At 36.7% G+C, this 72,089-nt stretch overlaps 3 protein-coding genes and 1 pseudogene across 4 annotated transcripts; 3 read left to right on the top strand and 1 right to left on the bottom strand.

Annotated features, from left to right (window-relative positions):
* Positions 1-11,908: 11,908 nt before the first annotated feature.
* On the bottom strand, positions 11,909-12,450 carry LOC145011776 (glutaredoxin-C11 pseudogene; annotated as a pseudogene).
* Positions 12,451-39,123: 26,673 nt separating this feature from the next.
* On the top strand, positions 39,124-44,960 carry LOC145008892 (catalytics). Of its 2 annotated transcripts, XM_078967518.1 has the most exons (15): positions 39,124-39,546; positions 40,193-40,265; positions 40,379-40,400; positions 40,717-40,795; positions 41,001-41,033; positions 41,582-41,730; positions 42,179-42,335; positions 42,421-42,661; positions 42,763-43,004; positions 43,215-43,478; positions 43,556-43,666; positions 43,745-43,969; positions 44,053-44,256; positions 44,340-44,516; positions 44,603-44,960. In XM_078967518.1, the coding sequence occupies exons 1-15, from the start codon at positions 39,214-39,216 to the stop codon at positions 44,795-44,797; spliced, it is 2,505 nt and encodes an 834-aa protein (XP_078823644.1). In that variant the 5' UTR covers positions 39,124-39,213; the 3' UTR covers positions 44,798-44,960. The 2 variants fall into 2 exon arrangements, with proteins under 2 accessions (XP_078823644.1, XP_078823645.1); XM_078967519.1 differs by lacking the exon at positions 39,124-39,546 and having other exon boundaries at positions 40,205-40,265; positions 40,389-40,400.
* A 522-nt stretch (positions 44,961-45,482) lies between these two features.
* Positions 45,483-50,343, top strand: PEX6 (peroxin 6). Its single transcript, XM_078969685.1, has 15 exons — positions 45,483-45,941; positions 46,335-46,952; positions 47,028-47,413; positions 47,519-47,699; positions 47,784-47,966; positions 48,051-48,260; positions 48,344-48,415; positions 48,499-48,585; positions 48,684-48,806; positions 48,883-48,993; positions 49,113-49,151; positions 49,219-49,340; positions 49,419-49,563; positions 49,812-49,892; positions 50,076-50,343. The coding sequence occupies exons 1-15, from the start codon at positions 45,651-45,653 to the stop codon at positions 50,172-50,174; spliced, it is 2,748 nt and encodes a 915-aa protein (XP_078825811.1). The 5' UTR covers positions 45,483-45,650; the 3' UTR covers positions 50,175-50,343.
* Positions 50,344-58,308: 7,965 nt separating this feature from the next.
* Positions 58,309-59,331, top strand: LOC145009714 (uncharacterized). The gene is made up of 3 exons (XM_078968355.1): positions 58,309-58,564; positions 58,607-58,776; positions 58,879-59,331. The coding sequence occupies exons 1-3, from the start codon at positions 58,309-58,311 to the stop codon at positions 59,329-59,331; spliced, it is 879 nt and encodes a 292-aa protein (XP_078824481.1).
* Positions 59,332-72,089: the final 12,758 nt, after the last annotated feature.

Below are 72,089 nucleotides of genomic sequence, written 5' to 3'. Positions count from 1 at the left end.
AATTGAAAAAACTATGTTATTACATATTTCTTAACAATCTATTCTAACTCCAAGTAGTAGCTCAAGAATCCATTCTTCAAGTAATGCGATCGAAATCCATTTCTTCATGATTAGATTCAGCTCACTTCTTCCCTCAAGCTTCCTCTCTTTTCTTCGATCCTACAAAACATCAAAATGTAATCTTATCACATCATGTATTCAGAATCTAGAATAGGAACTTAAAAGAGTTAGTTAATGGATTTTACCTTAAGCAGAGCCATACATTTTGACTCTCCCATCTCTTAGATCTCTCAGGTAGTTAGGGCAGCTTCATCTCCAATGCCCCTTCTCTTGGCAATAAAAGAAAATGGACTCCTTTGGCACAACACATCGGACAATCACAGACTTAGTTCTTTCTAGACTTCCAATGTTGCCAGTGTCCATTGAAGTTTGGGAGCTTGATTCACTAAACAAATTTGCTTGACCAGCACGCCAAATCATTGCCGATTCAGCAGCTATAAGAAAATAGGTGAGATCAATTAGGGTCACGTCGTGGTCCATCATATAGTACTCTCTAACGAACTCACTATATGATTCAGGAAATGACTGAAGAACCCAGTCAACAGCCAACTCGCTTGAAATCTCGACACCCAACATGCTTAACCTATCAATGTGTGACTTCATCCCTAAGACGTGTGCACACACAGGTTTCCCATCTTTGTGTTTACTTGCCAAAAGGGCTTGAGTGAGCTTGAACTTTTCAAGCCTTTGAACTTGTGGGTCAGGGAGAACAATTGGAGGAGGTGGAGGAAGTGAAGCATGACTCTCATTTCCTTGATCGTATCTCGGAACGTCATCTTCATTTGGAATGCTTGTTCCAAAGGATTTGGGAAGACCATTGTAAGATGTAGACATCTACAAAACGGGAGAAAATTCAAGTTAAGTTGATTAGAATTCTTGATGCAACACCCAAATGAAACATCAAGCTAGGATCCAACACAATACTCTACAACCTAGAAGAGGGATGTCGTAATCTAGTTGCAGAATATTTGAAGGTAGGTAAATGAGGATTTACCAATTTCCACCATGAAAAACTAAAAGAAGTTTAAGTTTTAAATGAATTGAAACTCCTAGATCTTTTGAGATTCATTGAAATTTTAAATGGCATGTTTAATCTCGATTATGCCCTACTATTTGTGACTAGGATGCCGAGGATCACAAACAAGGTGTGAATAACCATACGAATCACGTGGTGCGCCCAATGCTACTATCACCTAATCAATGTGTCGGTTAGCCACACACGCTCCATTGATCTATGATAAGCATCGAGCCACCCTTCACCACTAATGTCATCCCCAAATTAGTGTGTCGGTTAACCACACACGCTCCACTAACGTTTGACAGGGGTACGAAGTGTAATTCCATGGGTTAGCATACAATTCACATTTTGCCTAAAGTAACTATGATTTGGGAATTTGTATAAGCATTTAGTTACTTTGTACTTCATTATACTTATAATGGAAGGTTTTTGTCCTATCCTACCCATTCGGCTAACGACCCTCCACTAGTCAAGAGTGCGGTGGGTAAGAGTGGATACCCATTCAATCGCCATTTTATAGGCAACTTCCTTAAACACCCCTTATAGACCAGCTTCGTGAATGAGGCCTACTAACGGTAAGACTGACTGTTTACTCATACATACATATATATATATATATATATATATATATATATATATATATATATATATAATATTAGACTTTTAATGTTATATATAGTATAGGGTGTATTTTACACTTTTAAAATACTAGGTGGTTTATCTTAGTAAATTATACCTTTAATTTAATTAAATGTCAACCAAAACTTTATGGGTTTATTAAATCACTTTTAATTACACACTTTAATTAATTAATAAAACCATAAGGGTGTGATTTGAACTTTTTCAAATTATTAGAGTTTTAAAATTTAACAATTCAAAATTAAACTTTTAATCAAATTTTAAATTCCAAAACTTGAGGGCAAGTTTTGAAACATTTCAAAATATTTGGGTTTAACTTATTTAAATTTCATAAACAAAACTTTGAAGTTCAAATTTAAACTATAAAACCTAAAGGATGCAATTGAAACTTTTTCACATCACAAAGGATCAAATAACAAATAATAATTAATTTAGTCATTATCTATATTTGATCTAATCTTATTTCAATCACTAGATAATTACCAAATAACTTTAAATAATCCATATTTATCACATAAACAACCAATATTTAAAAGATTTGAAATTATCTATTGTTTTGGCAAGGATAAACATATAATTAAGATAAAATTCGGATTTTAACTTCATAAAACAATTTAAGCATCAAATCCAAGTCAAAACAGCAGCTAAATCCCGAAATACCCTCTGCCTGACGCACTGACTCGCCGAGTCAGACCTGGACTCGCCGAGTAGGGCCAACTTGCCGAGTCCAGATACTGACTCGCCGAGTTGAGTCGGGCAGAGGCAAAAAAACTCGTTTTTTCAGTAAATAATTTAACATAGCATCACATACAACTAAAACCAATCAAGTCTCTGATACCACTGATGGGTTTTTGGCATAAGAACAATCCTATGTGCTCATACAAACCCTAATGCTTGGATCTAGGTTTCTCTATTGTACATGCTTTGAATCCAAGACTAACAAACTCAGATCTAACATATTATAAACTGAATTAGGGTTTATAGAATTACCTTTGATTGTTATATAGCAATAACAATCAATTCCTTTCTTGGATTGGCTTCAAAAGCTTAGTGCCTCAAGTGTTGCACCTCTAATGGAGTAACAAACACCATATGCAACTTGGATGAAGAGGAGAAGAAGAGATGCTGCCCAAAAATGACTAGAAACCCTAGAGAATCAGTTGTCCACGTTTTTGGGGCTTAAGGGTCCTTTATATACATGTAGGTTATTAGGGTTTACAACTAAGAAACCCTAATCTGACTGCTTAGGCCCTAAGCAGCCCATGGACTCCTTAAACATATCCCTTGGACGATTTCTAATGGGCTTCCCATAGAATTCGTCCAACCTATATATTATTAGGTGATCCATAGCCCAATTATAATTATCTTATAATTACAACTTCAATCCCCTAAGTTTAATTAATCTCTTTTAGCCACAAAATTAATTATCAATTAATTCTTGACTAATATTAATTAAACAATACGATTTTCTTTTAATATATTATTCTCATAATATATTAATAAATCATATTTAAACCTTTCTCTCCTTAAATCATCCTACATATTGCTATGGTGAAGGCAACCCAAAAGGACCATGCTCATAATGGGGTCAAGTACATTCCAAAATAGTTATGGACTTAGACACAAATCCAACAGTAACCTCTCTGTCGGCTTTTGGGCTAGACTTTATTATGGGCCTTAAGTGTTGGGCCTAATTCTTTGGGCTTGCATATTAGAGACTATGAGCATAGAAATATTATAAGTATGCCTTGGGCCCTTGATTTGGGCCTCGGGAGAGCCCATTTATTATTGGGCCTTGGTGGGCCCAATGGGTTTTAGGTCATTGATGGGCTGATTAGTGGACTACCTTTAGACCTAATTAGCGAGAGTTGAGAATTAGTTCCTAATTGGGATAATTGTGGGTTTGGCACAGAGTTAGACGCCGGTACGTGGCAGCAGCGTTTATAGGGATTGTTCATCATCCGAGGTGAGTCTTATCACTATACGTCACCTAGAGTGGTATTTATGTGTGACCGAAAGGTCTTATGTGCTTGCTTGAGTTATGCATCTTGTCTATGTGATATTATGTTATGCGTTATTATAGATTGGACCGGAAGGTCCAACGATTTATGAGGCCGGAAGGCTCAATCAGACCGGACCGGAAGGTCCAATGATATATGAGGCCGGAAGGCTCAACCAGACCGGACCAGAAGGTCTAACGAGCTACACCGGACCTAAGGGTCCAACGAGCTGCAGGACCGAAAGGTCATCATGGGTAGGACAGGAAGGTCTACTAGAGTTGTGGAGCCGAAGATCCACTGAGACACATTGACTGGAAGGTCATAGCCTCGAGTGGCTAATTTATATGCATGTGGTATTTTGGGGAACTCACTGAGCTTCATGCTTACTGTGCTATGTGTTATGTGTTTCAGGTTATTATCAGGATCGTGGGAAGGCGGCGGCTCGATTTTACACACAAGAGAAAAGTGTCATAAATGGGGATTCTAGATTTTTATAATTACTTTTGAAAACTATTTTAAAATATGTTATGACATCGGCACTTGAGATTTTAAAGATTATTACATGTGATGTAGGTAATTCTAAATTGAAAATTTTGTTTGAAAATTCACAGTGTTAGAAGTTGGTATCAGAGCCTTGGTTTGAGGGATTCGGATACACCTTCAGGTATGTCTAGACTCAAACTGAGGATTTGAGAAAAAAATTTCAAAAGGAATGATTTTTCTAAAAATGGGTAAGAGAATTTGAAGAGAAAGAGGAAACGAGCAGTGTGTACAATCAGCCAGCACCCGTGAGGGTGATTTCCCAAAATACCCTTACTTATGTGTTATAAGTTGTTATGAGATATGTTATGCATGCTAGAGAGTAGGCTAGGTATTTCATATTTTAGGACTAGAGTGGCCTGATTTGTGATGCCTTAGCCTAGGAGTTACTGTTATCTGTGATTTTCTTTTAAGTATGTGCGGAGTAAGAGTATCCAGCAGGAATCCTTTTTAGAGAGGGAACTGAGTAGAGGAGTAATCTAGGAGACATACCTAGATGAGAATTTGAGGAGCCTACTGAGAGAGTAGCCAGATACCCACGAGTGGTGGAGTTGCTTGAGCTCGGTGATATCTTTTGAGTATGAGTATAGAAAGCGGAGTTGTAACCTAGAGTGGTTATACATGTTGATAGAGATTATTCAATGCCCGAATGTTGCTTGATTCGTGCTTTGTGGAACTCTCGGTGATGGGAGTCAGCTATTAAGTGAGTATGGCAATATTCAGGAGGTAGATAGTTGGCATCATTAGGAGTTCTTCAGCAGCTGATGGTAGAGAAGCCTGAGCACCTTAGAAGAGCCTAGCGGTGACCGTGGTCAGATGAGTACGCTGACAGGGTAGAGCATTTCGCTGGGGAGCGAACACATGTAACGGGATGGACGAACGAGAAGATTGAGCAGCTACTTAGGAAATCTCGGATGGTCGGTCTGCAAAGTATGGGTAGATGTGGCAGGTAGTATGGGCCCGTATTGTTAAAAGTAGAGGACCCATACTCGATACAGGGAAATTTTCATAGGATCTAGGTAGCAGATGAAAGGTGATCACATGGTTCGAGTACCATGATCTGTAGCAGATGAGGGTGATAACGTGGTTTGGGTACCAGGATTCATGGCGGTTAGTGCTTCTGGTGTTATCAATTATTCTGTTGTGATTAATTATATTGAGATAAGATGTGATAGAGTGTGGTGTCAGAGGGCCATGTTGAACGAGTTTCAAGGGAGCACACCTTGAGGGGGAAATCGAGTTGGTTTCCAAGAAAGTTAGATGAGATAACAACTGGAGTCACAAGACTCAGGAATGAATAAAGGTGGTGCTTCATGGAGGATTATGGGTTGAGCTACGCAGTCGGCCGATAGTGGGGATGCCACTTCATGTGACCACATTGTGCTATTATCTATGAGGAGCAGAAGGGATATGAGTTTCTGAGTTGGAGGTAAACCCTATGGGGTAGCTAGTGTGGTGACCTTTTCGCCAGAGTATTTGGGCAGTATGTTTGTTGCGAGGTACCCTTATACCAGGAAAGTGTCGTTAGTGTGACTAAGATGGATGATAACAACGAGGTGCCTTGTTGGAGAAAAAGTAGTTTTATTAGCAGTTTTCGATGGAAAATGGGTATAGTGGGGTGGTGGCCCTCGTAGTCTATGTTGTATATCGACAATGAGAACGAGGTCTGTGCTTTTACGATTATTCTCGATTTGGGAAGGCCCTGGGATGAGTGTGTAATATATTCAAGAGTCAAGTGTGACATAACTGGTGAGACAGTATACTGAGTAGATTGTGGATATGCCAATTAGTGATTGTTCGAACCCTAAGTGGGGGAGAACTGGTTTTCGAGTAAGGGGATCAGCGAATCGTTCAAGTGTGGTTAGAGAATGGTTATCGAGACCTGCGGTTTGTATGCAAGAGACCACGGTTATTGGTGGCCGAGGCGAAGTACAGAACAGGGTAATGCAGGATGTAGGTGATCAGGAAAGTACGAGTGTTCCCATGGCAGGTAGCCGTTGGACAGATACTATGTGGTGATTAGAAATTCTTCAAGGATGTAATGGTAAAAATCGAGGCGATTGGGTCAAAAGGATAGCTTCGACGGTGAAGAACTTTGGGCTTAACGTACTGGTTGTGATGTGCATTTTGGAAAGGGTATAAGTGGATTGGGCAACCAACTCTAGGGTCGGTATGTGTATACTTGTATGGGTTTAGAGCATTAGAGGAGGAAGTTTTGGATATTCGTCAACGTGTTCTGAGTTGTTGACGATTCATCCGTAAAGAGTTGGAATATTCTGAAGTTGTGTGATGTGGGGAAATGAAGATTAGATATTAGATTCTGAAGAAATGCATTGTTGTATCTGTGTATGATGATGTAAGTAGGAGATCAGTGGTTGAGGTAGGACATCGTGAGTTTCTGTGATGGTGTACTGAGGTATCCGGGTATGATGTCCTTAATTCCAAATTACTTTCGAGTTCTGAGTTAAGAGATGGAAAGTAGTGTAGCAAGTATCTATGGTTCCAGTGGGAGATCTTCGGCTAATTAACAACAAAAGAGATTATTTAAGAATGTGAATTGCAGAGAAAGAAGGAATTTTGTCATGACGGTAGCCGTCAGGAGTAGTGATGTTTATTTCTGGATGGGTATGTGATCATCTGTCTATGATTAGCCATAGAAGATGGGTTAATGGATGCAGAGTGTGGCATCAACTTGAGGATGAGACCGTGGGATGGTAAGGGAAAGTACTGTAAGGACTACATGGAGCTGCAACATCCATGAGTTAGTATGAAAGGGTGTGGTGATACTACAGGGAGTCGTAGTATTCACCAGTTAGCGAGAGGGTGTGGTGACACTACGGGGAGTTGTAGTCTTCACCAGTCAGCAAGAGGGTATGGTGATACTGCGAAGAGCCATAGTATTCACCAGTTAACAAGAGGGTGTGGTGATACTGTGGGGAGCCATAGTATTCACCAGGAAGCGAGATGGGGTGGCGATACTGCGCGGAGCCGTGGTACTCGCCAAGAAGTAAGGGAGCATTATGGTACTGCGGGGAGCCGTAACTTTCATTGGACAAAGGGAGAGTGTTGTGGAATTATGGGGAGCCGTAGTCTTCACCAGCCAAAGTATGATGCGGAAGAGTTCTTAGGCTTGTGTAGCCTCATTAATTGATTATGCAGGATCTTGGTGGTTGAACCAAGGGAGAGACCGAGGTCTCCATATTTGTCAGGGATCGTTATATTCTAAGTTGAGTTGTGGTTATGGCAACCGAAGGGAATTGGAGAAGTAGTGTATGCGTGGATTGCGAATCTTGAGTCACAAGTTGAGTTCCAGATTGGAAGTGAGTAGTTCTAATTATGTTGTTGAATTCGACACTCTAGCTTGACTCTGGATTCTTCCGTGTGTTTAGTAGGCAAGATGAGGTTTCAGATTCGTAGATGGGTTCATTTTGAGAAGTATTGTTCTCCATCAGATGTCTTAGCCCAGAGTGGGACAGTTGCATTGGTATGGGAAGAACCGCGAGACGCGTGGAACCGGTATGTAGTAGGTGTCAGAGGTCGAATGTGCGAAAACTTTAGAAGGGGTTGTAATATTCGCTTGAGATAAGGCGAACTTAGTGACTAGTGTGTCACTATGAGTCGAAATATTTGTTGTGATGAGGAAGTTGGTGAGAAGTTTTGGTCAAATAATAAGTAACCTTGGGAGGTTCATCTAACTGGGTTGAGAGCTGACCTGGTGATCAGTGTTGAAGGGAATATTTCAGAAGGAGTTGGAGCTTATGTGCTCAGAGGCCCGAGGATACTTCTAAGTAGGCATGATTGTTTCCTTTTGTACGAGAATAAGGTATTGAGGTTTTTTTGTGCATATGTGTTCTAATAGTAGTACAGTCGATGGGTCCCTGGTGGGATATGGCCCTTTACGTTCTTTTGGTATATGATCTCGATCGGCTGATAGGTCAAGCGTGTGTCCTCATTAATTGATATGGTTGATGATCTAAATTCATCAGTCACATCAAGGTAATTAGAGATGAGAATGTGATTTCAGGATCGGTCATTCGATGAGCAGATGAGACAGAACGAGTACCTCGTAAGGGCGGTCTGGCAGGGAGACAGACCACTAGAGTTTTGCAAGTGCTGGTGAGACAGAACGAGTACCACAACAGAGTCCATCCTTTTTTGGGTTTGGGGCTCCTGATGGGTTCAGGTATCTTCAGAAAAGATTGTTGTATGATTTGAGGCCCTTCCGGTGGTGCGTCTAGGGGTTTTAGGCTCGATCTATGTGCTGATAAGGAGCGATTTCAAGGGAGAAATCAAATTCAAGTGGAGCGGAATTGTAACATCCTATTCTGGATTGTCTGTGATCAGAGATCGTGGGCTACAAACCGGGTAGGAGGAATCCTCGAGGTTGCGACGAGTTGTTAGAAGCATAGGGGATCTCTTCACCTTTCCGTAGGTATGAGGACCTTTGGAATCAGATTTGTATCAAAGAAGCTTTGGAAGTTTGAAGATTTGGCAAGATAAGCCCCTAAGTTGAGAAATGTGGTAGCGGAGTACGTTGGGCGTACATATGTGTACGCTTAGCGCACGAATGCGTGTGATCCTTAAGCAAGAGCCACCTAGTACGCTGGGCGTACTAGGAATAGTGTGGAAACCCTAATATAAGGAATGAGATGGCCTCATTCCTGGCCACTTTTCTCAGAGAACAAACCCTCCAAAACCCTAAACCTTCGTCCATAAGAGCTTGTGAGTGCATGAGAGCCCTTGGGATGACCTTGTGAATCCTTTGAAGTGAAGAAGGAGCCTTGAAGGGAAAGGAGTTGGAGTCCAAGCTTTGGATCTAGGCTTTTATGGGGATGAAGCATCATTGAAAGGTATAAATGTCAAATCTTTCATATTCCTTTTTGAGTTGTGCATAGTATGGTTCGTTTTAGGGTTTTTGGTCCCAACGCTTGAAGCTTTATGAGTTGATAAACTCCAGAGCCCATTATCTATCCTTTTAAGTGTTTTTGATGGAGTAGTTTCATAAAAATGAGATCTTGGATGTTAGAATCAATTCATACATGAGATAAGAGCTTAATGAGAAAAGAGAATGAGTGTTTTGTGTGGTTGTGACCACATCAGCCATGCAAAGGCTTAAAGTCCCTGACTTTATGGAGTAAGAGCTACTAGGAGGCCCAGATCTGAGAAATGAGCTAAGGTCTTAACGGGTTAAGACCAAGAAAACGGACTAAACAAAACTGAGCGTACACCCAATGTAATTCTAATACGCCCAGTGTACTAGGTTGAGGTCCTCGATGAGATTCATGCATGCTTGGGTACGTCGAGCGTACCAATGGAGGTACGCCCCACGTAACCTCTATGTGGCTTTTGGGCTAGACTTGATTATGGACCTTAAGGGTTGGGACTAAATATTTGGGCTTGTGTATTAGAGACTATGAGTAGAGAAATATTATAAGTATGCCTTGGGCCCTTGAGTTCGGCTTGCCATTAGATGTGAGAGAGTTGGGCCTCGGGAGAACCTATTTATTATTGGGCCTTGGTAGGCCCAATGGGTTTTAGGTCATTGATGGGCTGGTTAGTGGACTAACTTTTGACCTAATGAGCGAGAGTTGAGAATTAGTTCCTAATTGGGATAATTGTGGGTTTGGCACAGAGTTAGAGGCTGGTGCATGGCAGCATCGTTTATAGGGACTGTTCATCATCCGAGGTGATTCTTCTCACTATATGTACCCTAGAGTGGTATTTATGTGTGACCGGAAGGTCTTATGTGCTTACTTGAGTTATGCATCTTGTGTATGTGATATTATGATATGCGTTATTGTAGACCGGTCCGGAAGGTCCAACGATTTATGAGGCCGGAAGGCTCAACCAGACCGGACCGGAAGGTCCAACGATATATGACGCCGGAAGGCTCAACCAGACCGGACCAGAGGGTCCAACGAGTTGCAGGAACGGATGGTCATCATGGGTAGGTCCGAAAGGTCTACCAGAGTTGTGGAGCCGGAAGCTCCACTAAGACACATTAATCCGAAGGTTATAGCCTTGAGTGGCTAATTTATATGCATGTGATATTTTGGGGAACTCACTAAGCTTCGTGCTTACCGTGTTATGTATTATGTGTTTCAGGTTCTTATCAGGATCGCAGGAAGGCGGCGGCTCGATTGTGCACACAAGAGAAAAGAGTCATACATGGGGATCCTGGATTTTTATAATTACTTTTGAAAACGATTTTAAAATATGTTATGACATCGACACTTGAGATTTTAAAGATTATTACATGTGATGTTGGTAATTCTAAATTGAAATTTTCTTTGAAAATTTACGGTATTATAGATACAGGTAAATTTAATCGACAGCTTCCATTATAGAGAACAAGTGTATTGTTGTTGACGAACTAGTTGTTGATTTGGTGTGATAAATTAAACTGATAGAAGATCTTGATAAAGTGTAGATTACATCTGCTGATTTTGAGCGATACACAAAATCATTTCTTCCGATCTTGATGGAGATTGAGGGCAAAATTGGAAGATATTATGATAGGAGGGAATGAAATGAAAAAAAAACAGGGATGCCGCAAAGAATGAAAACACCGTATCTTGAGGGAATGGGATTGCTTTCAGAATAGGGCTTTCTTTTCCTTATGCCTACTGAACATGTTTTTTTTCAATACCCCATAATACCACGTTCCATTCCTTCACTTATTCTTGCCTACAAAACACCCCCATAGTTAGTAGGGTTACTTCTTATTTTGGTCATTATGAAGTTGTCCACCATATTTTTTTGGTTCCTTAAGAGTATTATGTTTCATCGACTTTAAATTTTGTCCGACTTGTCTTTGATTATGAATTCTTCTTAGATGAAGACTGGGACATTGACTTGATTGAAATAAGGTTTACTAGTGATTACTATTACTTTCATGCCATACTCTCATATTTTAAAGGAGTAAAAAACAATCTTTGATAGCTCGGGCAATACATAATTTGAATATCACGATCATCCGTATACAACTCAAGTATTAGTTTAGCTACAGTAGATCTTAGACAACATGGTGTCACCTCATACCCTTCATATGTCAGTGTGGTATGATAACAATAGTTCTATTTATATTAACCACAAGGATGTCTTTCATAAAAGTACAAAACATATTGAGATCGAGTATCACTTTGTTAACCATCATGATCTTGGAAAAATATTTCGACCTCTACCAATATCTACTACTAATGATTGAGATGCATATATTTAAACTAAGGAACACTTTCCTAGTCGTTTTGAATTCCTTGTCTCCAAACTTAAGTTGGATCACACATTACCCACTTTAGTTTGGGAGGAGGTGTGTGTTTTAGAGTATTTTTGGTCGGTTTTTATTCATGGTTACCTTTGTATATACCCGTATTCAGTGATAGTTTATGTATTCTCCATTAAGTGACTAGGTTTTATTATTGTAATCCAAACCGTTGTAAAGCTAAGTTCTTTTTTTCTACAAAATAAAAAATATTGACTTCGTTCTCAATTCTTAATTTGTTTGAATTTCACTCATAAACTATAACAAGTGACATAAAATTGGTTTTTTCATTTCAAATGACTTCAATCTGCACCAATTTTATCGATCAAATTAAGTTGGATGCATAACAACACTTGGCTTAGAATTTACAAAAGATAGTAGTAATGCACATGGTCATACAACAACCGAAATTTTCTATATAGAAAACCAAAAACGAAAATAAACTCGTTTGGAGTTTGACTCCAATACAATACAGTCAACGAAGCCGACAAAAAAAACGGCTCCTAGAATTCGTATTCAACATTCTAACACACCATTAAACCTAGTAAAAGCACTCGATAAGTATACATATTAAGTGCTAGAACCAGATAGCTCGTGCTTCAATGAGCTTTTGTTTCAAGGACCCATCAACATGAAGAGAAATAACATCTCTTGCTGAACCAATATATTTACCACCTACAAACACTGCAGGCATGGACGGATTACAACCAAGCCGTTGTAGGGCCCACTCCATATTTGCATCGTGGTCAACTTCATGAATCGCAGGACTTGAACCAAGATCATAAAATAGTGCCTTGATACTATGGCACATACAACAAGAGCTTTTTGTGAAAATAACTGCAGCTTTCTTGGAGGCCAAATCTTTCACCCTATCCATTTATGATTGCTAAAAACTATCAATCACTGCCATTAAGATTGCTAACTTGTTTAAATTTGAAGTTTCTTTCCATCTTATATAGGCTTACACTAAGGGTAAAAAGGAGAATCTAAACACATTAAAATTTTGTAAAAAAAATATAAGTTCTTTTTAGATATTTTAATTGGGAAAATCATGGTTTGATGATTTGCTTGAAAACGATGATTTGTGTTATAAAGAAGTCGACAGAGGAGGAGCATATATTCTTTAGTTTAGTGGATAAATACTATGTTAATTGTCAAAGGGACAAAATTTGGAAATGTGTTCCGCTTGCTGACATGTAATGATGTAAAATGTAGTTATTCAGTTGTTATCGAGTAGAATCTGGGGGTTAGTAGATGACGAATAATGTTCAAGAATCGCAGTAAAGTTATGATGCCTCGTTTATAAGGATACATTGGCCAATTGTAATGAGCCAATGAGTCATATGGATAAGTAATAATCAATATGAATAAAATATATTATAAAATTGTTATCAAACTTTCTCTCGAACTCAAGAAGATGAAAAGTTATTATAAAATATAAACAAGAGAACACAATTGTTTAGGAAGTCAACAGAAACTTGACATAATCATCAGTTCATCACTTTTTTATCCAGTTTATACATATGTATTTTCTTTATCTACATTATTTTCTTTGGACCAATCTACAATGGATTTTAAAGATATTTAAAAATACTTTTTAATGCTCTGCTATTTTAATTAGTAAGAATTCTGGAAGATATCTTCGATGCACTACAAACAGATGGATGTTTATAAGATAAACTAATCAAAATATACTTATAATCTTATCCAAACTAATAACAACTCATCTTATGCTTTAAACAACAAGAATCAATTTACGCATATATAATTTAGCTATGATGCTGAAATAAGCATCTACATATACCAAACTTCCACTTTCTTTTATTTTGGATTTCCTAAACTAAAACGTTGGGAATCTTAATAATGGGAACGTAAAAGTCTACATGATCTCCACCTTTCAAGATGCCCAAAAAGGGATTCATCACTAACCTTAACATTTACATGTCAGTATGTATCAAGGATTTTTCATAGTTGTACATGTATGAACAAAAATAAAAAGAAAAATAAAATATTAGGTATGTCATTGATAGGAGTGTTCATTTGGATGGATAGATTTTATTCGATCAGATCAACTAAATCCAAATAGATATTGGTTTTCAAAACATGTATCCAGATAGTTCAAATTAAAATTAAATCCGATCTTATCCCACCAAATTACAATTAGGTTGGATCGGTTTTTACAATTCGGTTTTTAAGAGGCGATAAATTTTTTAAAAAATATATAATTAAATATTAGTCATTTGTATAAAAGTATCATAAAAAAATTTTAATTATGAATTATAGTTTATAAACAACTAAAATTTGATATAGTTTAATATTTCATTGATAAAAAACTTTTGATAAGAAATACATATTAAGGTATTATATTGGATGAAAGTTTCTAATAGTTAAAAAAATTAGTAAATTTATAAATGATTAAAGATATATATTAAAAATAAATAATAAGTTGTTATTCGGGTTTTTTGGACTATTCGGTTCTTGTTTCATAAACAAAAACCAATCCAAAATAATAATTCAGTTTAGCTTAAAATCAATCCAAAAATCCGAATATTCATGCTAAATAGTCCAATCAAAATTGTCCGATTGGACAATTCAGTTTTAACCAAACAATGAACAACCATAGTCATTGATGATCATGAAGTGACTAGATTTAGGGAATATATGAAAAAGCTCTAAGATCATCAGGTCTTGTCATCATGCCAATGGTAAGGGTCTTATGTTTGACGTACTAGCTGAAAAGCTACATACTAGTTGAAAAACTAATTGCTTTTTGGATGGACATGAAAATCTAGTTTAAGTAGTTTTTAAAAAAGCTTCTGAAACACTAGTTTAAGTAGTTTTTTATTAAAAAAAACTTATTTATAACTTACTTTTTGGCTAGACATGAAACTTAAAAAAGCTCGACATATAAACTAGTTTATCAGCTAGTTATGACGCTCCAAACACAAACTATGTTTGGAATGCGTTAACTAGCTTCTTTTTTTAGTTTATTGTAATTTTGTAACGTCCCGAAAGCGGTAACAAAAATTTTCATTTAAAAGTCTATCAAATCATTCAATAATTGTTCAAAACCAACATCAAGTCCTAATATTCAAAATATCATAGTACAACTATTTCAAATACGAAAATAATGAGGGCGTGATGTTGTGCCATCATGTCGGGCCCTTCCCTTTTGAATATGAAGTACCTGAGATCATAAACACAAACTTTAACCACAAGGCTTAGTGAATTCCTAAAAAATATCACATACCCTAAACACATAAGTGTCATGGGCTACCCGCATGGTCTTTCCTTGCAATGTCGATGGCCATATCCCAGTCTTACATACAATTGTCATGGGATACCCCATGGTCTTTCCTTGAAATGTCGAAGCATACACGGGCCAGGGGTCAAACCCTAGTCTTTCTTACAATTTCCAGGGGCTAGATCATGGCCTTTCATGCAAGCATCACCGATACAACTATCATTCCACATTACAAGTAATGGGTCAACATTTGTGCCTTAGACCCATGTATATATTGAAAAAAAACTCACCTCACAGACAGATAAGTAAACTGAATAGCACGCCGCTCCGAGATCAACTCTACCAGTCACCTTAATATATTTGATGACACAATCCTATCATATAAGTCAAAATACCTAAAACACCCCTAGGTCAAACCCTAGTAAAATACAGGTCAAAGTCAACAGAGTCAATCAAGTTGACTCAGTGAGTACGCGGGGCGTGTTGCATGGTTGACCAAAATCAGGGACCTAACCATGTACGCACAACGTACCCCTTAGTACACCCAGTGTATGTGAGTGCTCACCACCTTACCTATTAAGGGTTTAATCCTTAATCATTTACATCCAAAACTCAAATCTAGACTCAAAAGGATGCCCTTAACCATAAAGTTTCCAACTTTATAGTTTAGCATGGCTATTAAGACCTTAGTTCAAAAAACCCTACCCATTAAGACAATCTAGCTCATGCATGGAGAGAAAATAATGACCAAAAATACATTTTTATGACTTACCACACCCTAAAACCTTTGAAAAGACAACTCAAACATCTTGGAGTATCTCCTACTCACAAAGACCAAGTTTGGGACAAAAAGGTGACAACTTTGAGCTAAAAACAGATTCATAAGAAACATACACCAAGATTGAAGCTTTTTACATCCACACGATACACAATGAAGAGAAAATGTTGGATCCAAAGTCTTTATAGCAAAGCAACTTCCACCGGTCTCTCCTCGTAATTCAGGTGATCATAAACTTGAATGCCATCTAGAGGAACAACTGCAGACTCATCGACCATACACTTCCGAAGCTGAGACACATGAAAGGTATTATGGATCTAGATGAGATCGTCAAGCAAATCCAGCCGATATAACACCTTGCCCACCCGGTCTGAAATCCTGAAAGGTCCAATGAATCTGGGGCCCAACTTGCCCCACTTCCGAAATCATATGACAATTTTCCAAGGTGACCCTTTCAGAAGAACCAAGTCTCCTACCTGAAACTCAAGGTCCGAATGTTGTCGATCTGCATAACTCTTATGCTTCCTTTCCGCGACACACAACCTGTCGTACACATGACGGATTAATTTAGTAGTCTTGAGTACAACCTCTATACTCCCCATGAATCAATGCCCGACCTCCCTCAACAAACTCGGGTCCTGCTGCTTCTTTCATATAACATCTCAAATGGCGGTCAGTCAATATTGGCATGATAGTTGTTGTAGGAGAATTATGCCAGTGGAAGGTAAGTATCCCAACTCCTTCTAAAATCTAGCACAAAAGCCCGAAGCAAATCTTCAAGCATCCGAATCGTCCACTCGCTTTGGCCATCAGTCTGGGGATGGTATGATATACTAAAATGCAGCTGAGTACCCAACTCCTCATGAAACTTCCTCCAAAACCTGGAGGTGCAACGAACATCTCGGTGAAAAACTACCGAAACTGGCACCCCATGTCGAACTACTACCTCTTGAACGTAGATCTCAGCTAACTTCTATGTGGATATGCTCCCGGCCATCATTATGATATGTGCATTCTTGGTCAATCTATCAACCATAACCCGGATATAATCCACACCACGTGCCATCCTTCGTAATTTCATGATGAAATACATGGTAATCTCTTCCCACTTACATCTTGTTGCAGGGTCTCTGATGCTCGGCCTTGACTTTCCTGCAAGTCAAGCACCACTCAACAAACCAAGTCATCTCCCTCTTCATACTAGGCCACCAATAGCTCAACCTCAGATCCCTGTACATCTTCATGGCCCACAGATGGATAGAAAACTTTGACTTATAAGCCTCCTCCAGAATTGTCTGTCTCATCCCACCTAATGTCGGAACCGAAATCTACCACACTAAGTCAAGAACCCTCGATTGTCTCTGACAAATAAGTGAATATGTCCCCTGATCGCTCGGCCTTCTGATTCTTTTTTTTTCAATCCCTCCACCTGAGCCTTCTTGATCAAATCCATAAAATGAGATGTGATACCCATCCTCAAGTAGATATCGCTAACAGAAGTACTCACCGCCTTGTCGATCAAAGCATCGGCCACCATATTGTCCTTCCATGGTGGTACAAGATCTCGCAATCATAATCCTTAACCACATCCAACCGTCTCCGCTTCCGCATATTCAGATTCGGCTGATCCATCAAGTACCTCAAACTCTTGTATTCAGTGTAGATAGTACACCTAAACCCATACAGATAGTGTCCCCAAATATTAAGGGCAAAAACCACGGCCCCCAACTCAAAATCATGCGTATAATAGTTCGCATCATGATGCTTCATCTGCCTCGAAGCGTAAGCAATCACGTGACCCCTCTGCATGAGAACAACTCCCAAAACCAAAATAGAGACGTCACAATCAACCATGAAATCAACCAAACCCTCAAGGAGCTCGAGAATAGGGGCCTCGCAAAATCACAGCGTTAGATTCTCAAAATCCAACTGTTGATCAGGCCCCCACCGAAAAGTCACATTCTTTTTGGTCAAAAGGGTCAGAGGTACTGCAATCTTGGAGAAATCTTGGATAAATCTCCAATAATACCCTATGAGGCCTAAGAAACTCTGGATCTGATATGCGGTCCTCGAAACCTCCCATCGCATCACGGCCTTGATCTTGACCAGGTCAACCAAGATACCCTTATGGTTGACTATGTGCCCCAGGAACTGCACCTCGCGCAACCAGAACTCACATTTGGAGAATTTTGCATAAAGCCTCTCCCTCTTCAATGTCTCCAACACTTCTAGCAAATGTTCCTCGTGCTGCTCCTTGTCTTGGAGTAGACCAGGATATCATCAACGCATACAATCACACATTGATCCAACATTGGCATGCAGACTCAGTTCATGAGATCCATGAACTATGTTGGTGCATTGGTGAGCACAAAGGGCATCACCACGAACTCATAATGGCTATAACGAGTCTTGAAGGTTTACTTATGTACATCATCATCCCTGACCTTCATCTGATGGTACCCCTCTCTCAAATCAATCTTGGAAAACCAAGATGCACCCTGACGTTGATCAAACAAGTCGTCAATCCTCGGAAGTGGGTAAGGGTTCTCCACAGTTATCTTATTCAACTCCCGGTAATCAATATACATTATGTGTGAACCGTCATTCTGTTGGATTAATGTCTAAGTCCATAACTATAATTGGTAAGACTTGACCCGACCCGGCATGGTCCATTTGGGTTGCATGGCATCATGCATTTGGATAGACTATAATGAGAGAAATAACACTAAACGTTGATTAATATATTATAAGTTCTAATATATTAATAAGATTATTTAATTAGTATTGATCAAGAATTAATCTAGAATTAATTAAGTGATCAAAAGAATACTAATTAAATATATGGGTTGATTGTGTAAATCATCCATACTTGTATAGTGGGCTAATGCTCCATGGATTATCAAGTTGGGCTAAAATCCATAGGATGCTCCATGGTGTATTTGAACCCATGGATCCAAGGAAATGGAAAGTCATAACAATTAGGGTTTACCCTAATTGTAACAACTATATAAAGATCATACTCTTGGAAAAATCGGCTACCACATGTGTGAATAGAGAAGGGCTAGCCGATTTTAGAAGTGTGGTGTTTCTCTCTAAGTCTTCCAAGTGCATATGATGTTGTGTGAACCATTTGAGGTGTCACACTTTGGGCACTAGGCACTCAAGCTTCTTAAGAACATTCTACACCAAAGAGGTATGTATTTTATCTTGTTATATTTATTGTTTTGTATGCTAGATTAGGATAATACCTTGGATGTTCATATTTGCATGTATAATAGAGAAAACATAGATCCAAGGTATTTAGGGTTGCATGTACACTTAGGAGTGTTAGAATGCTCAAAACCCAACAGTGGTATTAAAGGCTAGGCTTGTTTTCTTGTTATACTTGCAAAACTACTTAAAAAATCGAAGTTGTTTGTTGTCTGATCATCAAACTCGGCGAGTCCATGCCTAAAAGTGATCAAAATGATCCAACTCGCCGATTTGGTTCATGCACTCGACGAGTTGGACCCCCAGACAGCGTAGATTCGACTTTTTTGGCTGGAATTGGACTAGGAACATTACCCTAAGATGTTTTTGGACTTATAAACTTGTTTTTGATGTGGTAATGTTCATGCTAATCCAATTTCTAAGATAATTGTCATAATTTCAAGATTTGTATTAGTTTGCATGTTCATGCTAATTTCTTGAAGATTGATGATTTGAATTATCTTGTTCTTAGATTAATAGAAAAGTTGTGTGAAATAGTTGATTTCAATTCATTTTAATCTAAGAGTTGATTCCAAAATGTGTTTTTGTAACTTGTCCTCAAGTTATATGACAAGTCACATTTAAGAATCATAAAACTCATAAAAGTTGGCAAAGGTTACAAACTGAAGAGTCTAGTTCTAATTAAATGCTTTTATGACTCCATAACTTGTCCTCAAGTTATGGAGGTTCAAGAGTCTCTTCATTAAATAATAAATAATAAAAAAATGTAACCTTAATTAGTTCCATAAGTTACAATAAAAAAAAGTTTTTTTTTATTTTTTATTAATTAGTTTGAAGTCTTCCATAACTTGTCCTCAAGTTATGGAACTTGAAGAGTTTTTAATTAAAACTACTTTAAACTCATAAGTTAAGGAATTAATTAGTTTTGAATAGTTTTAAAACTTGCCCTCAAGTTTTGGAATTTGAAAAGTTTCACTTATGAATACTTTAATTCCAAGTTAGCCCTTAGAATTTTAAAAGTTAAAATTCAGCCCTTATACTTTATAATATTATAAGTTAATAATATTTATATATATATATATATATGTGTGTGTGTGTGTGTGTGTATAAGAGTAAAGTCAGTCTTACCGTTAGTAGGCCTCATTAACGAAGCCGGTCTATAAGGGGGGTATAAGGTTACTGCCTATAAAATAGCAGTTTAATGGGTGTCCACTCTCACCCACTGCTTCCTTGACTGGTGGAGGGTCGTTAGCCGAACGGGTAGGACAAAGACTATAAGTTCTCCCTTCATTAAAAGTATTAATGATAAATACTAAGTAACTAAACACTTATAATTCCCAATCTTAGTTACTTAGGAAAATGTGAATAAGGTGCTAACCCATGAAATTACACTTGCCAGTTTGCTTAAGTCAGTTGGTGGAGCGTGTGTGGTTTACCGGCACACTAGCTTGATTTAACAAGGTAGGCAAAGGGTTTCTTAAAGTTTAATCATAGGCCGGTGGAGCGTGTGTGGTTTACCAGCACATCGGTTTGGTGATAAACATTTAAGAGTACCAAGTAATTTGCATGGTTACTTCACACCTTGTTTTGTGATCCTCGGCATCCGAGTCACAAAACCTGAAGGGCACACTCGAGATTTAAACATGTCATTGAAAAGTTCAATGAATCTCAAAGATCTAGGAGTTTCAAATCCAATTAAAACTTAATTATATTTCATTTTTCATGGTGGAAATTGGTAAATCGTCATTTACCTACCTTCAACTATTTTATAACTTGTATTACGGCATCCCTCTTCCAGTTATAAATAGGTTGTTGGATCCTAGACTTAATATTTCATATTGGGTGTTATATTAAGGACTTTTAAATCAACTAAACTTGAATATCTCCCAAAAGATGTCTAAGTTCACACATCTATGATCTTCCCAAATCTCTTGAAACCTTACTTCTTTCACCTCCTCCAATTATTCTCCCTAACCCACAAGTTCAAGGTCACTCAAGCCCTATTGACAAGGCAATGTCTAGGTGTGATCACATCTTCGAGATGAAAGTTGGATGTCAAAGTCACATATTGACAAGCCGGGAGAGTTGGGTGTCAAAGTCTTGAGAAAGTTGGTGGTTCAATCACTTTCTAAGTCACATAGTGAGTTCTTTTGGGACTCCTATGAACTAGAATATGACAAGACCCTTAATGATCTTATCTATTTGCTTGGTAATGCTGAATCAGCAATGATTTGGAAGGCTAGTAAAGCAAATTTGATTAGGAGATCAATTTTCCAAAACTTTATGGAAAGGGACAATAGTGACACAGGAAATCCAGAAAAGCTTTCTCTTCCCAATGGAAAGGGATTGCCATAGTCAACTTGGTTGACAAAATGGTAAAGAGAAAGGCTAAGTTTGAGATAGTCCCATGTACTATTACCTAAGGGTCCATGTGTTTCTATTGCCAAAGGAAGGGACTTTGGTTACGAAGCTGCCAAACTTACCTAAGGATGGTAAAGTCAATGAGTTTGACTTTATTTCAGGTAAAGTCCATTGTCTAACTCTATTAAGTTCCTATTTGGAGGTTCTTATTACATGATTTGTCACATCTTGGTGTTTTAAGAATCAAATAAAAGGTAAAGAAACTTAAAGAAAATATATGTTGAATCTGATCGCGTAAATGGATTTCTATCACATAGGTTGAAGATTGGATTCTTGAGCTACTTCTTAGGAGTTATGAGATATTGCTTAGGAATAGATAACAACAAGTTTTTCATATGGATTGTAAGGATTAGTTTTTTCCGCAAAGTTTTTAAAATAAAAGGAAAATTCCTAATTTTATTTATTTTAAAGTATCCTTACAATGGCATCTGTGAAAATTTTTGTTGCTTATAAGATTCCATAAATAGCACGACTGGAAATATGAAATCGATTCTTTCATTTGTGGTAATGTCAAAATTTACCAAATAAGGAAAGATTCTCATCACCCAAGTTTCAATTGGACTGGAACTTGGAATCATGCAAGTTGTATACTATGATGAATGAGAACTTTCAAGCATTGGAAAATTAAGACTAATTACTTGTTCACATGGATGTGTGAGTCACGTGAAGGGCTAAGGGATCGAGTACATAGTCTTGTGCACTGATCAAGCCCACCACAAATAATCGTTAAGACTATTCGTCATGATTTACTAAAGTTTAGTAAATATGGTTATACTTACAGGCTTAAGTGTAATTCTGATACGTTGGAAAAATTTAAATGTAAGCAGAACGAATGAGAAGAATCAAATTAGGTAAAAGGATAAAAGTTTCTCAAATCTGAAAAGATGGGAGAGTACTTTAGTATCATGTTATATGATCATCTTAATTATTAAGAGACCTTATCACAATTCATCCTCTAAGTGCATTCTGATAACTAAGAAGAGGAGTTATGAATTGTTGAAGTGGTTAAATCAAGAAGATGAGTCATACTTCGTTCCAAAACAATCCTTAGAGTTATACTCTAAGATTGTAACTTGAGTGACATATCTTAATGAAAGGTTTAAACACACGTGTCAAATGTAAGAGTAAAAGTGTCCTACTCTTGCACATTTGAAGTTGGTAAGTTGTGATGTTTTGATAAAACAAAGACCAACTTAGGCCAATTGTGTGAAGTGTTTGTCTTGATAAAGAATCCGCACTATCCCTTGAATATTTGACAAGAGAGTCCTATATGTCCAGAGGACAGTGGGAGTCTTAAAGGTCTTGAAAGTCTCAAGAACTAATCAAGAATAAAAACTGAGGTTCTTCACTAGCACACGATTTGAGGTTTATAACCTATTGTGTTGACATATTCTGTGCCCATTCCAGTTAAAGTTGGCTTTACATATGAGTTCTTAGAGTTATCAATTGGTTGCATAACAACTTGGAAGTAATGGCACGCCCCGTACTGCCAGGTGGCAAGAAGTTAAAATTGCATAAGTTCAGTCCATATGTGTTTGGATTTGTCATTATCTGTGTCTTGTGACTAAGGTTTTGACAAATTCATATGGGTAGGAACTCATACACCATAAAAATATAAGTGTCATAAGGTTTCTCTCCGATTCATGAAAATGATGGTGAGGAAACACTTCCACTAAGTAGATTTGTAAGTAGATAGTAATCTTTTCATTCTCAAAGTTGTTAGTAGGCACACTAACATGGACTTATGAGAAATAGCAAAGGTCTAAACAATTAAGACTATGATTACGAAATCCTTTTTCATAGTTCTAAAATTGTTTAGACACACCTGTGAGCTATCTAAGATAAGGTGTATGATTTTGATAAAGTCATATAAAAGCAATCTAGTATCAGAATTCTAAACTTTGGTAAAAAAGTCAATAGCTGATTTCTTAGTACATGCCAAAGCTAGTGGGAGCATAAGTGTTGTGCTAATAATCATCATGTTAGTGGGAGCATGATAATTATGATAAGTATTGCAAGTTAGCAATGTTAATTATAGAAAACAAAAGTTTCAATTCGTGAGGTTGCAGGGGTTGAAAAAGTTGTTTTGCTATAATTAAGGGAGAGGAAATTATACTTCATTTCAATTATGAAAAGCTTAGATTGAGTTTATAATCATTCTAAAGAGCTTATATTGAGATTTTAATCACCTTTAGTCATGAATATATATATATATATATATATATATATATATATATATATATATATATATATATATATATATATATATATGAATTTCATGTTGGATTGGATCAACTTAAGAAAATTCTATATATTGCGTTCTCAAAATTCGATTATGATTACGACATCCCTTTTCATAGTAAAATTTTGAGAATATGGCAAACAAAAATTATTACGGCAAAATAATGGTCTAGAACCATGTCTTTATGTGAAACATCATGAATCGTGTCCCATTTACTTTGCGTACAAGATCGATTACTTGTGCTATAATATTTATTCTTTCTGAACTTTCCAAATGCCTTGGGGCATTAAGGAGGAAAATGTCTAGAATTGAATATGACTAAAGTGATTAAGCAATTGTCGAGGACAATATAAGGTTTACCAAAGATTGGTTGCTCAAGGACAGTTGGAAGTATAGTGTGAATTTTGGAAGGGCCATATTGATATAATCTGAAAAGAGGCAACTCTTGTTCAGAAGTAGTAGTCAAAATGGGAATATAGAGGTATCTCTATAGATAGAAGCAATTTGTGTAAGATTAGAAAGAACTTAGTGCAAGAAGCATGTTCAAAGCAATGCATACTTTGAACATAAGGCTTTGTGTCCATGGAGTAGGTCTTCATTGGAATACCCTGTAATGGTTGTTGACAAGTCTTTGTAACTTTGTACACATTCATTACAAGAGGGTAGTGCATTTAAGTTTAAAATCTAACATTTTTCAATTTGGGAGTGTGAAATTAAAATCATTGAAAGTTTGGTCAATTGGTTTATTTCACAAAGTAAGGATCATAGACAAACATAAAATGCATACTTGGTGTATCGCAAAGCTATTGTTTAGAAAAACATAGTGTACATGCTTGGAGCATGGGACAACTAGTGTTTTTAATTCAAGTATAAAGTTGATAAAACCGAAACAATGAATAATGAGTAATCAGTATGGTGATAAATAGAAGTGGTCTGTTTATATTCATAGGGTTTGATACCATATTTGATTCATTTATTCTTGTGTTTCACTTTGCATGTTTTGGCTTCCATAATAACTAGGTTATTCTTCCGGAATGACTAAGTTATTTGAACCATCCACAATCGGTCATATGTTGGAAGTAGATATGAATCAAGACTATCATGGGTTGGCTTGTAGAGGTCCAAGTTGTTGGACAAAGTTGTGCTACAACGCTCATGAGTGCTCATAAGTTCTAAGTATTGGATTCAACCCGTGCTCATTTGAACCACTTCATGGATTTTATCATGAGTGATCATGAGACGATAATATCTTATATTCTTCAAACCTAGAGATATGAGTTGTTACTATGAGTTTGTTATACATTGATTGCGCGAAACCACATTGGTAACTCGATGTTATAAAACGTGTCTTTGTGTATGATTCAACAAGTAGTAGAACAAGCCATATTAGTCGAAGTTTATCCATTCCTTTTACCTTTGGGATAAAAGCGATATATGTGGGCCCCTCGATGATTTATTGATGATACATGTGAGTGCTTGGCCAAGCCAGGACTGATTTGATTTGTTCAATCAGTCAGTCATCATAAATCGGAAATCGGGAAACAACATATGGATAGAGAGAATGATTTACAATCCATGTCCCAGTCCATATGATATCTAGAATGGAGGAATATATGATCCCTTATCTAATGGACAAGTCATTGACAAAGGTCAGAGATCATCGGCAAGTTCAGAGTTTGACGGAAGCTTTTGAGAGCTATGATTGCCAGTCGGTTCTTGAAGTCATACGCAATAATAGTTTTAGACTTATCCAAGTGGGAGACTGTTGGATTAATGTCTAATTCCATAACTATAATCGGTAAGACTTGACCCGACCTGGCATGGTCCATTTGGGTTGCATGGCATCATGCATTTGGATAGACTATAATGAGAGAAATAACACATAACGTTGATTAATATATTATAAGTTCTAATATATTAATAAGATTATTTAATTAGTATTGATCAAGAATTAATCTAGAATTAATTAAGTGATCAAAAGAAGACTAATTAAATATATGGGTTGATTGTGTAAATCATCCATACTTGTATAGTGGGCTAATGCTCCATGGATTATCAAGTTGGGCTAAAACCCATAGGATGCTCCATGGATGCTCCATGGTGTATTTGAACCCATGGATCCAAGGAAATGGAAAGTCATGACAATTAGGGTTTACCCTAATTGTAACAACTATATAAAGATCATACTCTTGGAAAAATCAGCTACTACATGTGTGAATAGAGAAGGGCTAGCCGATTTTAGAAGTGTGGTGTTTCTCTCTAAGTCTTCCAAGTGCATATGATGTTGTGTGAACCATTTGAGGTGTCACACTTTGGGCACTAGGCACTCAAGCTTCTTAAGAACATTCTACACCAAAGAGGTATGTATTCTATCTTGTTATATTTATTGTTTTGTATGCTAGATTAGGATAATACCTTGGATGTTCATATTTGCATGTATAATAGAGAAAACATAGATCCAAGGTATTTAGGGTTGCATGTACACTTAGGAGTGTTAGAATGCTCAAAACCCAACACATTCTTCTTCACAAACAGAATCAATGATTCCTACGAAGAGTTACTCAGATGAATAAAACCCTTGTCGAGTACTTCCTGGAGTTGTGTAGACAAATCCTACATCTTTGGTGGTGCCAAGCGATATGACGCCTTGGCTATCAGAGCCGCACCCTGAACCAAATCAATCTGAAACTCTACTTGCCTCTTGGGAGGCACTCCTAGTAAGTCCTCAGGAAACACATTAGGGAAATCTCGAACAATGGGCACTCCACTCAACTCTGTCGTAACCTTGACTTTAGTGTCTACAACATAAGCTAAGAACCCAGAACAACCCTATTGAAGTTATCTCATGGCTCTCACATCTGAACAGAGAGTTGATCCATATATATCTCTCTCACCAAGAATAACCAGCTCTACTCTACTTGGGATTCAAACTCTCACCAACTATCGCTTGCAATCAATCATGGTCCTATTGGGGCCCAACCAATCCATCTCGATAATAACCTTCGATACTCTCAAGGGAATCGGCACCAAGTCAATAGAGTATCTCTCACAAAACAGATTCAAGACACACCTGCGATGAATCCTAAAAGAACTCATAGTACAGTCATCTGCAATCTCAACGTTTAGGGGAAAATCCAAAGTCCCGGGAGCATCGTAAACTTCTTGCTAAGTGCAAGAGATACAAAGGATCGGGTAGCACCCGAATCAAACAGGACATGAGAGGTCATACCATTAACCAAAAAGGTCCCTATACAAGATCAAAATAATCATAATCATAAACAAATAAAGAAAGAAAATATATCAATAAAACACATACCAGTAACCATATTTGGCATTACACAAGCCTCAACGGTGGTAAGTTGAAATGCCCTGCTCTTCACCACAAAAACCTCTACCTTGTCCTTGCATCCATCAATAATCCTCAATGTGGCTAGCACAGGTGCCACCATAGCTCCCATGACAATATCAGACAATCATCCTTCTTATTGTCGGTCTGATTGCAACGGAAGCAAATCAGAGCACTCCTGGGGCAGTCCCTACTCATGTGGCCCAATTGGCCGCAACTATAACAACCTAAATCCACCGCTCGACATGCCCCAATGTGCGGCTTGCCACACTGCCGCAACGACCCCGGCCATGCTGGCCTCTACTGTGAGCATCAAAATTCTTGGGCCTCTTCGCCTAGTCCACAGATGTCTATACCTACTCCAGCTTCCGCTTTGTTCGAAGCTCCAACTCAATATCCCACTTGCGAGCCTTCTCGATCATATCATTCAGGGGTTTGCACCCTGAAAAACTCACGAACTCCCTTGTATCCTCCCTCAACATGTCATGATATCTCGTCTTCCTCATCTCCTCATCCGTAGCGTAGCGGCAGGATCAACAAAGCCCTCTCCCTAAATTTGGCGGTAATCACTGCTACTGTCTTAGTAGTTTGCCGAAGGTCCTGGAACTCTCTCGCTAGTTGTTGTACCTCAATCGTTGGGCAAACTCCCTCTGGAACCTCTGGAAAAAATCCTCTTAGGTCATGACTGCCACTGTCGCTGACCTTACTACTTATCTAACCACCTCCCACCAGTCTCATGCTCGTCCACTCAGCAGGCAGGATGCAAATCCCACATTTTCCCCCTCATGAAAAAACTCGTCTACTGAGCATTTTCCATGTCAGCAATCCAACTTTGACTAGCAAAGGGGTCCTTAGCCCTAAAGAACTCAGGAGCTCCATAGGCCTTGAACTCCCAGAATGAGGGAACTCGAGCACCTATCTGAACCACAACAATCATAGCTCGAAAGGTCCTGAGCGTCTCATCCATCAACTCCATAATCCCATCCTTGATGGTACTGAAAAACACAAGGGTAGCATCCAAGATACCGCAAGTACCTCAACCGAAATGAACTCGCGCAGACGCTCATCACTTGGTTATGTGCTGGAGCTTGAACTTGAACCAGAACCAAATCCAAAACCTCCTCGAGTAATAATCACCATCCTCCAAAATGAAACACAACATATAAACAATCAACAAAGGACTCAATGGGATCCTCTACATAGGCCTCCTTAGAGTTTCCAGGTCTGCTCTTGTCTTAGGTACATGTCATGTGCTTCTAGTAGTACGAGCCCAATACTACCTTTCACACTTACATGTACCTTCCTCAAGGTCAGTAATGATTCCTCTAACCTGCCACACTAAAACCATATACCAATCCCATGCTATACAACATACACATCCTCGACTCTCCTTGGAATTCTCAACTCCCACCCCTCGCAGTTCCAAGAACATCAATCAACATTGTGGTTGCCTTATGCATGCAAGTTCTACACAAAATATGATCACATAGACTGCCAAATGATGATTCTACCCTAATTCTACAACCAAATAAGGAATAGGAAATGAGGCCAAATTGATCATTCTAAGTCTATAAAATCCTAATCGTGTCCAACTTTTATAGCATACACTTAGCAATTAACTAAGCTATATCAATTCCAGGTAATGCATAGCATTAAGTTCCACTAGGCTATAAGGCAACACACAAGTTAGATAATTCTATCATATAATTGTTGAAGTATCCTTAGCCCTAATCTAGCATGCAATTCTCATATCAAGCATACTAGTCATAATGCATAGGTATGGGGAGTTTGGGAACCACTTACTTGAGCTTGGTTGATTGCACGTATCACACTCCTTCTTTTTAAAAGTTTAACTTCAGTTTTTTTAAGAAAAATTATCAAATCATTCATTAATTGTTCAAAACCAACATCAAGTCATAATATTCAAAACATCAGAGTATAATTATTTCAAATGCGGAAATCACTCGGGGAGGATGTTGTGTCATCATGTCGGGCCCTTCCCTTTTGAATCGGAAGTACCTAAAACCATAAACATAAATAGCAAGAACAAAACTTACTGAATTCCTCAAAATACCACATACCCAAAACACATAAGTGACATGGGCTACCACCATGGTCTTTCCTTGCAATGTTGAGGATCAAATCCTAGTCTTACATACAAGTTTTATGGGCTACCTCCATGGTCTTTCCTTGCAATGATGATGTCCAAATCCCGATCTTACATACAACGGCCAGAGGCCAGATCCTGGTCTTTCATACAATCTTCAGATGCCAAATTTTGGTCTTCATGCAAGCATCATAAAGACAACTAACATTCCACATAACAAGTAATAGGTTGGCGTGTGTGCCTTCAACCCATGGATATAATGAGAAGACTCACATCACAGACAAACTGAATGGTATGCCACTCCGATATCAACTCTACCAATCACCTTAATAAATTCAATGACACGATCTTAGCATATAGATCAAAATACCTAAAACACCCCTAGGTTAAACCCTAGTAAAATCTAGGTTAAACTCAACTGAGTCAACCGAGTTGACTCAGTGAGTATGCGAGGCGTGCTACATGGTTGACCAAAAATCGGGGACACAACCACGTACGCACAGCGTACCCCTTGGTACACCCAACGTACGCGACTGCTCACCACCTTACCCATTAAGTATTTAATACTTAAAAATTTACGTCTAAAATCCAGATCTATACTCAAAAGGATACCCTCAACCATAAAGTTTCCAACTTTATGGTTTAGCATGGCTATTAAGACCTTAGCTACAAAAACCCTACCCATTAAGACAATCTAACTCATGCATCGAGAGAAACTAATGACCAAAAGCACATTTTTATGACTTAGCACACCCTAAAACCTCTGGAAGGACAACTCAAACATCATGGAGTATCTCCTACACACAAAGACCAATTTTACGACAAAAAGGTAACAACTTTGAGCTAAAACTAAACCCATAAGAAACATACACCAAAATTGAAGCTTTTTACCTCTATAAGATGCACAAGGAAGAGAAAATGTTGGATCCGAACTCTTGAGAGCAAAATCGCTTCCTTGATGATCTTCCTTCACAACCAAGAAATCCCACAAATCACTCAAAATGCTCAAAATAGATTAGGGTTTGCAAGGAGGGTCAAATTTGGGATGAGGGCTAATAAGGGGAAGAGTTTGGGGACTATAATGGTTCTTATATAGTGCACAAACCCTAAATATTAGTGCTAAGTCCAACTTACATACGCCCAACATACGTGCATGGGGCCAATTATTCCCAATGTACCAATGTGTACGCGCAACATACTCATGTTGCACCCATTATTACGATAATGCCATTGAGGACCAATCTTGCAACAAATCTTAACTCAATGGTCAAAAGTGAATACCTGAAAATTAGATGTCATAAATTTAGTATTTGGTGAAACCATGAAAGTACCTTATAAATTAGAAGCTAGCTTTTCAGCTAACTCGTCAAACAAAACATTAGTAGGTTAAGCCAAAAAAATGTTTGGCTTAGTTATTAACACAATAACTCTTTACATATTTCTCGTTTCTTTTTCCTCCAACTCCTCGTGTTAAAATTTATTAATATTTTGATATTGATGAATGTTGTAGAATTTGTTTTAAGGAGATGAATGTATAGTAAATGATGTTTTAGTATCATTAGGTGGTTTATTCGGTCCATATATAGACGACATTTTATCCATAAAGATATCGGTAGTTACTCATTCGTTCAATTTAACCACTGATGACTATATGGGAAATGGAAGCACCCCCTCATTTTCTCTTGTGTGCCAATAAACATCCTCCACATTTTCACAACTTTACAAAAAGAAATGCACCATTAACTAACATGTGGATACTACCAGGCATCCCATCTTAACAAATCCATGAATAATCATTAACTAATCGAACCATATACTTTCTATCATGTTCATCAAATTTGATGTAACAAACCTTTTTAAAAAATCTTTATATAAAGTTGTGACTTGCAATTTGATGGGTTTTGGTCATAAGACATCCTATGTGCTCATACAAACCCTAATGCTTTGATCTAGGTTTCTCTATTGTACATGCTTTGAATCCAAGACTATAAACCCTAATTCTAGCATATGGAAATCGATATTAACATATAATTAGGTTTAAGATGTTACCTTGATTGTTATGTAGCAATAATAATCCCAATTCCTCCTTGAATTGACTTTGGAATGCTTAGAGTCACAAGTGTCACTCCTCTAATGGCTTACAAACACCAAGAGAAAATGGAGAAGGTATAAAGAGAGAGGAGAGAGGTAGGATTCATCCTTAGGACTTCTTGGGAAGGGATACACGAATTCATGAGCCTTAGGGGGTTTATATAGGTGTAAAGATTAGGGTTTTAGTCCTTATCCTTATCTAGTTGCTTGCCCACCAAGTAACCATAAGATAAGTCTTAGAAACCCTTATCCTAATCGAATTCTAAGGCATTATCTCCTTAAATTCGTTCACCCTATATTTAAGATAATCCTTACCTCATTCTGTAACTATCACATAATTACAAATCAGCCCCTCTAGTTTAATTAATTACACTTGATCACAAAATTAATTCCTAATTAATTATTAACCAATCTTAATTAAACAAATATGATTTCTCCTTTAATATATTATTCTTATAACATATTAATAAATCACAATAACCTCTCTCTCTTTATTTATTTCTCCAATCAAGTTGTTTTGGTGAAGGCAACCCAAAAAGACCATGCACCATCGGGTCAAGTACATACCAAAATAGTTATGGACTTAGACACTAATCCAACACAATTAAGGTTTGTGTCAAGTGTTTTCTTGAAGATAATGACCATTTTAACAATGGTGGTTGTTGAAAAGCCGGTGGTTATATTCAATAAAACTTATTGTTATATGTGTCACACCATTAATACTTTAATTAATAGATTTGGGTCAAATCATGTGGTTTATGAGCTAGATGAAAATCATAATGGGAAGCAACTAGAGGATGAGATGAAATCACAAGGATGTAATCCAAGTGTAGCAGTTGTGTTTATGGGGAAAGAACTGTTAGGTGGTTCTAATGAGATCATGTCACTCCATCTCAAGGGGGAACTAGCCAGCTACTGAAAAGGTAAAGGTAATTGCTATATGAAGTAACAATATCTTGTTTACAATGTCATAAACTATTATATGGGGGTGTTTTGGCAGATGTTGGCCTATAAAATCAAAATCTCTCTATTGTTTTCCTAATTGATATATGTATCAACAACATTCAGAAATGTATCCACGTCAATTTCATTTCAGACCTTACATAATCTTTCACTCAGTCGGTACAAACAATGAACAACAGTGATTAGAAAGCATAATAACTAAGACATCCAATTGATCATTGGTAGCAAGAATCATATACATGCAGAATGAAGATGATGAGAGCTTACTATTGTCCATAATTATTCTTTACATCAGAAATATGAACAAATGACATGTCTTTAGTAGATATAATCTTTCAAAAGAGGCCTATTTCTTTCTATGATTGCATTCCTCTTCCAATTCTCTACTGCTTTCTTAACAGTAGAATTGGCTTTTGCAATCTCCTTAGCAGAAAACGTATGCACTATAATTCCTAAAGGTCCAGGTTGGAGTACTTTGACCACAATCTCCATCTCATGCTCAACCTGCCTAGGGGTGGCAATCTTCGACCCAACCCGTAACCCGACACTGACCCAACACGAAAATAAACGGGTTTGGGTTGAGATTTTTGACCCACCAACCTGCCAACCTGTTTATTTCATGGGTTGGGTTGGGTTATCTGTTTGGGTTCGCAGGTCAACCCGCCAACCCGATTATATATATATATATATATATATATATATATATATATATATATATATATATATATATATATAATCTGCCAATAACAATATAATAACATCACCCTAAATTTTTATAAAAAAAACAAAAACAAAGAAAGAATGGGTCAAGTCAAATATATATATATATATATATATATATATATATATATATATATATATATATATATATATATATATATATAATGTTAAAAAAAGATATTTAATTATTTATCAGTTTTGAATATTTGATTATCATTTAATTGTTTTTCGAATTCCAAAACTACAAAACATCTTCAAGTCGAATTAACGTGCCTAGCCTCTAAGAATACCCTAATCAAATAGAAAGTTAGTCTTTGGTCTCCAAACTCACGACTCCGTGTCTCCCGTCTCCGTCGATTGAGGCATCGAGCCACTGACTGTCGTAGTGTCGCATTCACACCACTCGTCTTCTCGTCCTCCGGCTGTCACACACCACTCATTGTTATCACTCATGTTTATGACTTTATGTTGAATATTTAAGACTTTATAAATTCACTTCATTTGTTATTTTTAATTTCATATTAAAATGTGTTGCTTATTAAATGGGTTATATAGTTTGGGTTCGACCCACTGACCCACGAACCCATATACTTATACGAGTTATATGGGTTGGGTTGGGATGATGTTTTCAACCCACCAACCCATATATTATATGGGTTGGGTTGGGTTAATGTATTCTGACCCACCAACCCACCAAACTGAACCCAACCCAATTGACAGGCCTAAACCTACCTATAATAATAGAGTTCAAAACCACATCACACATCAGCAATCAAATTAATCATACATAATTGTTGTTATATGTTTCATTAAAACAGCATCCGAAGGACCCCTATTTAGCTTTTGCATATTGAAATGAAAACAAACACTAATAAACTACTTTGAAAAACATAAGATGAATGTAATCCCCCAAGCAGTAGGTCGACCGAAAACCTCCAACTTAACGAGTGGAAAGTTATTAATTGTGACATCCCTAATTTCACAGCCAGAAAAAACCGATTTGTTTATGCTTTGTTTTAAAAATCAGAGTAATCTTTCAAAGAAAACGGTTGCGGAATTTGTTCCCAAAACAAAATATCATAAGAATTTATCAAAGCATTTCTTTAAAGAAATGTATTTTCATTAAATAACAAAATCTAGGGATGTCATGTTCCGATACAGACCAAAAGCATAAACAGTATAAAACAGACCTTACATCAATTATTTATAACTACTGATCTATATTCCAAAATCTCTCGTCAAGTCCACCAACTTATACTCTTGTGCCATTACCTGTAATGCAAAGAAAACTGAGTGGGTCAGGCTTGGGAGCCTGGTGAGCATATAGGGTTTTCAACCCACAATAATATAATTATTATATTTAATCATCAAACAATCAACCCAATTAACCATCCCCATTATCTTTGTTTAATCTTCCCTAAAGATATTATCCTAAGGGTCACCTCCTATATCATATTTACCTCTCATATCCATACATCTTATTTCCTTATATGTTTATTCCTAAGAACTTTTCCTAAGGATCATCGCCTACATCGCATAGACAATACTAATTTGGGGATCACTCCCTCAATATGTGTCTAGTAAGGGTTAGGGTATCATCGCATGATTACGCAGCCACAACATCGCTTGGGCTCGTAAATCATAATAAGGGTTAGACTATCATCGCATGAATACGCAGCCACAACATCGCTTGGACCCGTAAGTCATAATAAGGGTTAGAATATCATCGCAGGAATACGCAGCCACAACATCGTCTGGACTCGTAATTCATAATAATGGTTAGACTATCGTCGCATGAATACGCAACCACAACATCGCCTGGACTCGTAATTCATAATAAGGGTTAGACTATCATCGCATGAATACGCAGCCACAACATCGCCTGGACTCGTAATTCATAATAAGGGTTAGACTATCATCGCATGAATACGCAGCCAAAACATCGCCTGGACTCGTAATTCATTACCTATCTATCACCACCTATTTATCATCACCATTATATCCTCACCTATCTCTTATCACATTATTTCATCATCTACCAACTCTTTCATCTACCCATGTTCTACCCCACATATTTATAGATATAAATTACATATACAGTTTAAATCATTAATTTTTTTTATAAAACATTCATTCAACAACCATCTCAAGTAAACAAACAATGTATAAACACATAGCACGTATTTCATAGCAAATACTTCATATCTATGCGGTAGAAGAAAGTAACTACACACTCACACATATAAACAACAATATATATACACATAGAACATATTTTATAAAATACTTCATATCTATGTGTAAGATGAAAGTGGCTATACACTCACTTGATTAGAAGATGATCGGACAACACTACGGCTCTAAGAGTAGTACTTCTTCGGTGAAACTAGAAGATCTTCACACACCGGCCTTCTCGCAGGCAGAGCTTCGGCTCGGAAACTCTTTTCTTCTCGGGATCTTCGGGCTTAAGGACTTGCTTCGTGTCTCGGAATGATACTGGGGCTTCGGGGGGTTAAATTAGGGCTTACAGAGGGTATCGGGAGTAGGAGAGAAGAGATTGAGCAACCAAACTTGGTTACCCCTTGAATTCTATTTAAAATGTTGATTTTATGGATTCACGTTGTGAATCTCAAATATTCACGCCGTGAGTTCAGTCGTCACTATATGCGTCATCGCAGGTTGTGTCTGTCAGGCTCCAAAAGTCATAAATACTGAGTTCACATCGTGCACACTGTATTCACGTCGTGAACTCTGACAGTTTTGGGGTTTCGCATCCTGAACTTCAGAAATTCATAACTTTCTCATACGAACTCCGTTTTCGACATTCTTTATATCCACACATAGGTAAAAACAAGATCTACAACTTTCATTTAGACTTTGTCGGCTAATTCTGACTTTAATTTTAATATATTATTTTTAGTAGGCCACGACAGGAAAACTCCGTTCGAAATTCATAACTCATTCATCTGAACTCCGTTTTCGTCTGTCATTTTATCGTTGGACTAATATTGATGAGATCTTAAATTCTCATTTAGAAATTTTTGGCTAAATATCACTCAACCTCAATCTCGAGTTTCAGGCTGCATACTACTAATGCTGAAACTTCGAAAAATCATAACTTCCTCATACGAAGTCAGATTTAGACGTTCTTTTTATGCACGCTCTTGGTTTAACGTATTCTATGACTTTCATTTAGATCGCTAAGGCCAAATATAGCTCTAATGTAAATTCACTATTTACGTCGCATTGTGTCATGCCGGTTCTATCGCGAAACTTCGACAGGTCATAACTTCTTCGTTATAACTCGGATTTCGGCGTTTTTTATATGTACGAAATCCTTGTAACATATACTACAACTTAGTTATGATTGAACCTACTAAATATTCTTCCATCAAAAAGTCATTTTTTATGCTTATCGTCTCTAAATTGAATAGCTCGGATCTACGGGCGTTATAATTATCTCCGCCTTAGGATGATTACGTCCTGGAATCATCAACGAAATAGGACTTTTATAATGATTCCATACATTATCTCTTCATCCTAGGTAATAACTGTAAGTTTTATGTTTCCTCGAAAGAGTATCTAACTCTTGGACTTCTCGATAGCAGGTAGTGCTCAATCCTGCATCTGCTCTTCGTACTATGTTGTACTTTCAATTTTAACCTTCAAGTTACAAAATAAATCCTTATTGAGGACTCCTTCTTCTTAAGATAAGTACGTTCCTTTATCTATTGTAACAGACCGATGGGTCGTGTTCTATTGACCTCTCATCGTATGATGCAACGCTTAGACTCAAGTCTCATAGAGTCAAATTCCGCAATGGAATATACCTTCCTTCCTATTCTAATGTGATATAATCACATTTTTACATGTAGCATTTCTAGCTACAAGCTTCCTTAACAACGAGCGCGATGTTATCGATCACATTGATTTCAATCTTCTGACTTGAGTCAGATGCTACCTCGAACTTGGTTCTATGAACCACGTAACAAACTCATCGTAATCGGACTCAATTTGATATGACCGCTAGGGTCAGAATATCAATCATCTTCTTAGTCACTACCGAAACAATGGTAACGACATACTTGAATAAAACGAGATCAATCACTAGCTTCTTGGTAACCTTGTGACTTTCCCTGATCCAAGTGAGAGTCCTGTGCTTCCGGTAGTATATGCATCTACTACCTTTCACACCTACTCATACTCGTTCTAAGTATTGTCCCGCAGTCGACCAAGTCACCATACAAGAAAATCACAAAACAATTTAACACATACGAATGTGTCCAAATAATCATAAAAATTTCCCTAGACTCTACTAGGACTTCTTCATTGCGCATCTTCAATCATCAATTCTACTTCAACTCGTCTGATGATGGAAATTCCAGACGATGAGACAACTTCAAGAATTTACACCAATCGTTCCATCATCCTGCCAATCGAAGGTGTACTTCAAAAATACCGTACTCCTCTAAACGTACTATTATAAGACATCATCTAAAGGCAAGATACTATTCTTACAATATCTTCTGATAGGTGTCATTCACTATCATAAGCCTCTTCATTTCCTCCATTTACTTAATTCTCTACGAGTCTTCACCATGACCTTTCGTGCACCCAAGCATACGTTCAGTGTACCAGGCAAGAATTCAAGATAGAAAGCTTTATTTACGATAAACGTATAAATCTCCTTATCACTCTGAAACGTTTACATGCTAGTCATAATACCGTAATCGTACGCTTAGAATCGCATTTAGCACATAAAAGCATTTTAGGCATCTTTTCTAAAATATACTAGTGCTCGTGGTACACACTCATCTCACAATCATTGCTTAGCATTCTAAATTTAAGTCTAGAAATCTTACAAATTCATAGTTTACTTAAACTAATGCTCTGATACCAACTTTGACATCCCCAATTTCACGGCCAGAAAAGACCGATTTGTTTATACTTTGTTTTAAAATCAGAGTAATCTTTCAAAGAAAACGGTTGCGGAATTTGTTCTCAAAACAAAATATGATAAGAATTTATCAAAAAATTTCTTTAAAGAAATGTATTTTCATTAAATAACAAAATCTTGGGATGTCATGTCCCGATACGGACCAAAAGCATAAACAGTATAAAATAGACCTTACAACAGTTATTTATAACTATTGATCTATAATCCAAAATCTCTCGTCAAGTCCACCAACTTATACTCTTGTGCCATTACCTGTAATGCAAAGAAAACTGAGTGGGTCAGGCTTGAGAGTTTGGTGAGCATATAGGGTTTTCAACCCACAATAATATAATTATTATATTTAATCATCAAACAATCAACCCAATTACTCATCCCCATTATCTTCGTTTAATCTTCCCTAAAGATATTATCCTAAGGGTCATCTCCTATATCATATTTACCTCTCATATCCTTACATCTTATTTCCTTATATGTTTGTTCTTAAGAACTTTTCCTAAGGATCATTGCCTACATCGTATTGACAATACTAATTTGGGGATCACTCCCTTAATATGTGTCTAGTAAGGGTTAGGGTATCATCGCATGATTACGCAACCACAACATCGCCTGGACTCGTAAATCATAATAAGGGTTAGAATATCATTGCATGAAGATGCAGCCACAACATCGCCTGGACTCGTAATTCATAATAAAGGTTAGAATATCGTCGCATGAATACGCAGCCACAACATCGCCTGGACTCGTAATTCATAATAAGGGTTAGACTATCATCGTATGAATACGCAGCCAAAACATCATCTGAACTCGTAATTCATTACCTATCTATCATCACCTAATTATCATCACCAAATCGCATGTGGACTTGGTTTATCTTTTGATTCACTTAAAGCATTTGAAGGTTTATCAAGCGAAAGACATTATATAATCCATTAAATGTTTCTTCTCCTATCAATGTGGGATAATAGAAAATTAGCCAACTTGCATCTCCTATTATGATTTCCATTATATATTATTATCGATTTGTATCAACTAAAGTTGTTTGTATCAGTTATACTTCGTACAGTATAATTATAGTTGGACTATACGATAAATATTTTAGAAAAAAATCATGATGCTTACCATGATTACCTTAACCCTCGATGGGCATTGGAACGGTTTGATATAGATGTGGTTTGATATAGATCGTTCAGATAATATGTTTTATTTTTTTTTAGCACAGATTATGTCTATAAACACAATAGAAAACTTTATACCTTTTTCCATTGATAAAATATATATATATATATATATATATATATATATATATATATATATATATATATATATATATATATATATATATATATATATATATATATATATATATATATATATATATATATATATATATAGATGGGCCCTGTATAAAAACAGGTGTTGAAAGATAAATAAAATAATGAAAAAGGTAGGTCAGCATACGATAACTACACAAAATTTGTGGATTTTATTTGAAGGATCGTCACAATTTTAAAGCCGCACAAAGTTGGGTTTGGGCGTTTTGGCTTCACGTGGGTGGCATTGGGTTTCATTGACACCCAAACAAAACTCCAAACCAAACCCACTTCTCAAAGTCCCAAATGGCAACAAGAAACCTTCTTGTACATTCGGCACTCTCTCGTACAACTAATTCAATAAATTCCTGTTACGCCACCAACTCCCTTAGTCCTTCCAATTCTATGTTCAGTAGGCTGCTGTTTTCTTCTTCAAAATTATCCCATTTTCGCCCTAATTCGCCACTCAAGTTTCGTCCTATTTTTCTCTTATCATCTGCTCTTAATCCACCAATCAGAGTCTTTGCCATGGCCGGAAAAGATCAGACCTTTACAACCTCAACTTCTCATCAAAACAAGCACACCAATCGTCTTGCTTCAGAACACAGTCCTTATCTTCTTCAACATGCTCATAACCCTGTATGCCTATTCTGGCTTATTTAATTTCTGCTGGTTTCCATTAATGGGTTGTTTGGATATTGTATTCGTTTGCCCATCATCTTACTTGGACCTAGTTTGAATTCAAGAAACTTTACGTATTCAGAAAGTTTCTCTTTGTTGACCGCAGTTTACATTCTTGGGCACTTTTGATCAGTGTGCCATGATTTATTGGGATTTTGTTGGAGTCCAAGAACTGTTTACATATTTGGGCATAAAATGCTTAAATGAATGCAATTTGATTGATGGGTACGTGTGAAATTGGGTTATTGTTACATGATTTGATGAAATCATATTCCACCAATCTCGCCATGCCTGAAAAATATAAAACCCCCTTTACAACCGTAACATCATATCAGCAGTCTCACTTTTACATATTTGGGTGTAAAATAGCTGCAGCTTTTTATAGGTTCTTGGAATACTGTGTTATTGCTCTATGATCTTATCAGGATCTTGTTTGAATTCAAGAAATCTTCAATATTTTGTTGTGAAAAAGTTTTGTTTTTTATATCTCTTTAACAGTAGTGTTCATCATGAGTTACTTTCAATATTGCATTTCTGGGATTCGTCAAAATTTAAGAAACTCAATGTATAGGGTTTCAAAATGATTTCATTTTTATTTTAAAAGGTTAATTGGTATCCATGGGGTGAGGAGGCCTTCGAACAAGCTCGCCAAAGGGATGTGCCAATTTTCTTATCAAGTATGTTTTATTTTTTTTAGTATCCTTTTCTCATATTTAATATTTAGGTAATTCATGAAACTAACATATGATGGTTTTGATAAATTTGGCCATGTATTGTTATTTCTTGGAAGTTGGATACAGTACCTGCCATTGGTGAGTCTTTTGCCCTCCAATAATCTGTTAAATTGTTATAACCTTTTGATTATAAGATTTGATGCAACAGATATTAGAATAGTTTTGGAGATTAAAAGAAAAAATATGTACATGGAAAATTTGAATTCATTGTGAAGAAAGTACCAATTCTAATCTTAAAATGAAAATAAGATTGTGTTTATTTAGGATTTGATGAATGATTCCCTTCTTTACAATAATCTTGTATTACTAATTATAAAAAGAAATGTATTTCTTTGTATTTTTAGAAAGTTATAGGGAATAAAATGGGTGATAATTTATGTGATGATTGGTTCAGGTGTCATGTGATGGAGGTAGAATCTTTCGAAGATGATGGGGTTGCTAAATTACTGAACGATGGGTTTATTAGTATCAAAGTGAGTTAATTTATGGTTAATGAGATTGGTTCTTGATTTATAAGCCATTTTTTTCTAACACTTTTAAATAACACACTACTTATGAGGGCATAACCTTGAAAAGATCATATTCAAATTAAACCATGGACATGGTGTGGACTATAGTTTTCAGACTCGACTCTTATTTTCAATTGGAATTCTGAATTTTAATTTTGCTTCCAATTAGGTGGATCGTGAAGAACGCCCTGATGTAGATAAGGTAAAGGAGTTTCCTATTAATTTATTATGGAAGTGCAAACAGTATCAGGAAAATACCAAAAAGTATTATCCATAACATTCAAGATTTATTAATTTCGGTGATCCCATCCAAAAAGAACAATAGAAATTGCAAATAGATTATTGTAAACTGAAAACTTCCCAAACATAGAAATGTAAATGTTGCAATTTTTATTGGGCAACCCAATGATTTGGGAATCTTGTTCAATTACTTGTCTAGGGGCTGTTTTTTCTGTTAAGTTCTATATGTTTAAAGTGGCTGAATTGGTAGTGATGTCAATGTTTATACTTTATATATAAAGTTTGTTTCTTTTGTGGGCTGAATAATGAGACTAAATGACCATTTTACCATTACCGAAAAACAAATTCACAATATCTATCAATTTTAACAATATATATATATATATATATATATATATATATATATATATATATATACTTTAATTCTAATACGAGAGGAGTTGGAGGCAAATAGGCTAAAGGCTATTCCATTAAGTAAAAAAAGAAACATCTCCTTACTTTTCTTTTCAGGTGTACATGACCTATGTCCAAGCTCTATATGGTAGTGGAGGGTGGCCATTAAGTGTCTTTCTTTCTCCTGATTTGAAGCCTTTGATGGGTGGAACTTACTTCCCTCCTGATGATAAATATGGAAGACCAGGTTTCAAAACCATACTCAGGTTCGTTAGTTTGTACCATGTTTAAGCTTTCTATTCAATCTTTCTAGAAGAAGCTAGGTGGTTTTGACTTTTTTGGTCAAAGGGACTACGTCTGAACTCGAAATCACCCTAAAAAAGAAAAGCAACAAGGACTGTTTCTGTCTTTTAAGTCCTGTACAGTTGAACAAGTAATGATGTATGTATGGATAAAGTGTTGCATACATAAAGTCTGTTTCTTTTCCAGACCAAACAATCCATCTGGATGAGACTAAATGACCATTCTACCCTTGCATTCCAACCGATCTTTTTAAACTAATTTTAACACGAGAGGAGTTTGGAGGATAAAAGGACAAATAGGTAAAGGGTAGATGTCTTAATGCATCAAGGCATTAAGTGCATAACCCATTTAGCCCATTAAGTCAAGTCACAAAGAAACAATCCCTTTATACTCTGTTTATTGGTGTTTTAGGAAAGTGGAAGAGGCTTGGGAGAGTAAAAGAGAAGTGCTTGTTAAAAGTGGGACATTTGCTATCGAACAATTGTCAGAAGCATTATCTGCCACTGCATTGTCTGACAAGTTGTCTGAAGGACTTGCCCAGACTGCATTACGCAGTTGCACAAAATCTGTAAACAACTAATTATGCTTTCTTTTTCATTGGGTTTTATGTGTTTTAATTTTCTTTTTGCTTTTATGTATGTAAATTGTAATAGCTTGCTGAAAGTTATGATCCAAAATATGGTGGATTTGGTTCTGCCCCTAAGTTTCCCCGCCCATCCGAGCCTCAAGCAATGATATATCAATCAAAGAAATTGTGGGATTTAGGGAAAACAAGTGAAGCTGAACAACATCTGAAAATGGTGTCATTTAGCTTGCAATGCATGGCAAGAGGTGGTGTTCATGATCATGTTGGTGGTGGCTTTCATCGTTACAGTGTAGATGAATGCTGGCATGGTTAGTGTAAATGCAAGAAATAACAATGTACTTTCATTTGTAATTTTTCTTATTAAGACCTTATAGTTTTGAGATGATGTTGTATGATAAATTGTTGGCAGTTCCACATTTTGAGAAGATGTTGTATGATCAAGGTCAACTTGCCAATGTGTATCTTGATGTTTTCTCTATCACAAAAGATGTGTTCTACTCTTGTGTTGCACGTGATATTCTTGATTATTTGAGGAGAGACATGATTGGACCCAATGGTGAAATCTTTTCTGCTGAGGATGCTGATAGTGCTGAATCTGAAAACTCTACTAAGAAAAAAGAAGGTGCTTTTTACGTGTGGAGCAACAACGAGGTATGTAGCTACATGTTTATTGATATGTTTACACAAGGGTTAAATGTGCATTTATGCAACAGAGTGGTTTTTTATACAAAATATGCAGCAACGTTCCATTTTGGCTTTCATCTTGAGTTGACACCCTTGCATAGTATGTACTATAAGGCTAAATGCTAGAAGTAAACAAATTATTTCTTGCATTTCACTCTGTATTTGATGGTTGTTAAGGTTGATGACATAGTTGGAGAGCATGCGAGTCTTTTTAAGGAGCATTACTACATCAAGAAATCAGGAAACTGTGATCTTTCTTCAAGGAGTGATCCAGACAAAGAATTCAAAGGGAAAAATGTACTCATTGAAAGAAACAGTGCAGACACAATCGCATCAAAATATGGTATTCCACTGGAGAATTATCACCAAATTCTCGGTGAAAGTCGTAAAAAACTTTTTGATGCAAGATCAAAACGTCCTCGACCCCATCTTGATGACAAGGTCAAATTCAGTTTCTTTTATATATATTTATCACAAGGGTATTCTTGTCATTTGCGCTTAACAGACCAAATCCACAGGTCATTGTATCTTGGAACGGGCTTGTAGTTTCATCGTTTGCTAGAGCATCCAAGATCCTCAAAAATGAACCTGATGTAACAAAATTCAACTTTCCTGTTGCTGGAACTGATGTAAGATTGAATCTTGAAATAAAGATGAAAAAGTTTACTCATTTTCATGTTTTAAATTAATTATTTTTGTAAACTCAGCCACAGGAGTACATGGAGGTTGCAAAGAGATCTTTGGTGTTCATAAAGGAAAATCTTTACAACCCCGAATCTAGAAGGCTGCAACACAGTTTCAGAAAAGGACCTTCAAAAGCTCCAGGATTCTTGGATGATTATGCATTTTTGATTTCAGGGTTGTTAGATGTGTATGAGTATGGTGGTGAGATTTCATGGTTATCCTGGGCAGTTGAACTTCAAGAAACACAAGTATTCCATCTCGTGAACTCCATTATCATATATTTCTACTTCATGAACCAAATTTTAACTTGTTTTCTTCATCTGGTTTTTAGGATGAGGTGTTCCTTGACAAAACTGGAGGTGGTTATTTTAACACCACAGGAGAAGATGATTCGGTTCTTCTCCGTGTGAAGGAAGACCATGATGGAGCAGAACCTTCCGGAAACTCTGTTTCAGCAATAAATCTCGTGAGGCTCGCGTCCATGTTCACTGGGGAAAGATCCGATCGTTATAAGCAAAATGCTGAACATCTTTTGGTTTGATTTCTTACTTTGACTCGAGTTCATGTAAATTTTTTTTTTTTTTTTTTTTAATATTTGGTTATGAATTTGAATTGCAGGCGGTTTTTGAGAAGAGATTGAAGGAAGCCCCAGTGGCTGTTCCATTGATGTGTTGTGCTGCTGATATGCTTGCGGTTCCTTCAAAGAAACAAGTTGTCTTGGTGGGGAAGAAAGCATCTCCTCAGATGGAGCACATGCTTGTCTCAGCTCATGCATCTTATGATCCTAACAAAACTGTAAGTCAAAAGTCTTTTGACTTTTAACTTTTAAGCAATGTATGACAAGATGTGAGTGTTTAATTGCTTCTTTTTTGTTATACTAGGTGATACATATAGATCCGAGTGATGAAGAAGAGATGGGATTTTGGGAGGAGAAGAACCCGAATATTTCTGCAATGGCAAAGAGCAATGGTGTAGCAGAAAATGTGGTGGCTCTTGTTTGTCGGGATTTTGCATGTAAAGCTCCTGTTATGGATCCCAAATCACTTGGAGCTTTACTTTTGTCAGGGAAAGCTTAGGTGTGTAATCACTAATTAGTAATGTTTGTGTATTTATAGAGGTCAATAAAAGGTTTGTGTATAATGCTACTACAGTGTTGATAAGATATGTGTTATGTTATTATGGCTTAGTAGGAACCTACAGTGATAGATTTTATTAATATCTTAAATACTTTATCGCCAATTTCTGTTTATCTTTTTATATTTGATCGCCAAAGGTTTTGAATCCAGCATTTGAAACGTATAGTTTTGTATGTTTGAGCATTAAACTAATAAAATTGGAGTTCAAATGCTTTCAAAATTAACATAACAAAGTTTCAAAGTTCACATAACCTATATATTCATAAACACAACCTACTTATTCAAGACTTTTAAGATTCAAACTATTCATAAAGCTTACATAATTGAACAAGATCATATCAACAATTCACAGAATTTATAGATTAAACAAAATCAAGTGAACAATTGATTTTAAAAAATCACTTAATCTTTGTACAGCATAACAATCTAATTAGTAAATTAGAATCATATATTACAAAAATATATAAAACTATTATGCCTTCGAAATTTATTGCATTGTTGGACTTGGAATGGAGTTGAAGACCAAAAAAGTGGGCCTCTTTTGATAAGCCCAATTTCCACTAATATACGCTCGTCCATGGCAAAGCGTTGGGGGCCTCTCCTCCCATATCCAGCTAAATGCGCCCCCCTGGCTGTTGATGACGTTGAAATTATTCGGTTATGGCGTCAACGTCCTCCGAATGGATTTTCTTGACTTGCGCAATAACCCTTGTTTATAGATGATTTTCTGACTCTGTTTCCTCACTACAGTTCAATTGGTGTTCTGTAGTTGCGAGGTTCTCACAGAGCTTAAATGGTGGGGAGAAGGAAGCCTCTCGTGCTTTCTTCTACGAAATCACTTCTCAATTCCGTGCTCAATTCATCCAGTAAAGAGAAAATAAATGGAATTGACGGTGCTTCGGTTAACAAATACTCCCTCGGCGACGGCGATGGCGATGCACCGACTATGTTGCAGTTGCGTGCGGGTATTCTTAGATTGTCTGAGGACAAATTAGGAAAGAAGGTGGCTTCTCTCGATGATGCTGCCTTGATTGGGCTTTCTACATCGCTTCTCAAAAGGCTACTGATTACCTCGGGTTCACTGGTAATTTAATCATTCTCTTATTCATTCTTCTGAACCTTTGAAAGTGTGAAATAAGATCGAAGAAAAAGATGACGCTTTCATGATTTTAAATCTCCAATGGTTTCATAAGGGTCATTATTGGCTGTTTTTCAGCAGATGCACCATGATCTTTAAGAGAGAAGTTTGTGTTTTGTTATAAGTCTAGCAGTTAGAGATATCATAGCCAGAATTGAAGTTAAAGTTCAGCTTTAGTTGCCTGCATACCAATTAGTTTGTACAATGTTCAAAGTCCTGATGTCTAAGCTTTAAACTTGTTCTTTTACTGCAACTTTTAGTTCTAATTTCTTAGGATTTTTTCTGCAGTCATGAGTTGTTTTCTCCTGTTCACCTTTTTGTTCTATGTTTTATGTTTAGGTAATTGTTAAAAATGTGGATTCCCAGATACAAAGAATCAGTCAAGTTGTGGCTCTTGATCCTCCCAGTGATCATGATATCACATCTCACAACGAATCACTCTCATATGATTCTTCATATGCAATGCTTGCATTTCCTTCATGTAGTTTCCCTATGATGAATCATGTACCATTGGCTACAGAAGTTGCTTATGTCTCTCCTCTTTTAGCATTTAATCTTGGTTTGCATACCTCATGCTTGAGATTGCTTCTTCACCATGGAGAAACAAAACTGGCTTCTTTATTTGAGACTAAACAAGAAAACGAACCGAATGAGGACTTCTCTGTTAACCTAGATATTGAGCCTTTGACAAAATCACCAAGATATGCCTCACATTTGAGGGTGTCTTTTGTAAAGATACCAGAATGTGGTACCATTGGTTCTCTTGTAGGAACTTCATCCATTGAAACTGAAAATCGTCAGGAAAAGATCGATCTGGCCTTAAACGAGTACTTTTCCATAGATAGATGTCTTGCCAGAGGTGATGTTTTCAGTATCTTCATCAATTGGAACTGCAAATCAGCCATATGCATTCCTTGTAGCCAAAAGAAACAAAATGATACCAATCTATACTTTAAGGTATCCCATTTTTTCTGTGCTTTCCAATATCTTTACACAGTACCACATATCAAATAATCTGGCTCATGTCCTTAGGTGGTTGCAATGGAACCTTCAAATGAACCGATTCTTAGAATAAATCGTGCCCAAACTGCCCTTGTGCTTGCAGCAAGTACTCCATCTGCTCTTCCTCCAGATCTTTTACTTTCTGGACAAAGAGGTTTTGCACCTTTACATCAAGACACAGTAAAGACCCTGGCCTCTATTATCACACCAACTTTATGCCCATCAGCACTTTCATCAAAATTCAGGGTTGCTGTTCTTTTGTTTGGTTTACCTGGTTGTGGGAAGAGGACTGTTGTGAAGCATGTTGCTTCTCAACTTGGGCTGCATGTGGTTGAGTATAGTTGTCATGATTTACTTGCATCTTCAGAGAGGAAGGCTTCTTCCATGTTGGCTCAAGCTTTCAGTGCAGCTCGTAGGTATTTACAACCATAATGATGTGAAATGATCTACTTTCTTGTTACGTGTTTCATAGTAAAATAATTCCTGATAACATGTGTATGACTGTGTTTGTGTTATTGCAGATATGCACCAACTATTCTTCTGCTGCGCCATTTTGATGCTTTCAGCAATTTGAGCTCTAATGATGGTTCACAAAATGATCAAGTTGGTATGAATTCTGAAGTTGCATCTGTCATCAGGGAATTCACTGAGCCATCTAGACAAGATGATGATTATGAAGATGAAGAAGAAGAAGAAGCAGAGGTTGATGTATTCAGATAATGATTTCTGCCATAAAAACATGCCAATTATCCATTGGTTGCTCACTGTTTTACTCTCATTATGCAGCATATGAACGCGATTAATACCCATCCTGTGCTGCTAGTTGCAGCTGCTGATAACTCTGAAGGGTTGCCACCTACAATTAGGCGTTGTTTCAGCCATGAAATGAAAATGGGAGCTTTGACCGAAGACCAGAGAGTGGAAATGCTATCCCAGTCACTTCACCTTATCCCTGAATTGGTTCCAGATGTAAGTAGAAATAAGAATAAGAATATTTTACTGTATACATATATTTATCTTAAAATCTAATGAGTGATGTATATGCTAATGCAGACTTGTACAGAGGATGTTGTAAAAGATATGGTTGGACAGACATCCGGTTTCATGCCAAGGGATATTAGGGCTTTAGTTGCTGATGCTAGTTCAAGTTTGATTCCTATTAATGGCAGTAGCTATGAGAAGTTGGGTGACAGCAAAGAATTCATGGTCAAAGCTTTGGAGAGGTCAAAGAAAAGGAACGCATCGGCTTTGGGGACTCCCAAGGTGTGTAAAATAAAAAAATGGTTTTGTAATTGTTGCTAAGATCAATACTAAGTTTGAGGTTTCACTTGTCTCTGTATGTGTAGGTCCCTAATGTTAAGTGGGAGGATGTTGGTGGGCTGGAAGATGTGAAAAAATCTATTCTTGATACAGTTCAGGTACATAGGAATGGAATCTTGAATTCCAGTTGCTTATTGTAACCTTTGGCTTAATTTGTGACTTATTGGTAATGCATTTACAGCTCCCCCTTCTGCATAAAGATTTGTTTTCATCTGGTCTGCGTAAGCGCTCTGGTGTTCTTCTTTATGGTCCTCCTGGTACTGGGAAAGTATGTTTATGTTTTATCATCATTTATTTTGTGAATTATGTATGTCCTATAAATATTAAAAATTTATAATAGTAATAGTAATAATCTTTTTTTCACAGACGTTGCTGGCCAAAGCTGTTGCAACCGAATGTTCTCTTAATTTCTTAAGTGTCAAAGGGCCTGAATTAATCAACATGTACATTGGAGAATCAGAGAAAAATGTACGCGACATATTTCAGAAGGTAAATTCTTCTATTGTTCTATCCACTACATATATTTAGTAAATAAATAAATCATGAGAATGGGGTTGTTTTGCAGGCTCGAGCAGCCCGTCCATGTGTCATCTTCTTTGATGAACTCGATTCTCTTGCTCCAGCCAGAGGTGCTTCTGGTGATTCTGGTGGAGTTATGGATCGTGTAGTTTCTCAGGTGAATTCTTACTTTCATTATATTTTATAGGCATGGAACCCTTTTCTCTTGTCATCAACATGGGACTTTCAGTCAAATTATCTCAACAGTGAATGCTTGTTTTGGTTTTGTGTTATCAGATGCTTGCAGAGATTGATGGCCTGAATGATTCATCCCAGGTATGCTGCTAATAGTTCATAGTACCTGTTTTCTTCATCATGATTTATCAAATTTCTAATATTGTAGGACTTATTCATAATTGGAGCAAGCAATAGACCAGATCTAATAGATGCAGCACTTTTAAGGCCTGGTCGTTTTGATAAGCTGCTTTATGTTGGAGTGAATTCAGACCCATCTTATCGGGAGAGGTTGGTTGCTTTGCTTATATTTCTTTTAAAGAATCTGAATCTCATAAAGATTTCCACACTGAATCGTAAAAATTTTAGGGTTCTAAAAGCACTGACTAGGAAATTTAAGTTGCATGAAGACGTGTCTCTTTATGAAATAGCAAAGAAATGTCCCTCAAATTTTACTGGTGCAGACATGTATGCCTTGTGTGCAGATGCTTGGTTCCATGCTGCAAGGCGCAAGGTCAGATTTCTTACCTTATTCCCTTATGTATATCCTGAGTTTGCACTTTCAACTGCTTTTTTGTACAATAAATAGCTGAGATAAGAAGCGCAAATATGTAAAAGATTCATGTGTAAAAACATTAAGTGAAGTTCTTGTTAAGTCATAGTGTCTATATTCAGTGAAAAAGAAACACTCATGTGTAGCTGTCTAGATTAAGTGCATAACGCATTAATTAAAAAAAAAAAAAATTGTCTTCTTAATTGTAGGTTTTAGACGCTGATGCAGACCCAACTTCCATGAAGGATGAAGTCGATTCTGTGGTTGTTGAATATGAAGATTTTGTGATGGTATGTTTATCAATGTCATATCAACATGTTAAGTTAGTCAAAGATTTGGGTCGGGTTGACCCAACCTAGCTTTTTTGTTTTAAAATTTCGTAAATAATTAATGTATAAAAACCAATACAAAAATCAGCATGTTAAGTTAAAACCAATATTAGATTAGTAATACGATTCTTCTGAATTTTGCAGGTGTTAGTAGAGCTCTCTCCCTCACTTTCTCTAGCCGAGCTCAGAAAATATGAGTTACTCAGAGATCAATTTCAAGGAACCGGAACCTCTTCAAAATAAAAGTCCAAGTCTATTTTACATTTATGTATGTATATTATTGCATTAAAGCTTTTAGTAAAGTTTTTTTTTTGGAAATGGTGAAATTATATTAAAAACCACTGACTAAAAGGCAAAGGCAGAAGGCAGGGCAAAGAGAAAACAAAGAAAATTACAAAATGTTGGAGACAAACACACCAATCAGACCAAATACAATTTATGTATTTCCTCTTATGTTTTACCCAAATAAACACCATGGTGATGATATTATCTGCTAATTTCGAAGAAAAGATACACGTTTTATTGAAAATCCCGTCATTTTGAGCCCGCCAAACAATCTAGAAATAATCGTAAATGATGGCAAAGAAAAGCTTTCTCTTTTTTGGGCCGTTCCTTAATGTGCAGCAAAGTTAACCAACTGATCCACCGATAAAACAAGATTAAAGAAATACTTGATCATTTAAAGATCTTTTTCAAAGTCTTTGGGAGCAAAAGTGCAACCAAGGAAAACGTGCTCCATTTCATCCAACCCCGAATTATAACTGCAACAAGAAGTAACCAAAACTCTAACACCTTTATGAGAAAGTGTCATCGGAGAGAGAACGCGATCCAAGCAAGCACACCACGTGAAACATATGACTTTTAAAGGAACCAATTTGATCCAAATAGTGGAGTTATTCATTGAAATAGCAAGTCTCAAGTCAATCAGACTACGAAGATCACTCGCATAAAACTCCCCATCTTAAGAGAGATTCAATCTCTAAATATCACTTTCGTAAGAAACAGCTGCAGACTCCAAACATTTTTTAAAACGATTAACTCAACAATCTTGAATTGACTACTCGAAACTCTCTTACAAGCCAAATTAATCGAGTCAATACCCAATCTCTCCGTAAGAAAGCAATAAAATTTCTTGTCCAATGCATATAATGACAAAAAGTCAGAAGCAAGATTATTTTTTCCAATTTAATTGTCATGCCAAAAGAGAGTTAAAATCAATACATGTACTCTCTAAATCTTAAATGACCCTATTGTACCAAACACTGGAGAATAAATTTTTTTGCCATTGACTTCGCAGGTTTCCTTTCAAGATTATGGATTCCACAAATGACCCGTCTCCATAAGGGATTATGATCGACATTATATCGCCAAATCCATTTGATAAGGAGTGCCCGATTTAAGGAGCACAAAGAACCAACTCACAAGCCTCTTTTTTTTGTCATCTAAAATGACTTTTCAAGCAACCCAATTTATCTTGTTTTTCTCATCACCGCCTCCCCAAAAAAATCGTCTTCTAAACTTCTCTAAAAGATCAATAATCGAACTTGGAGCTTTAAACAGGGAAAAGAAATACAAAGGAAGACTCCCAAGAACCGACTTCATGAGAGTTAATCTCCCCACCAAAAGAATGAGTCTTCACCTTCCAAGAAGAAAGGCAATTATGAACCCTATCAATAACAAGCATCCAATTTCTCCTAAGAGCCATGCTAGCTCCAACCTGAACCCCTAAATAACTTGAAAGGGAGGGATCCCACATCACAACCAAGAATTCGAGCACAATTCAAAACCTCATTATCCGAAACGTCAATACCAAAAAAACATTTGACTTATGAAAGTTAACTTTTAGACCGAAAGCTGCATGAAAACACCTTAAAATACGGGCTAAATTTGCAAAGTTGGAACTTGACCAATTACCCAAAAAAGGGCATTTTCAGCGTAAAAGAGATGAGATGAGACAGCAGAGGACCACCATTTGGAGATTGAATACCATGGAAGAGATATTTATGACAAGTAGATATTAATGCAATATTGAGACCCTCCATGGAAATAATGAACAAAAAATATGAGAGGGGATCACCTTGACGAACACCTTTTGTAATAGGAAATTCCTTAATGGCCGAACCATTTATCAGAACCGAGGCTCTGGCAAATGAGAAACATTCCTTGATCCAAAATCGTCATTTATCACTAAAGCCCATTTAAGACATCACCACATCCAAAAACAACCCATTTATGGAATCGAAAGCCTTATTAAAGTCGACATTCAGCAGGAACATTTTGTTTTTGGTCCTCTTAGCCCAAGTCACCACCTCACTAATGATCAAGGACCATCAAGATTATTACGTCCCTTAATGCAAGCCGATTGGACTTCATCAATCACAGAACTAATCACCTTCTTTAATCTAGATGCAAGGACCTTCGCAATGATTTTATAAACATATCTGATGAGACTAATGGACCTATAATTACTCAAGGAAAGTGGATATTTGACTTTGGGAAGTAATGTGATAAAAGAAGAGTTGTTGCCTCTGGAAAGACTCCCAACTCTTTCAAAATGTTTAACAAACCGTATGATATCATCTTGCAAGATAGATCAATAATGCTTGATGAATTTAAAAGAAAAACCATTCGGTCTCGGTGCCTTTTCATTCCCAAAATTCCAAATGACATCTTTAACTTCCTTTAGCTCAAAAAACGATTCCAATCGGATCCTATAGTATCTGACAACCTCCTAACACTTTCATTAGTAAAAGAAGGCCTGTTGGAATGAGTTTCGTGGCATTTTGTTTCAAAGAAATTAACGACTTCCACCTTGATAGTCCCAACATCAGTGACCCAATTGCCATTAATCATCAGCCCGTTTATATGGGTGTTCCTATTTTTTATTTTGAGTGAGCTATGAAAAAAACTAGAGTTTTCATCAGGGGCGGATCCCTTTAGGGCCATGACCCCCCTGTTTTTTTGCTTCCTAATACCATAAAAAATACAAATTACCTTATTAGTTTATGGTAAATGCTAATGTTGGCCCCTCACAATTTTTAGGTAATTATTAATGTTCTGGCGCTCCTGATTTGGAAAAAGGTTAATAAGTGAAGATCAGCATATTGACAGATCAAAGTTTAAAAATTATTAATCTAAGAATTAAAATGTATTTGTTGTTGACAAACATAAACAAGTAAACAACAATCACTTACCATTAAGGAGATGAAATAGGAAGAAAAATAAGAGAAGAGAAGGTACAAAAAATAAAAAGATTACATTGCCAAAAGTAAATAAATAATCTTCAAAAAATTAAAAGAAAACAAAGTGAGATACAATGAGAGAATCGTCCGTTCCACCGGAGAAACAAACGATGATAGCAGTGAGAGAGCAACAATGCTTGCGAATCTTAGCCTTCTTGCCGCCTTGCCTCACCCGCCATCGTTGCTGAGAAAGGTATGCATTCTTCTTCATTTGTGGTAATATATTACTTTTGCTTTTGAGAATTAGACTTGGGTTGTGTATATGTATTTTCTTTTTGTCATTGGCTGTGCTTTGATTATACGCAATATCAGATTAAAGTTACTACGAGTCTATGACCTAAGGCTTTATGACCTATACGACTTGTCTCTATCTTATACCCTTTTTATATATTCCCTCCGTCCCAATATTATTGTCTACAGACAAAAAAACACACAGATTAAGAAAAACATTAATTACCACTAACTTTATATAATAAAATAATAGTTTTGTCCTTAGTTTGCATTTAATGTTCCATTAAATGCTTAGTTGGTTAAGTAATTATGAAGGGGTATTATGGTAAAAATGTTATTTATTTTTAGAAGTAGATTATTATTTTAGGACAAACCAAAAAGGAAAGATGAACTATAATTTTGGAACGGGGGGAGTATTTTTTATAATGGATTTTGTAATACTAATAAAATAAATCATGTCACTCTAGCATACAACTCAAATGAAATGATTTCATTTGTATATTGATATACCTTTTCTCTAAGTTCTATTTTGTATGAATGTTATGTGTACTTCTTTATTTTCGTGTAATATTTTATTCATTTCTAATCTTTCTTTTTATAACTTATATTACTAAAGTTACGTGTATTATTCCTATTAGGATTTAAAATTATATAAAAAGGACACACGCACGCACGCGCACACACACACACACACACACACATATATATATATATATATATATATATATATATATATATATATATATATATATATATATATATATATATATATATATATATATATGGGAAAAGTGAATATACCCTTAAGGGTATATAAGCTTAGGTACCCAAACTCACCATACTACGTCGTTTTGTATCATATATATACATTGTAATTGTCTAATGTTCTTATAATTCAACTTCTAAGTTGATTTCGTTCAAAGATTTTTATAAATTTCACATTTAGTTTACTCTTACATAATTTTCATTTTCAACTATAATATATATATAGCATAATTGATGTTCGTCAAAAAGATGTGATGTAAGAGGAAGATAATAATGAAATTTTGAAAATCTTGAAAGTAAATCAAGTTAAGGATTGAAGTTGAAGAACATTATAATAAATATATCAAACAAAACGATGTATTATGGTGAGTTTGGGACCTAAGCTTATATACCCTTAAGGGTATATTCACTTTTCATATATATATATATATATATATATATATATATATATATATATATATATATATATAGAGAGAGAGAGAGAGAGAGAGAGTCAAGATCAAATAAGAAGAAAAATTTTGGTAGGAAGGTAAGAAGTTTTTTTTCTACATATTTTCTTAGCGAACAAACAAAATGAATCATCACATGATTCATTTGTAAGATGATTCACAAAAAAAAAAAATCAAAAAATCATGTTGATAATTCATTTATACAATGATTTTTGTTGTTATTCACTAAAATTGTCATAAATATGAATATTTTCTTAATTTATTTAAAAATGAATCATGAAGATGTTTTTTTTGAAATTTTTTTCTTGTGAATCATCTTACAAATGAATCATCTAGTGATTCATTTATTTTGTTCGTCAAAAAAATATGTACAAAAGAAACTTCTTACCTTCTTACAAAAAAAATTTCTTACCGGATCTATATATATATATATATATATATATATATATATATATATATATATATATATATATATATATATATATATATATATATATATATATATATATATATATATATATAGGATATAGATCCGGTAAGAAATTTTTTTGCTTCTTATTTGATCTTGACTCTCTCTCTCTCTCTCTCTCTCTCTATATATATATATATATATATATATATATATATATATATATATATATATATATATATAGTTTTAAATTTGTTATTAGAATACTAGATATATGTTTAATTTTCTAGAGAAAATTTCATATATACCCTAAATAAAGAAGGAAATATCATATTTACCCTAACTAATATCTAAATATCATATATATCCTCAATAAGCATCTATAATATCATATTTGCCCTAATTTTAAATTTAATACTTTTATAATCAATAACTATTATTTAAAATAATTTTAATTATAAAAAATAAACAAATTGACCTTAATACCCCTTTCCAAACAAATTACCAAAGCCCTACGTTGATGAAAGATGCAATCGTCGTCTCCATCATTCTTGCCCCGTCGTCATCTACTCCAGAAAACCTCGATTGATCATAGCCAATTAGCGATTCTAATATTAGCGGCTTCGACACCAGGTAATACGTCATTCATATCTCTAGTGATTTCATCCCTGGTTCTTGCTTATACATGCGTGAAGTGTGTTCTATGTGATTATACACCTATATGTCGAGCCTTTCCAATATGCATGAAGTGTTGTGTCCAATGGTGAGATGATATAATATCCTACCTCATCTGCTACATAATCAGTTTCATTGTTGTATTACCTGGTGTCTTTGATATTATACATGCGTAAAAGATTGTTACGTTGGAGTGTTGTGTCCACTAGAAATATTAAAGATCACTAAAATATTAAAAATCCACTGGAAGGAAACAGAAGTATTACAATAGGATAAGATTCAAGTGATCTTTAATATTTCTAGTGGATTTTTTTCAAAGTTGTTAAGCGTTTACAAAAAATTTCATTCTTGGTGGGAAGATGAGCCAATTTTCTAAGGGCATTTCGGTCCCAAATATCTTAGCTGTCCCATTTAGTAGCCTGAGGCGAAGAGAACTGTTAAAATTGACTTCAATCATGAGTTTACTTTCTTTCTCCAGTTTCACCTGCTTAATTGCAGGAGAACTCCATGCAGTTGCAGGTGGGCCCAAAGGTGTGCCTCCATATGCCATATTTGACTTTATGTTCCAACAATGCTTCTGTGTGATTTCATCTCTAGTTCTTGCTTATACATGCGTGAAGTGTGTTTTATGTGATTATACATCTATATGTCAAGTGTTTCAATAGCATTGATTGTTATGTTGGGTGTATATATGTCATTGATTATCTACTTTATTTTTGAAAACCGAAGGTTTTTAGTGTACATTAATTACAAGAATTATGACCCATAAAAACATGTTGTACATACTTTCATGCATAATCACACAAAAACAGCTACTTACTTTAAAGCTCTTTGTCACGCTAAACTTTTTTTTTTTAATTGAAGCCTTTTAATGTACATTAATTTTAAGAAGTGTCGTCAATAAATTATGCATTTTTTATTCCAGAAAGAGTAGAAGTAGAGAGTAGTTCATGACTCCTAAAGTTCTTTCCCACCACTATCATGAGGCTGCCGAATTTGCTCAATTTTAAGATAAAGCAACTAAAAACATAGTAATATTCTAGATGTTTAAGTTTCTTATAGTTTTTTTAGAGATGTTAATGTATATTAATGTTTGCTTATTTTTTAAGACTTTTTTTCCTAACATCAAGAATTGATAGATGGAAGATAGTTTTGACATTATCCTTGTCGACACCTCGAAACCAGTATGGGAAAATAGGGCCGAGTCTCCAATAATCGTATACGTTCCTGCAAGTATACCAATGGGCAAGTACAAGCTAAAATTAAAATACGGGGGTTTCTTTCAGTTAGCAAAGAACAGTTGTAAGAAAATATATTGCTTTGGCTCTCAAAAATGCATCCACATAGACATATGGTTATACAATTTGAGTCAACTAAACGAAGAAGTTATAAAGCGTTATTCATCAAAGAACAATCCAAAATTGTCAATATCCTATGTTGATAAGTGTGCATCAAGTCAATCGTTTATTGAACTTGATTCTGATGAGAAGTTCATGGTTATGCTTAATATGTATGAAAAAGAGAAAGAAGTAACCATTTACATCACAATAGAGAATAACCACAACTCAAATAATCAGTGTGCGCATAACCATTTATGTGACAACATAGATGAACCCCATGTTGATTCAAACTACTGTCCTAGTGAAGAAAGCTATTTTAGTCACCTTAGTTCTGAGAATGAAGATGAGCCAACAAATGATGATGAAGAAGGTTACTCTTTTAGTAAGAATACTATAAGCATGAAAGTTGGTACAAATTTTGAAAATGTTGTTGCTTTTCGGAGAGCTTTGAATCATTACGCAATCATAAATGAGTTTGACTACTATATTCAAAAAAGTGATCTGACACGATTCACAGCATGGTGTGAAAACATAGATTGCAATTGGAGAATTTATGCATCTGTCATGCAAGATGGTATTACCTTTGAAGTAAGTACATACGTAAGTTATTTTTAACATGATTTCCAATTAAAATATATTTATTATATTCATTTAATTATTGTGCAGGTTAGGAAACTTGAAGAAGGACATACTTGTACTCGAAGTAACATGGGTGGTAATAAGCGTGCCACTCAAGGATGGATTGCAAATATAATTACTGATAAGATGAAATCTTATGGGGATATTTCTCCCATGGAGCTTAGAAAGTGGATTATGAAAACTTACAATGTTAACGTACCATATCTGAAAGTATTTAGAGGGAAAGAGCAAGCATATACTGATATGCATGGTAAATGGGAAGATTCTTTCATGAAGATTGATGTATTTAGAGAAGAATTGCTAAATAGGAACCAAGGAAGTGTTGTCGAAATTGACTTTAATGTAGTTGGTGGCAAGAAACGTTTCAAAAGGTTTTTTATTTCTCTAGGTGCTTGTTCGAGAGGGTTTCTTGCCGGTTGTCGTCCTTATATTAGTCTTGATGCTTGCCATTTAAAAGGAAAATTCAACGGTGTATTGGCCGCTGCAACTGGTGTTGATGCTAACAATTTCATCTTCCCGATAGCCTATTGTGTGCTTGAATAAGAGAACACACAATCATGGACATGGTTTCTTCAATGACTTCAAAAAGCAATTGGGACGCCAAATGGTCTTGTTATCTCATCAGACATGCAAAAATGGTTAGAAGCTGCCATCGTGCATGTTTATCCAAATGTTGAGCATAGAGAATGTATACGACACTTATATAGTAATTTCAAGAAACATTTTCGTGGTAAATTCTTCAGCAAGAAACTATGGAGGGTTGCAAAAACCTACTTGCCTACCAAGCATGATAGCTTATTGAAGGACATTGGTGATGTAAGTCAAGACGCCATCACATATCTAAATACCAACCACAAAAAGGTATGGAGTAGAAGCAAGTTTGGTATAACTTCGAAGTGTGATTACGTCACTAATAATATTTAAGAATCATTTAATTCTTGGATTGATGTATTGCGCTATCAACCCGTGCTTGATCTACTTGATGCAATTAGAGAAAAACTTATGAAAAGATTTGATAAGAAAAGAATGTTAGTGAACAAATGGAATGGTACATTGGTTCCTATTGCTAAGAATCGTGTTAACGTCATTTCAAAGGTAAGTATGATAAATTAAATTGAATTACATATCTATAATCATCTTAACAATATATATATATATATATATATATATATATATATATATATATTTTGTATGTAGAACTTGGGTGAATATGAAGTTTGTAGAAGTTGTGACAATAAAGCTGAAGTGAAATGCAAGGGACAACGTTGGCAAGTCTACCTAGATGAAAGAAAATGCAGTTGTCGGGTGTGGCAAGTTACGGGCCTTCCATGTGTACACGCAGTAGCTTTTATTGCTTTTACGAGGGATGTTAATTGGGACAAATATGTTGATTCATGTTACACTATAAAGAAATTCAAAGAAGCATATGCTTTTGAAATTTCTCCGATGCCTGGAGCGGATCAATGGATGCAAAAAGATGGGGAGAAAATATATCCACATATTATCAAACGCCCGGTTGGACGGCCGAAAAAAATAGGATCAAATCATCAGATGAGTCGAAAAGAAGGCACAAATGTCCACGATGTGGGGAATACGGACATCGTGAAAAGACATGCAAGACCCTGCACTTCAAGATTTAGATCCAAGTGAAACATCAACCTCAAGAAAAAGAAATATGTGTCTGTGATAATTAGTTATTTTCAAAAGTTTTTATTGTTAGTTAAAATTATTTTGTTTTTGAGAACTTTGTAAACTTGTTTGAGACACACAAGGTTAAGTGTCCACATGAAAAAATATATCCTTAGTTTTTAATTTTTTAAACTTGGTAAACTTGTTTATTAGTTGAATTTGGTAAACTTGATTTTTTGTTCTTAGATGTAGTACTTTTTAATTTTTTTAAGATTGCATGACTATATATATGTCGATGGTAGACTAATAGGTTAATAATTACTTTTATTGTTATCATTTCTCATCTTTATTATTTATCTTTCTAATGACAAATATAATCGAGCAATTTTTTTTAATAACAAACATATAAAATAAGATCTTAACCGATTAAAACACTTTTGTTTATACTAAGTCATAAAATGATAATTTTGGGTAAATATGATATTTTGACAATTCAAGGGTATATATGAAATTTTAAATATAGTTTTATAAAAGGGGTATAATAGTCAATGTGTAAAAATAATGATTTAAAATGATTATAAAATATTTAAAAAAAATATTTTGGGCAAATATGATATTATAGATGCTTATTTAGGATATATATGATATTTAGATATTAATTAGGGTAAATATGATACTTTCTTCTTTATTTAGGGTATATATGAAATTTTTCCAATTTTCTATTACACTCCAATCAAGATTCGACCCCTCCTCTTCTATCGCTTGTGTTTCGCCTCTAGGTTTTCATCCTCATCACTTAGCCATTTAACTTTAATTTTTTTTAATTAAATCAATCTTTTTTAATTCTCCAACTCGATAATTTTTATTTTTCCCTCTTTTAAATAGGAAATCTCCGAATTACTCAACTTTCTTTTCTCAGCTTCCAAATCAAGATCATTATCAACTTTTTAAGATCAATTAGAGCCTTGTTTTCCTCTCAAATTCAACCCTTCTCCGATTCTTAATGGCATTTTTAACAAATCTTAATTTACGATAAACATATGTGTCCTGGGCTCCATCGCCATTGAAATCCTCCCACGCCTTCAAAACAATTGCCTCACAATCATCCCTTCATAACCGCGAGTTGTAAAATCTAAAGGGAGGAGCTCCAAAACTAATAAACTGAGTACGAAGAACAACATGAGAATGATCCGAAAATATTAAAAATATAACTCTCAATATTTTGAATTTATGTACAATCAAATACGGTATTTTTTTACAATTGAAAAAAAGTTGATTAATAATAAAAAAAAAAAGTGTAAATAAATAACCAATAATAGTCTATTAGATACGTGGCCTTCTTTATAAGCACGTGCGTTAACATCCAAGTTGTCTTCAATAATTATACTATTGAGCTTATAACGTTGAAATCGACGATAGGAATTAATCTAAGTTGTAAGTGCATTTAAGTCAAGCCAGAACTTCTTAGCCCGTAACTTTGGCTTACTGGGAAAAAAAAATTGGCTTCCGACTTGTATATGGTCAACAACGTATTCAAGTGCATATCTTGAAAACATATATATCATGTTTTTTGGTGTGTATATATATATATATATATATATATATATATATATATATATATATATATATATATATATATATATATCATGCTTTTTGTTATTTTATTGTGTTAGAAAATTGTGAGAGTTGTGACTTCCCGATATCATCAATGCACTTGGAACACCTATTTAGTAATTTAGTATGTACCCGTCAACATTCACATTCTTATCCCCTTATTCATAAATTTTGGCCCTATGTTGTGTTTAGCTCTTTCATGGCTAATAAACAATAAGGATAGAGTAAAGGAATGTTAATATGTATATAGGGAATTATGTCTAGTTTTTTTTTAAAAAAAATTTATTCCACAGTTGTTTTTAATACAGAACTTAGAATATGTAGTAGTGAAGGATTCATGAGTTTTGGAAAAGATATACTTTTACACAATTGCTAGAAAGGATGTTCCTCAAAATAGGATGAGAAAAAGACCCAAAGTGAACTGAATTTAACTAGAATCGGAACCGAATTGATTCAGTGGTTTGGTTCATGGTTCTTGGCTTTCCCGTTTTTTGGTTTTCTGTTTTGCGGTCCGGTTCGATACAATTTCGGACAACTAGGAGTGAGCAAAATACTCGTTGTAACAGAACCAAAACGGAACCAATTGAGAACCAAATATGTAGTTTGCTTCACTTCTCAGCTATTCTATATCTATAAATTTGGTTCTTATATCCATAAATGAGTTGAAAATTGTCCCACAATGGAAAGGGACAATGAATCACGGTGTTCAAACACCAAGGGAACAAAGGGCTCATGCTTGAACTTACGAGTTTTAGCCTTTTATTCAGTTTTGTATATCTTGCCTTCTAAATGTGGAGATGTTCATGCAAAGATAACAAACATGACTAATAAAGTGACACAAGACATCAAGTTTTGGAGGTTTTATGATTTTATGTAGGCAAGTTTGGATCTAGGCTATGTTTAGTATTACACAGCTAACTTATTTTTTGAGCTATATTAGGTTGTCATATTTGGTAACCCAAAAAGTATTGGAAAAAAATAATGAAAATTTTGTATTTTATAACCTTTTGATACAATTAAATACATATATATGTTGTGTATATTATTAATCATTAGTGAGTTGTGTTCTTTGTGAGAGTTTCAAGACGATATATAATGTGTCCAAAACGGAGTTTGAGTGAATGAGATATCTATGCTCCAAGTTCGGTACTTGAAATGAAAATTGGCAAGCCAAATGAGTGTGGGAATGTGTCTCACATGGGAGGAAGAAGTAAACTCTCAACGGGTTTATAACCATGATAGGGTAATGTCTTATAAGTTCTTTTGTATGGTTTTACTCCAAGACATATGCATGCATAGTGGGTTGTGAATTTTGTAGGCAAAAGTTACAAAACCCATGGCAAAAGTTACAAAACCCGTGTTACAGTGTTCATATCACAACAACCACAAACACTTTATTAATGATTGTCCAATTTTAGATGTCGTGAGAAAAATTTAAAAAACAAAAAAATATATTAAAGATTAAATATGTACAAAGTGAGAAATATATGAACCTATTAAGTTATTTTTTTCAGTTTACCTTGAGTAGCCGGTCATAAGGATTGAATGTGTAGTTTAAACAAATTGAAGGGATAAATATTGACGAAAAAAACTAACAAAATGTGTAAAAATCAAAATATTTATTTTATGTTAAAATTATTCAATAACTACAATAATTTAATAATTCCGTTAGAAAATGAAAGTTTATAGTTGGAATTTGGTTGTGGTGGAGGTTTCCATTACTGGGGGCATATGCTTCGTCCATCTTGGATAAGAAGCATCTTTGGATTCATTCATATAAGAGATCGATCAGTCAAAAAAGGATGTCATGACTTAGCTTTATGTCATCATGTCCAAATCCTTCAATTTTCCCGAATATTTCATTTTTACCCTTTATGAATTATGACCTACCACCAAAAGACCAAAGTTACAATTTATACATCTTTTCTATACGTCCAAACCAAACTACACTGGAAAAAGTGAGTAATCTAGTTCTATTCAAATTCAAATTAATATAACAATTGCATGGTCGTCTGCGGCGAATATTTGCGTGTAGTGTATAAAATACCGAACAAATTATTGAAATCGTTTTTATGGTTTACCAAAATTTCACGCTTAGTCCATATCTTTTCATTTGCATTCGAACTATCCCTAGGTTTTGATTTTGTTACAGTGTAAATCTCTGCCTAATAAAAAATAACTATAATACCCTTATTATTTTATTTTTCAATTTTTTAATTAAATGAATTAATTGATTTATTGAAAAGAGAGACTCACTTACACTCCAACTCTCACTCCCACCATCACCTCCGATCACCAGACACCATCACCCACCAACCACCGTCAACCATTGCCAACCCGTGCTACCATAATCGACCACCACCGGCCACCGGAAAATAAATCCAAAACATGCACAACCATTAATAAAACCATAATCTAACCAAAAACCGGAAAAATCAAATAACACTTCTGAAAATCAAACCATAATCAAATCTTAAAAAACGAGAATTGTTAACCAAATCAAATCCCCAACAGAGAAAATTAGTAGAGATCAACCAAAACAAAAAAAAAAAAAAGTTTGAAATTAATATCAAATTTGAAACATGTAATTTGTTTCATAGTTTACAAATGTCTACAATTTTCTTTGGGTTTCAGTAATTGATTCATAGGGTTTTGATTGCAATTACCTTGAGGAAATAAAGGGGATAAGTGACCAACTCCATAGGTGAGGTCATCGATGAATTTTCAAATGTCAGAGAGGTCATCGGCATCGGTTCGATTGTACACACCAGAGAAAGAGTTATGTTTTAGAGGATCCTGGATTACTATTTATTTGATTATGGAGTTATGTTTTCTTTGTAATTTAAACAAAAATGAGATTTTTACAAAAAAGTGTTTTAAGATAAAAGCAAATTTAAATGAAATTTTAGTTTTGAGAATTTTCGGTGTTACAAAACAATAGATAAAAAGAGGTTTTTATCTGATTTTTCAAGTTCAAAAAAACTTATGCACTCAACTAAAAACAGTTTTACTCAAAACACTTTTGTTTAGTTTCGAATCCACATTTTTCCTATGGTTAGTTACTATTTATGGATTAATAAAGTTGGTTACCAATTATTATGTAATTAGCAATCTTGGTCCAATCTACTAATATTTTCACTAATTCATGTACTACTGTAATGCCCGGCTCCTGGTATATATTTTAAATCAATTTATTCATTTTTGTACAAGAACTCAATGAGTTGGAGGCCCCGAACTCATCGAGTAGGAACGGAATTAGGACGTGGAACCTAAAGGCTACTCAACGAGTTGAGGGACTCAACTCGGTGAGTAGGGCTGCATATTGAAACCCTAATTTTTAAGGTTTAGCACCCTATTTAAACACCTTAACCTCCAAAGGTTGGCCTTATTTGCAGACTCCATCGTCCCAAACCCTAGCCAAGAAACCCTAATCCACTTTTGGAGAGTTTTGAGCTATTTTGTGCATTCTTTGTGATTTTGAAGCTTGAGAAGGAATAAGAAGCTTGGGGATTCAAGAGGAAGCTAGTAGATCCGTAGTTTGAGCTGCATTTCTGACTCATTTGAGGTATAAAGTTGATACCTTGGCTTTCTATTACTTAGATCTTCATTTAGGGTAGTATGTTGTAACTTTTGGGCCATATTGAAGTCATTTTCGGGATTTGAGTATATCATGAAGTTGTGACTTCAGATCTAGGCACTCATGAGCTTTTGAAGCTTAAAGTTGCCAGCTTTATCAAGCCTTGGCCCTTCCCCATGCCCTAGATCTCTTATATAACTTAGTTTTGGTGTTTTTAGCATCATGACACCATGCATGGACGTAAAGTTAGTGTAACATCTCGAGATTTTGCAAGTATTTCCGAATCCTCTCTTCTATTATTATTTTGTCATTTGTAGTCCCTTGGGTTAGAAGATTCGACCCATGAGAAGCCTAAGGGGTAAAGTTGCAACTTTGGAAAACCAGGCTAGTACGCTAAGCGTACTAGGTGTGCCTTAGTACAATGGGCGTACACTTGTGTACGCTAAGCGTACTCATGTCAGGAGGAAACCCTATTATTTAGGGTTTGATTGCTATATAAACATCCTTATGAGCTCATAACCCTCCCTTACCTCAGCCTCCATATTTTAGAGCCATTTTCCCCAAACCCGAATCCTTTCCTTGAGTGTGTAAGCTTATAGAGTGTGTTTTGAGTAGTTGGAGAAGAAAGTGTTGCATCAAGAAGTTGGAGGGCGAGGGTTTATCTATCCGAGCAGTTCCCCGTAGGACGGGTCACACAGGATGTATATCAATTATCGGGAGCTAAACAAACTAACGGTGAAAAACCGTTATCCACTACCAATGATCGATGATTTGTTAGATCAGTTTCAGGGTGCGTATTGGTTTTCCAAGATTGATCTTCGGTCGGGGTATCATCATATGAGGATTCTAGATGAGGATATAACGAAGACGGCTTTCAAGACTTGGTATGGGCACTACGAGTTTGTGGTGATGTCATTTGGGCTCACCAATGTCCCAGCAGCGCTAATGGATCTCATGAACTAGGTGTGTAGACCGATGTTGGATCGGTCGATAATCGTTTTTATTGATGATATCTTGGTCTATTCTAAAACCAAGAAGCAACATGAGCAGCATCTGAAGGAGGTATTGGAGACACTGAGAACGGAAAGGTTGTATGCCAAGTTCTCAAAGTGTGATTTCTGGCTACGTGATGTGTAGTTTTTGTGGCACATCATCAACCGGGAGGGCATTTTGGTTGATCCGACCAAGGTTGAGGCTGTAATGCGGTGGGAAGTACCGAAGAACGCATCTGAGATTCATAGTTTCTTGGGTCTAGCGAAGTACTATCGGAGATTCATCCAAGATTTCTCCAAGATTGTTGTGCCTTTAACCCTTTTGACCAAGAAGAATGTGACATTTCGATGGGGCACGAATCAACAGTTGGCTTTTGAGACCCTGAGACAGAGGTTATGTGAGGCTCTGATTCTAGTACTACCTGAGGGGCTGGATGATTTAGTAGTGTACTGTGACGCATCGATCTCAGGGTTAGGCGCAATACTGATGAAGAGGGGGCATGTGATCGCTTACGCCTCGAGGCAGTTGAAGCCTCATGAGGCGAACTACCCCGCTCACGACCTGGAATTAGGGGCAGTGGTGTTTCCCCTCAAGATATGGAGACACTACTTGTATGAGGTATGGTGCACTATCTATACTGATCATAAGAGTTTGAAGTATTTGATGGATCAGCAAAACCTCAACATGCGACAAAGGAGGTGGTTGGACGTGCTGAAAGATTATGATTGTGATATCTTATACCATCCAAGGAAGGACAACGTAGTGGCTGATGCTTTAAGCCGCAAGTCAGCGGGTTCCCCGATTGGGAACGTTTGTTTAAAGATGATAGTGATCTCTCCATTGTTGGATATAACCAAGGAGGATCAGGTGGAGGGTTTGAAGAAAGAAAATTGGAAGTTAGAGCGGAAATAGGAACAAATTCCTTTGTTCATCCAGAATGGTCAGGGTCTCTTGACCCAGTGTGGCCGAGTGTGGGTCCCAACATCGGGAGGAGTGAGGCAGAAAATATTAGAGGAGGCACAGAAGTCCAAGTTCTCTATACATCCAGGGGCTTCAAAAATGTATAGAGACTTGAGATTGAGTTACTGGTGGCCCTACATGAAGCGGAAAATCGCCTGGTTTGTGGAGCAGTGCTTGACACGCCAGAAGATCAAGGTCGAGCATTAACGGCCTCATGGCAAGGTTCAACCACTATCCATTCCCATGTGGAAGTGGGAAGAGATCACCATGGACTTCATCACAAAGTTACCGATGACAGTGAGGGGTGTGGATGCCATATGGGTCATTGTGGATGGATTGATGAAGAGTGCCCACTTTATATAGATCTCCGAGAGCATCTCCACGGAGAAATTAGGGGGTATTTACGTGCGAGAGGTGGTGGTTAGGCACGGGGTGCCAATGTCAGTAGTCTTTGACTACGATGTTCGATTTACATCTAGATTTTGTAAGAAGTTCCACGAGGAACTAGGCGCTCAGTTTCATTTCAGTATGGCATACCACCCCCAGACATATGGCCAAAGTGAGAGGACGATCTAGACACTCGAGGATATGCTTCAGACATACGTTTTAGATTTTGGAGGTAGTTGGGATACATACCTCACATTGGCAGAGTTTTCATACAATAATAGTTACCATGAAAGTATCGATCGACCTTTGTTTGAGATGTTGTATGGTCGGAGATGTAGGACCCCGGTTTATTGGGGTGAGGTTGGAAATTGAGTCATAGGGAGCACCGAAGTAGTGCTTAAGACTACTTGGTTGATTCAGCAGGTACGCGATTGACTACGAGTCGCACAGAGCCGTCAGAAAAGCTATGTTGATCGGTGACGATCGAATCTTGAGTTATAGGTAGGGGACTTTGTGTTACTAAAGGTGTCTCTATGGAAAGGAGTCATCAGGTGTAACACCCCATTCTATAAGTGTTTAATTATAAGTCCCTGAGATTTAAGAGGAAGGGTAATTCTGGTCCTTTTGCGAGAAACGAGTTCATCCAAGAAGGTTTCGGGCTGGTGTATGTGTTAGAAGCATTTGGGCTTCCGCCACCCCCGTATGAATGTAAAGTTATTTGGGAGCGGGTTTAGATTAGAGGAGTTGCGGTGTTTTGAAGTTGATCAGTGTTGTAGCTCTTTGTGGAATAAGAGGGAAACGGTCCCGTGCATGCATGTTTTTAATTTTGAAGTCTAGCTGGGTACGCCCAGCGTAAGCTAGACGTACGCCCAACGTAATTGGGTGAATGATGTGGGTTGGCCGAGTGAGTACGCCCAGCGTACTAGAGGTACGCCCAGCGTACTCTCAGAAACTCCAAACCCTAATTTAGGGTCAGCCACTATATAAGGAACATGTTGGTTCACCCCTTAGCCTCCTTATACTCATCCTTAACCTTAGAAAACCCTAGAAGACCCGTATTCCTCCATTGTTGGGTGTGTTTGACCTTGGAAAACTCTTTTTGGCAAAGGAAAGGCTTGAAGGAGAAAAGATAAGTTGTCAAAGAAGAAGAAGGACGATTGGAGATTGTAGATCTGAAGAGATACCATCCTTTGGAGATTGTTTGAGGTATAAAGCTTCTTGCTTGACCTTCATATTGCATAGATCTATGTATTTTGAAGCTTTTTCACCATTCTTGTCCCAAAAGTCCTCACCTTGTTGCATATTTCAATTTGTTCAAGATTATCTGTCCTTTCAAACCTTTGGAGAGGTCTTGAGTGATAAAAATGAGGTCGCAAGGGCTGTAGTTGTTCCATGTATGAGATATATAGGTCTTAATGGATTACGACCTTGGATTCAGAGCTTAAGGACGTCCCAAGTGATAAAGTCTGAGACTTTATGAATTCTAATCATATTTGACCTATGGATCTGAAGTTTGGGCTTAAGAGCTTAAGCCATTAAAAGGTTAGAAAGACTTAATGGATCTCGCAGTTACGCCCCACGTAACCTTCGAGTACGACCCGCTTAGCAGGCCAGTGCCCTGTTTTTTTTTGGTGATCATTGTAGTACGCCCAGCGTACCAAGGAGGGTACGCCCAGCGTACTCCTCATGTGGACTTTAATTTTGGGCCTTTTGAGTTTGGGCCATTTGTGGGTTGTTGGTGTTTGGGTCAAGTTTGGAAATTATGAATATAGTGTTTTGGGCCTAATTAATGGATATTGGATCTAGGCCCATTTGGTGAGGTGGGCCCAATTTGGTAAATTGGGCCAATGTTGGACTTTGTGTGAGATTTGGACTTTGGTCTTGGCCCGATAAGTGGAAGTATGTTTGACCTAATGCTTATGCTTGTTATGTTGGTTAGTTCGGGATTTGCGGTGAGTTGGTGGTTCGAGAGTCTGCTTCTTCAGTTCAAAGTATCGGCATTCGCGAGGTGAGTTATCCTCACTATATCGACAGGGTCTAAGGCACCGAGGCCGACCCTTTATTGGATTGAGCTTCAGATATGGTTGTTATGTTATTGCTTGATATGTCTGCATCCTGGTAGCTAGGATGGTATATGTTAGAGACCTGGTTAAGGTCGATTTCCCGATATGTAGAGTGATGCTATGCTATTGACCTGTAGGTCGGTATCCTGGTTAGGGTAATGATATGTTATGTGATCTGCTTAATTGGTTTGTGGACTATGACTGTTATATGATTGTATGTTATGGGCACATGGTTGTTTGGATGGGAATTGGGTTGAGGCGGGTCCTGCTTCGTGCTGTAGGCCAAGATATCCAGGGCGTTCCGAAGGCCCAGCGAGTGGTCCGGATATGCTGTAGGCCCACGAGGGTGGACCAGACGTGCTGAGGCTCAGAGAGTGGACTAGGCCGACTGAAGGCCCGATGCGGGCAGACCAGTCATACTATAGACTCGGAGAGTGGACCAGGTAGGTTGAAGGCCCGGTGCGGGCGGACCAACCACACTGCAGACTCGAAGGACATGACTAGACACGGAGGGTGGACTGAAGGCCGATACGGCGGACCAGTCACACAGTAGACCGATATGCATGGCTGTTCTATGTTTTGTTATGTTATGTATGTTATTTATGTTATGGGCCGGAAGGCAATATGTTATGGGCCGAAAGGCAATACGTTTTGGACCGGAAGGTCGTAGCCTGGAAGGGCGTATATGTGGTTGGTATTTTGGGGGTATCTCACTAAGCTTTCGGACTTACAGTTGTGGTTTAAATGTTTTTCAGGTTCTTCAGGAGACCGTGGCAAGGCGAAGGCGTGATCGTACTGCTCCTCGTGTTTATGTTTATGGCATGATTCTGGGAATACTCTGATAATAATTGTATTGAAAACCTTTTTGTAATAACGTTATTAAAATGGATTGTTTTTGAAAAGTTTAAATTGTGTTGAAAATTTTGGTCGTTACAAGTTGGTATTAGAGCCTTGGTTTGAGTGAATTGGAGGAACATTCGTGTGAATCCAGTCTCAAATCAAGGAGAGTTTTTAAAAGAGCAATTAAAATGGTTTTCAAATTAAGTAAAAAGAGGACACGGAGGTACGATCAGCCGGAGCCAGTAAGTAACCCCAAAATACCATACACGATAATTGTTTTCGAGCTTTGATAGAACAGAATGCTAGTACTAGGCTAGGGATCTTCAGGATTTCATGATAATGTTGCCTGTTTTATGATGCCTGCTTGCCTAGGGTTTTCCTTTGTATGAGATTTCCAGTGTTCCTCTAGGAGTGAGGATCGAGCGCTTGCTATATATATATATATATATATATATATATATATATATATATATATATATATATATATATATATATATATATATATATATTTGTCATTAGGGTGTTGTGGTAGTACTTCATACAAATATGAGTAGGTGTGGAAGGTAGTATGGGCCCGTACTACTGAAAGCATAGGACCCATACGCGTATCAGGGAAACCATGACCTCTAGGGTTAGGTTGAGAGTTGGTTCCCAGGATAGTGGGAAGTGTCTGAGGTTTTGTGGTTTATTTTCAGTATGAAGATTTCGAGGCATGATGGGAGTGGATCCGGGTCAGGATCGGATGCAGGAGAGGGAATTTCGGACTGGTTAGTACCGCCCGAGGTTATCGGTCAGATGAGTACGCGCAAGTTGGATGCGAGGATTCGTGAGATCCTGCATGATGAGGTTGTTGCATTATTCTGGGCCGAGCTGCCGGAACTGTTTGGGTCGATCAAGACCGATATGGTGGAGTATTTTGATGAGCGCTATGCGGCTCTCATGGAGACGGCTGCCGCGGCGGCTACAGCGACTGTAGCAGCGGCAGGGGGATGAGCTAGTAGAGGTTTTCAGTATCGGGACTTCGATAATACGAAGCCTCCCACCTTTGATGGAGTTCAGGATCCGATCATTGCTATGAGATGGTTATCAGACGTGGAGGGGTGTTTCTTCACGTGTTCATGCCTTGCTGATCAGAGGGTGAGGTGTGCTCTAAACCTGTTAAGGCTCGGGGCAAAGGATTGGTGGAGATTGACCACGGGGTCATACTCGGATGCGCAGAGGGATGCGGTTTCATGGGATCAGTTCAGAGAGATGTTCAGCACTCGTTATGTTCCGCAGGTCGAGAGGGAGAGGTTGGCTCAGGAGTTCCTTGAGCTGAAGCAGGATTCAGAGTCGGTGACGGAAATCACCAGGATGTTTACTGAGAGGGTGATGTTTTGCCCTGAGTTCGCTTCGGAGCAGGCTCAGATGTACCAATATCTGAGTATGCTAAAGAGAGACATCAAACATTTTGTGTCCGCGCAGAGGTGTGAGACCTTGTTGGAGTTGCAGGAGGCCGCCAGGCGGAGTGAGTTAGAGATTGAGTTGCAGTTGCATGAGCTGAGGCAAGCTCCGGTTCAGTTGCAGCCGACGACGAAACGGTCTAAGACCGTTGATTCCATGATGGGAGATCAGGGCAGCCACGTTTGTGGAAAGTGTGGGAGGGGTCACGCCGGAGTTTGTCGGTCCGGTGGTGCGTGTCGCAAGTGCGGAAAGGAGGGACACTATGTGAGGGATTGTCGGCAGTCAGTGCCGGTTCGGGATTTGAGAATTTGTTATCATTATCATCAGGTTGGGCACTTGAGGGTCAACTGCCAACAGCTTGTTGCAGGACCGGTGCAGGCTCCAGCACCGGCCACTTTGAGGATCACAGGTGGGTTTTTCATTTTGGTATCCGTTGTTTCTTGAGGGTTTGGTATGGTTATGGGTTAGTGTTTCGGGTTTTTGTTGGTTATCTTTTGTGAGGGTTATTAGTGGATGCGGCGTTGGTTTGAATGTCGAGTAGCATCTGCAGTTTGAGGAGTGGATAATTGAAGATTGGGTTCCTTTCGAGCGGGATGATCGGTGTGGAAATGTGTTTTTGCGAAGGTTTCTAGTGCTAGTGGGAATCGTCCGCGTGTAAGTGTTGGGTTTTGTGCAAGGTTATTTTAGGAAGTCAGTGATAACGACCGGTGGTTGATAGTCAGTGCCCTAAGTGGGGGAGAATTGGAAATTCTCTGGATGATCGATAGGCTTGAGAGATTGTTTAGCTGCTTGGGTTTCGGCAGTATTTCTTTCAACCGAGAGCAGGCTGGTATGGGTGAGTAACAGGTGTACGGGGCGGGATACAGACCTGGCATTGATTGTGAAGGGCCTGGGATCAAGCT

The sequence above is a fragment of the Lactuca saligna genome, chromosome 8, assembly GCF_052625555.1.
Source record: "Lactuca saligna cultivar CGN05327 chromosome 8, ASM5262555v1, whole genome shotgun sequence".
NCBI classification, from domain to species: Eukaryota; Viridiplantae; Streptophyta; class Magnoliopsida; order Asterales; family Asteraceae; genus Lactuca; species Lactuca saligna.
The sequence above is the reverse complement of the archived record's forward strand: the minus strand, read 5'-3'. Positions and strand labels throughout refer to the sequence as shown.

Coding starts and splice junctions, on each gene's coding strand:
- LOC145008892 (XM_078967518.1), top strand. CDS start 39,214: ATGGCAACAAGAAACCTTCTTGTACATTCGGCACTCTCTCGTACAACT. Junction 39,547..40,192: donor TTCAACATGCTCATAACCCT/GTATGCCTATTC, acceptor TTATTTTAAAAG/GTTAATTGGTATCCATGGGG. Junction 44,257..44,339: donor AAAATGCTGAACATCTTTTG/GTTTGATTTCTT, acceptor TTTGAATTGCAG/GCGGTTTTTGAGAAGAGATT.
- PEX6 (XM_078969685.1), top strand. CDS start 45,651: ATGGTGGGGAGAAGGAAGCCTCTCGTGCTTTCTTCTACGAAATCACTT. Junction 48,261..48,343: donor CGGCTTTGGGGACTCCCAAG/GTGTGTAAAATA, acceptor CTGTATGTGTAG/GTCCCTAATGTTAAGTGGGA. Junction 48,416..48,498: donor CTATTCTTGATACAGTTCAG/GTACATAGGAAT, acceptor ATGCATTTACAG/CTCCCCCTTCTGCATAAAGA.
- LOC145009714 (XM_078968355.1), top strand. CDS start 58,309: ATGCAAAAATGGTTAGAAGCTGCCATCGTGCATGTTTATCCAAATGTT. Junction 58,565..58,606: donor ATGGAGTAGAAGCAAGTTTG/GTATAACTTCGA, acceptor ATAATATTTAAG/AATCATTTAATTCTTGGATT. Junction 58,777..58,878: donor GTGTTAACGTCATTTCAAAG/GTAAGTATGATA, acceptor TTTTGTATGTAG/AACTTGGGTGAATATGAAGT.